The sequence below is a fragment of the Sprattus sprattus genome (genome assembly GCF_963457725.1).
Source record: "Sprattus sprattus genome assembly, chromosome: 11".
NCBI lineage: Eukaryota > Metazoa > Chordata > Actinopteri > Clupeiformes > Clupeidae > Sprattus > Sprattus sprattus.
The window spans coordinates 4,845,446-4,917,534 of NC_137909.1; the positions used below are offsets into that span (position 1 = coordinate 4,845,446).

General features: G+C 41.5%; 2 protein-coding genes across 2 annotated transcripts; both read left to right on the top strand.

The window, feature by feature from the left end:
• Window positions 1-11,939: 11,939 nt before the first annotated feature.
• Window positions 11,940-34,717, top strand: ccbe1 (collagen and calcium binding EGF domains 1; the record flags this gene model as incomplete). Its single annotated transcript, XM_080848220.1, has 9 exons — window positions 11,940-12,054; window positions 13,133-13,267; window positions 13,966-14,103; window positions 17,761-17,867; window positions 19,321-19,429; window positions 21,492-21,631; window positions 30,638-30,673; window positions 32,506-32,541; window positions 33,777-34,717. The coding sequence occupies 9 exons, from the start codon at window positions 11,940-11,942 to the stop codon at window positions 34,035-34,037; spliced, it is 1,077 nt and encodes a 358-aa protein (XP_080704346.1). The 3' UTR covers window positions 34,038-34,717.
• Window positions 34,718-49,176: 14,459 nt separating this feature from the next.
• On the top strand, window positions 49,177-69,890 carry lman1 (lectin, mannose-binding, 1). Its single transcript, XM_080847946.1, has 13 exons — window positions 49,177-49,391; window positions 50,668-50,822; window positions 58,113-58,220; window positions 58,495-58,556; window positions 58,945-59,044; window positions 60,255-60,378; window positions 60,650-60,708; window positions 60,904-61,036; window positions 61,307-61,494; window positions 61,681-61,751; window positions 65,547-65,709; window positions 66,118-66,242; window positions 69,364-69,890. The coding sequence occupies exons 1-13, from the start codon at window positions 49,184-49,186 to the stop codon at window positions 69,398-69,400; spliced, it is 1,533 nt and encodes a 510-aa protein (XP_080704072.1). The 5' UTR covers window positions 49,177-49,183; the 3' UTR covers window positions 69,401-69,890.
• Window positions 69,891-72,089: the final 2,199 nt, after the last annotated feature.

Consider the following 72,089-nt stretch of genomic DNA (forward strand, 5'->3'; position numbering starts at 1 on the left):
CAAATTGTGCTTACCTCCAGGAATGTGTGGAGAGATCAGTGGACACTTTCGTTTTTGTTTGTGCGACGACGTCCTTCAGGGTTGCTGATTTACACAAATATTTCTTACGCAAGAGGAAATTTATAAAATGTTTTGGGAAATATTGCCATTGAACTGAAACAGCATCCAGATCCATTGATTTTCTCTCTGGTGGCTTTTAGGGATTATGAAAGAATGAGGGGGATGATAGAGAGTGATATTCCTTTTACAACAATGGATTGATATAGTTCAATGTCAAAGTCATTTAATGAAAGCATGCTCCAGATTCTCCATTGTCAAAAATTTTAAATGCAATTCCAGCCCATGTGTTGCTTTTGGACACAACTTTGTTTACAGCAAACAGTGCGTGCCATTAGATCATGCAACAACGAAGGGGAGCATATTTTCATCATTTCATCAACTTTGCTTGATTTATTGACTTGTTAAATAGGGAATTGAAGAGGAGGAACTTCCCCAAAAATATTCCATGCAGTGTGGCCAAAAAGGGCCAGAGAAGGCTTCACGGGAAGGAAGTAAGGCTGGAGGCATCGTGATGGTCAGCCATTAAAAAGACTCATCCACCAATATCACCAGGGAATTTGCTGATTCATTTGTATTCGCAAGAGTGAGTTCCATCCATGCAGCATGATGTCTGCTTCTTCAGCGCTAATGCTGAATGGCCACAGGCACCTTATCGGGGGCACGCTTTTAATTTCAAGTCCAGTCTTTCAGTCACTCCACAGGCATCAATTAAACATGCCAGTGCTCATCATCTCCCATGCGTCTGATGTGTTGACAGCCCAGTCTTTACCTTGGCAGGTCTGCTCTCGCCGGTGGGCAGGGTTCCAAAGCAGAATCTGCACCAAAAACAAGCACCTTCAGGCCACACTGGAGCGCTCTAATTAAATCAGTGACTTCTGGCCTGGTGAGCAACCTGCACTGGGCCTGTAACGCAGAGAGCAGGCCTTTTTTTGGTCACCACGGAAACATGAACTGGAAACCCTTTAAAGGAAACGTGGGGGGTATGAGTATAAGAAGGTAAGTGCATGTGAAGGGGGTGAGGAAGGGTGAAACATCTGGAGCCAGCGTGGAGGTATTTGAGCGATGTGGTGTGTGGGCAGCGCCCTCGATCCATCAGGCAGTATCAAGATCCTCTGAGGCAATAGAGCACGGAGGGCGCGGTGTGGCGATTTGGCGTCAGCCACTTAAAACCAGTCAGACCACCTCAGTTCATAAGAAAAGCCATCTAGACAATCAGTGCTGTAATCAGAGCTTGTGAGGTCTACAGAGGTTACCTGGGATTTATCTGAAGAGCAGAACAAACACATGGGGCTCCCACACTGAGGCAATTAAAGAGACTGAGATGTGAAGCAATATGCCCGCCATGGGTGCTATTACACTTTTGTTTGTAAAAGCTTTGTCGATACGTCAGAGCTATGTAAAAAACGTACACAGACAGAACAAAAACTTGGGCTGAAAGCTTTAATGTCATTTTATTGCAGGACAAACTGCTATAAGCAATAGGGACGGGAATCGGCAGGGACCTCCCGATACGATACTATCACGATACTTAGGTGGCGATTCGATATGTATCGCGAATCTGTGGGTATTGCGATTTCTGGAAGTGATTCAATATTACGATTTCTTGCGATATCTTTTGGTTATTTTTTTTTTTTTAAACTGGACCATAGAAAACAGTTGAATCATACATTCAATTCCAACACAGTCAAATTCACTTAGAGCTTTCCAAGTTTGATTTCAAGTTTGAATTCCTAAATCTTAACATTAACTTAATGACTGCAGGGCAGCCAATTGAGAAAATAAATACAAATGTGCCCTTTTATTGTATAGCCCCTGTCAACTGCACAGAAACTGACAGATTAAGAAATGAATGCTTTCTTAAAATAAGGGCTGTCCATAGGTTTTAAAACATTTTGAAATTCATTAATCTAGATTTATCCCGATTAAAAGTTTGCTTTTCTTCTCAAGACTACATCTTATTAATTAAAGAGTAATCTGTTCAGACAGCGTGTATTTTAGACACTGTTGTTTAATTGTATTGTTTTCATGCTCTCTCGCCGTCATAAAAGGAATGTATGCGAGACACAATGGTGCCCCTCGAGGGGTAAGCAATTCAAATCACCTCAGTCAGCCCACCGTCTTTAACTACCGACAACCCAAACTGCTACAAAGTTGGTCTAGTTATTTTCCTAGAGTCCAGGAGTGTGGGTTGGCGACAATCTAACCTAGGACTGCTTTTGGTCGGGTGCTGAGTATTAAGGTGATGGCTACATTTTGCTTGACAAATTCTACATACAATTTTAGTTTTGTCGCGTAACAACTAGTTTGTGAAGGACAAATATCCGACGAGGCAAAATCCCGGATGTTTTTGCAATCCCTGCTGGTTAGGTCTCAAAAAGAGGACATGTCGGGGTAAAAGAGGACGTCTGGTCACCCTATCTAATGTGTAAATCATGTTATGAAAACCTGTATTTTTGACCACACTATATGGACGAAGGTCTTTGCATATAAAATGAGAGATTGATTCTGTGATGCGATTAGCTTTTTCTGAACTGCTGGGGAGCTTACTGAAACATGTCTCCAGCGTTTGTTTCCTCCTTTGGTTTGGCTTCCTCCGTTTTGTCTGATAATTCAGGATGGTGTCGAGTGATATGGGCACGTATGTTGGTCGTATTAGCAAATTACGTTATTTTACCGTGGCATAATTACAGTGCATGAAATGCCCTGTATTGTTATTCCTAGGCTTCTTCTTCTTCTTCTTCTTCTTCTTCTTCTTCTTCTTCTTATTCTTGTTACCTTTTTCTGCGATTAATTCAGCCCGAACCACTTAACGTAGAAACTTCATTCAAACTTTGTCGCGTAGGTCTTGTAAACGACACTTATGCTATGTATTTTTCACGTTTCTAAACTTTATACTTTTTAAGATATTAAAGAAAAACGAATATAAATTTCTCCCATTGACTTACATTGGGCCATTATGACATCATAATAGGGTCTTTAAACTGGCTTGCACCTGTGCTTTACTCTGCCGTGCTAAGGCAAAAGACCGTAACTTCAAGTTTGGTCAAAAATGAGTTTTTGACGTATTTGTAAAATATCAGCAGTAATTAAACAAATGTACTGATATTAAATGTACTACTAACATGCCATTATCAAATTAAAGCCAGTGACATCAGTATTTTGGTTGATTTCACGATGTATAGGCTACCGACAGTTAGCATACCAAGCTAGGTAGCATTACCATTAGAATTGCATGGCAGATATGCTAAGCTATCGGGCTATTCCCCCACCCAGTGCCTGTGGCTAGTCCGAAAAAGGTGCATCTAAATCGGGTAACTTCGCTTGGCGAGCGGGGGCATGTGGAGGGGGAAAATGGGCCTCATTCTCTATCGTTCTCTCTCTCTCTCTCTCTCTCTCTCTCTCTCTCTCTCTCTCACACACACACACACACACACACACACACACACCCACACACCCCAATGGACTGACATAGATGTTTTATGTGTTTCATGTGACAATTCAAGTTCATTGTTTTATGTGCTTAATGTGATAATTCAATGGTGTGTGTGTGTGTGTGTGTGTGATAATCATTGTATTGGTAATTGTGATAAATGAAATAGTATTACTACTGATTAATTAATAGGGTCATTATTCCATTGTTATCATACCACTGAGCTTTAACATAGAAGTTACTGCCTTCTGCCTTAGTATGCTTCACTGACACCTGTGCCAAATCCAAAGAACCTCTTCTCTCTCTGTCCCTCTCAATTTAACTGTAACTAGGAACATTAAGACACCATCCATTCTCTATTTTTTTTCTCTCCATCTCTCCATCTTTCTCTCTGTCAACTTTCTCTCACACTCAATCTCTCTTCTTCACTCCATTTTTATCTCCTTTTTTCAATATTTTCACTCTCTCTTTATCTCTTCATCCAGAGCCACTCTTGTTCACTCTTCTTTCCTTCTTCCACTCTTCTTTCCTTTCTTATTTTCTTCTTCCATTTTTCTTTCCTTCTTCCACTCTTCTTGCCTTTCTTTTTTCCTTCATCCACTCTTCTTTCCTTCTTCCACTTTTCTTTCCTTTCTTCACTCTTCTTTCTTCTTACACTCTTCTTTCCTTTCTTCTTTCCTTCTTTCACTCTTCTTTCTTTCCTTATTTCCTTCTTCCACTCTTCTTTCCTTCCTTCACTCTTCTTTCCTTTCTTCTTTCATTATTTCACTCTTCTTTCTTTTCTTCTTTCCTTCTTCCACTCTTCTTTCCTTTCTTCACTCTTCTTTCTTTTCTTCTTTCCTTCTTTCACTCTTCTTTCCTTTCTTCTTTCCCTCTTCCACTCTTCTCTCCTTTCTTCACTCTTCTTTCCTTTTGTCTTTCCTTCTTCCACTCTCCTTGCCTTTCTTTTTTCCTTCATCCACTCTTCTTTCCTTCTTCCACTTTTCTTTCCTTTCTTCACTCTTCTTTCCTTCTTACACTCTTCTTTCCTTTCTTCTTTCCCTCTTTCACTCTTCTTTCTTTTCTTCTTCCTTTCTTAACCTTTGCATTTCATGCACTGGTATTTCCTTCAGGAAATGCATTTTCTAGTTTGCAGACAGCATTGCTCATGTCTAACTCAACGTAAATTATGAAAGCCAACGTTCCTCCAGACGTTCGATTTAAACTGTTGAGGTGCAGCATGAATTTCGGGACTGACGTCTGACATGTTTGCTGTCCAACATGTTAGCCTTTGTATTCCTACCTAGCTACTATGTGTGAAGCTGAGTTTCTAGCAGTAAGGAACTCACGAATAGAATGCATTGTGCAATCTGTAGGATTATAAGCGGCAACGTTTTTTTCCGCCTTGAATAAAATAATTAAATGTAGGCTACAGACAAAAATTTGGAGGCAGCGTCACACACAAGAATCGCGATTTGTAACTGAATCGATTTTTTTCCTCAAGCCTAATAAGCAAACAGTGTGAAAGCAAATCCACCATCGTTGGAGCCCTGAAATACCACGCTAAAGTGAAGAACTCAAACAAGTGAACTCCAGGCCACATGATAAGCATGAAAGGAAAATAAACTGTTAAATGTACAGTTTACAGCGCCCCATATTCTCTCTCTCTCTCTCTCCCTCTCTCTCTCCCTCTCTCTCTCTCTCTCTCTCTCCCATTCTCTGTGTGTGTGTGTGTGTGCATGTCCGCATGAAGTCAGGATGTCCTCAGTATGTGTGAAGGCCTAACTGCATGTTTATATGCAGTTTATTTACCCCTTTCTGAAGCATACTTGTGAGATCCTCCCACAGTGTGTGTGTGTGTCTGTGTGTGTGCGTGTGTGTGTTTGTGTGTGTGTGTGTGTGTGTGTGTGTGTGTGTGTGTGTGTGTGTGTGTGTGTGTGTGTGTGTGTGTGTGTGTGTGTGTGTGTGTGCGTGTGTGTTTGTGTGTGTGTGTGTGTGTGTGTGTGTGTGTGTGTGTGTGGCACTGAGTCACTGAACAGGAGGCCTGTTACTGCTCATGGTATGGTAAGAGCGGAGTGATGGAATGACCCCTCAGAGACACGTCAGTGTTGCTTTTAAAACCTTCCAAGTGTAAAGCCCAGTGTATCTGCTCTCCCTCTGACCAGCCGCTGGGCCTGCAGTTCCGAGCTCAGATGAATTATTGTTATTGAGCTTCCCTGTCACCGAGCACATGTAAATAAACCCTACCCAGAGGGACCAGGGCTGGGGACATATTTGGAGCATAACTGCTTCTGTCCCGAGTGACCCACTCTGTTGAGCAGTGCTCGGCGAAGAGGTGCATCCTGGGTAGGGATGAGACAATGTCACTAAGGCTAAGGCATCCAATGCCTTTTTAGGGTGATGTGGGCACTTTGGTGAGCTGTCTTATGGTCACTCTGATAAACTGTAACATCCTTTTTTCTTGGTTTATTTTTTGTTAAAATAGCAATAATAATGTGTAAATTAGAGCATAATAGCATGTCAGGATCGGTCTTCCAGACACCTATATGCCAAAACACACAGCATTTTTTTTTAAGTTTTTTAGACATATGTACATTATCATGTGTACCTTTACACGTGTACCTTAACATGTGTACCTTTACACGTGTACCTTTCCATGGGTACTTTTACACGTGTACCTTTACATGTGTACCTTTACACGGGTACCTTTACATACTGTATGTAACTACACAGGCATTGTTCCCTGTACACTCGCTATGAGAACACACATTTCAGGTGCATGATGGCACCATCACCATCACCATCTGAGCTGGGTGCTTATGGCAGTGTTGGCTTGTGTTATGTATGGATAGGCTATGCTGTGTGGAGATACTGTGCTGTTTTGGATGTGTTTATTCTGTGTAGGCCCTGTGAATGTTTATAGGGTAATTAGAGGAGTGCTAGTTTAGCAAGGGTAACTGAGGTCAGTCTAATGGGTGTTTAAATGTCCATGGGGCCCCTGTAACCCGATCAGGGATCAGCGTGAGAAATTAGACTGCACAGGTGGCATCACCACTCACAATTGCCTGTGACTGGCATCTCAGCTTTGCAGTGTTAGAGAGTGGGACACGAGTTTTGTGTGTTTTAGTGGTCAGGATTTATGAAGAACTAGGATGTAAATATGTATCTTTGTCTGTGTATGTGTGTGTGACTCCAGCAGTGGCACACCAGTTATTAGTTTAGTTATTTAGTCAGTTGCCTTGGTACAGAGGACTGCTCATCTGGTACTGCCCTCGGTCAGCCTACCGCCTGTCACTTCCTTGACCAGGACGCCACTCCCTCTCTCCCTGCGGCAGCCTGCTGAAGGTGTTTCCTCTCTGGCGTAAGTGCCTGTCAAACCACAGGTGAACAAATAATGATTGCCTCCTCATTTCTAGTTTGGGGAAAAAACTAAGTTTGTTTAGGTGGGGCTTTTGGTCAGTATGTCACAAGACGAGAAGTTATGAGACAGAGAATAAGTCTGTCTCTGTCTTTACTGGTCTGCTCCAGTGCTGGCCCGTAGCTGAATTAAATCACAGCAGCCTTCAGGCGCCCCACAGGAGTTAGATTGACTGAGAAGAGCTTCCTATTTAGAAGGTTCCCTTGCAGCTGTGGAGCCAAGCATCGTGTTAGTGTGAGTTACAGTGATGTAAATTCTCTGAATCGATCAGGGCTAAATGCAGCTGGCTACCTGTGCTTGCCTCTCTCACCCTGGCTGCATCCCGTCGGTGAGAAAAAGGTGTCTTGGCTTCTGCAACGCTTATTTCTCCTTTTTAAGTGCTTTGACCAGGGATAATCCATGTCAACCTCCAAGTGTTATGTCCCCTGGGACTAAACCTCTCCCCCCTCTCTCTCTCTCTCTCTCTCTCTCTCTCTCTCTCTCTCTCTCTCGTTCTTTCTCTCTCTCTCTGTCTCTCACACACACATGCTCTTGAATAAACATCTGGTTTGGCCCATTTGGCAGCCGGGGCTGATCATGGTTGTTGTGCTCTGCCATTTTCTTCCCTGCTGCCTTCCATCAATGTCTCTCCCTTACATGTGACCTCACCTCATCTCCCTTGTTCAGGTCCTCAAGGTCAATGGCAGTTATTCAGAATGGACACTCACATTCTATGCAACTGGATTCTAACCTGGTTGCGGAGAATTTTCCCATATTCTTACATGTGCTGTCTAAAGATTAAGACAACCATTAAGTATGCTTTCTTGTAGAAAAAGAAATACATGTTTTAAAAAAAGGCATTTGACCCTATGTCCCGCCCAAGTGAACCCCGCTCTCATACGTAGTAGCAGCTGCCTCCATATAGCACTCACCACTCTAACTTAATCTGTTTCTGTTTCACTATAAATTAATACCTCGTAAAAATAAATGCACGAAAGACATGGAGGACGTTAGACCGCAGTGTGGTGTGATGTCGTCGTACAGAGTGGAGGTGTTTCAGGGCAGGAAAACGGTTGTCTGTGAAATGTCAGCATGGCTAGCCAAGAGCTCACTGACAAAAGGCATGCTAATATGGAAACATTTTCAAGGGCTTCACTTTCTTTGTGAAAGAAGCCAGAGATGCGTCATTACAATCGCTGGCCTTATCCTTTGAAAATGTGTAACAACATTATGTAATAAGTTCACATTCTTTTTCCCTGCACATACTGATATGTGTTCGTTTTTTCTGTGAAAGAGGATTACACTTGGGTAGAATCATTTTTTTAAATGTTGTCTCATGTTTAAATCTGTATTCAATTAAATTCAATTAAATTCAATTCATTGTGCTACCTTTTCAAATTCTACACATGTGTGTAGAGGGCACTAGAGAGGGTGTTATTGAGACTTGGGAGAAACTTGAGAGGGAAATGATGATATCCTCTTTGGAAACCAAAAATGTGTGAAATTGGTGATGGGTGATCAGGCCTGTAAGAAACATGAACAGTTGGAGGTCTTCTGGAACAATCTGATCCACTCTGAAATGAATGGCCACATGCGCTGAAGGTCTCCTCAGCAGTGAGGTCAGCCAGCCAGCATGATAACGGGGAGCACCAGCCGTTCTATTTGTTTACAGGGAGCCCTTTTTCTGCTGCATACAATCTTTTATAGTATTCTCTGAAAATATTTGCATCCCAATTCCAAAGGATTAGGCCTTGAAAGAATCCAAGTCACCAGTGGCCCCAAAACTATAACATAAATAATTCACAGAGTCAACAAATATGGACCAAAAATATTTCTAGGAAATTGAAACTTAGAGAGGTAGATCCATGGGTAGTGGGGATAGTCTTTCACGGAGTTCCACAATCTGTTGTGATATATTTGTTTTCTTGGGGACATTTTACTGGCTAGTTATTTTCCCAAGATCACTCTTTGCTATAAGCACACTGAGCCCCTAGAGGGATGTTATTGAGAGATTAAATATTGGGTCATGTGGAGGCTGCCTCAGTTAAACCCAGCGAAGGCATCTAGTCACGATTCTCTCTCGCTCTCTCTCTCAATTCAAATTCAAAAGAAGCTTTATTGGCATGACCATAACGTTCTACAGTATTGCCAAAGCATTTGGGTTGGAAATATAATAAGTGCTTATAAAAACAATACATATATTGTTACATATCTACATCTACTCTACTCTCTCTCTCTCAATTCAATTCAATGAAGCTTTAGTAGCATGAATGTTTTTTAACACTATTGCCGAAGCTTCTCTCTCTCTCTCCCTCTCTCTCTCTATCTCTTGCTCTCTCTCCCTCTCTCATTGCTCTGTGTGTTTGTGTGTGAGATGCATGTGCATGTGATGTCATGATGTCCTCAGTATGTGTGCATGCCTTAATGCCACACTGCAGTTTTATATGCTTGCAGTATTTGTATTTCTCATGCATGCATGTGAGGTCCACTGCTAAAAACATGTGTGTGTGTGTGTGTGTGTGTGTGTGTGTGTGTGTCTGTGTGTGTGTGTGTGTCTGTGTGTGTGTGTCTCTGTGTGTGTTTCTGTGTGCGTGTGTGTGTCTGTCTGTCTGTGTGTGTGTGTGTGTGTGTGTGTGCACATGTTCATGGTGCATGTGTGTGCACTGTGCACTCATGTGAAACTGCATCTGGGGGAAGATATGTATGGGGAAAACTGTAAGTGTAAATCAGTTGTGAGACCACCTCTGATGGCCTCAGTACAGATGTGTTGACATATTTCAAGGGAGAATTGGAGAGTGCAAGTGTGTGTAAAAGAGGGACAGACATGTCCAGCACGATAGATAAAGTGAAGGAGGGTGAGAGATCTGTATAATGAGGCATGCATTCCCATCAGCACCAGGTGGTAGGCTGCAGATTTGTGAGCCACTGGAGGAAAGCTTTATCTCTCTTCGTCTCTCTCTCTGTCCCTTTTTCGGTCTCTCTCTCTCTCCTCTCTTTCTCTCTCTCACATTCTCTCTATCTCTCTCTCGCTCTCTCTCCCTCTCTCTTTCCCCCTCTCTCTCTCTCTCTCTCGTTCTCTCTCCCTCTTCCTCCTATCTCCTCCCCTGTAGAGCTGATATGCCACTCTGGGCTTGCTTCAGTCGGTAAGAGTTATACCCATCAGTAATTAATTAGGGTGCTCGTGGGGTGCTGTGTCTGTGGGGGATCCGTCTACCGTCCCCAGTGCTGAAACCCCCCCAGCCCAGGAGCCCACGGGGCCTCCATGAAAGCCACGGGGGGGGGGGGGGGGGGGGGGGCTAGGGGAGACAGATGAATTATCTGAGGCCCACAGATTTGAATTGTGGGTGGGAAAACCACAGCATGTTATGGGGAGGTCCATTAGCATCCACACTCGTCTGTAGCAGTTAATATCCAGCTGTATCTGTGATTATTTGTGAAAACAAAACAGCACATATTTCCCCTGGAGGTGTAGTGAGGTACAAAGCACTTCAGAAGACTGGGCTGAATGCTTTTGATAGGTTTCCTATCCATGAAATGGGTTTTGATTTCTCCTGTTAACACAGTTTGAAGCCATCAGAAGATGTGAAACAAAAAAGAAAACAGGTTTGACTCAGATTTGCACTGCATCTGTTTTGTATCAGGCTTGCCATTATTAAATAGCTATTTGATCTGTCTAATTTCCAGGGGTTTCCTCCGTTTTTATTGTTTTCTCACGGAGCTAATTATCACCAGCTAGAAAATTATTTGAAATACTGTGTGTAGCAAAACTAAATTGGATTTGTTTATAAAACAACTATTGTTAACTTTCATCCATTATTGTCTTTCATCATAGTCCTCAAATTGGAGCAGTGAGCGTATGCACTATATGAGCGAGCTGAGTGGAGCCAAAAGAGCGTCATCTAGGGACCCTAGGTGTGAAGGCACACTGGTACCCAGTTGGGTGGCCTTATGGGATTACTTGCACAGCACACATTAAAGAAAAGTAAAAACTTGTTCCCTATATGGATCAGACCACCTACAATGAACCACGAATGCAAGCAGCATACATCCACTCAGCCCATTAAAGAAGCTGATCAGATTGGTCACGAACATTAAGGACGTTTTTACAATAATGTGGCTTTAAATATGTGGGTACACCACATGCTCTATTGTGTTAGTGCCACCATTATGGTTTGCCAGTTTTGGTATTTGTTTCTTTCTCTCTCTCTCTCTCTCTCTCTCTCTCTCTCTCTCACTCTCTCACCCATTCTCTCTGTTGTAAGTATGTTTAACGTATGGAGGCAGATGTCTGTGTGAGTGGGAGACTGCCTCAGGCTCCGTGGCCTACCCTGCGTGATGGGCGTTTGTTGGCACCAGTGCACGTCTTTGTAGGACAAAGAGTGATGAGAAAATGCCACCCTGCAGTCTCTCCAAGCTGTTTTTATCCACACAGATACGCATATACACTCTCCGATCAGTCTTCATCTCTTCCCCCTTACTCCTCCATCTCTGTGTCTGTCTTCCTTTCTGTATCTGTCTCACTCCCCTCCACTCTTTATTTTCCTCTCCCTGTGCTCCTCCTCCACCCCCTGCTGTATGTTGCAGTCGGACTGTCTCAGTCAGAGATGTGTTAATGGTGTGCAGGGAGTTGTGGCAGATGGAACTGTGCAAAACAACATTCCTCCACTTACTCAGGACGCGTTTGTTTCTGCTGAACGTTTACCTTCTCACAGACGTAGTAGTGAAATGAAACATTGGCTTGTGAGGTTTGAATAGTACTGAGGTGAGTCACTGCTCCCTCCAGCTGAGGGAGGGGGGACGGGGGGGTGTCTGCTCTGTGACGGCTGCTCATGGGGGAGCCACTGATGGCCGTGATTTAGCGGGGTAGCTCTGAGGTGAGCGCCACTCAAGTGCGAGCCAGAGAATGTTGAAGCCTGGCCTTCCCAATAGCCAGAGCAGAAGATGGAGACCGCATTACGCTCTGATACTGGTGATAGCAAAAACAGCAGAACACTTCAGAGAGAGCTCCAGGGCTCAGCTCAAAATAAAACAAGACGGTCGCATGCAGGCCTGTGTCTTTGTCATTTTTATGTCATGAATTTAGTTTTGGTTCTGTTCTGGAGTTTTAATATAGTTGTGTCTTTTTTTCGTTTCAGGAAGAAGTGCTGTGAAGGGTTTAAGTTTGTGCTGGGACAGTGCATTCCTGAAGGTATGGAAAACTTTTCTTACCCAGTTTGGATGTCTTTAAGCTGAACTTGCTCCGATATTTTTGGAAACATTTTCCCACGTCCCATCGGTGGTCTGAAGTGGGCTGCGCTTTGTGAAATCGTGTTGTTTTAACCTCTGGAAATACCTAGCCAGTGTTCTAGCCAGCCTAACGATTATTTGATGAGTGGGGCTTTTTTATATAGTGGGATCAGGGCCATAAAGTAATATATAAATAAAACAGCTAGTTTGTGCTTTTGGAGTATATGTGAAAACCACTAAAATGTTTTCACTCATTAATGTCAAACATTGTGTTTTTTGAAATGGTGTGGTATGCTTCAGCAACATCCCACAACCCCTTAGAGCTGAGGGAGCACGCCACATTAGTCAGAAGTAGCTTACTTTTATGATCAAATCATTTAATTTTTTACGGTAAATGCATACCCAGGGGGAGATAGCTGGTGGAGGCTTTAGCACTCTCCCACCCTCCCTGTTGCTTGAGCTGTCCTTACCTGCACTCGACTCCTGATGGAACATGCACACACGCTGCCACTGAAGATGAAGGCTTAGATTTCTCTAGGCACGGATGTGAAAGGATGTGCCCTGTTGGACGATACTTTACCCGGTGAAACTCGAGCCTTCGGTCATACAATCTTGCTTTCGTGCTTCATGTTTTATTTTTGTTCATTATTTTGCATTTTACACTGTGTAAGAAAATGTATTTGGACTGCTTGTGATTATTTTAGATTGTTGTGATATAGCGTTACTGTGTGTGTGATGCCAAAATAAGCACAACACGGCCAAAAACCTTGTCACTCAAGTTTTAACACATACTGTTCTATTGAAATGTGCATACCGTAACCACATGTTGTGTTGAAATTTTGAAATATGTATATTCTACCCCTGGCTGCTTTATCTGACTATTTTCTCAGCCTCATGAAATTATTGTTTCCCATTTATTTTTATCACAAGGAAGTCAATTATTTCACGGAATGTATTTTATCAAAATGATGTAAATGTTTTAGTTTTCTTGTGTGATTGCATGTGTGTGTGCACTTCTGTGTGTATGCGTGTGTGTGCAGATTATGACGTGTGCGCAGACGCCCCTTGTGAACAGCAGTGCACAGACCACTTTGGCCGTGTGGTGTGTACCTGTTACCCAGGATACCGCTATGACCGCGATCGCCACCGGAACCGGGAGAAGCCGTACTGTCTTGGTGAGGCCGAGCACACTTTAGTCTCAACCCCACTCAGAAAACACCCTCTTCATTGCTGCAGCATTGCAGGCCAATAACGCTTAGGGGCCGAGAATTCTTTTCAGATGACTTTATATTCTGAACTGTTTCATTTCTGCCATACAAAAAATGTATTCCCCTTTCCAGCAATAAATGCTAACGTGCTAATGCCAGATCGAGCCATAGTTTATAAGCGCCTTTGTGCGTGCGTGTTTGTGGCTCACTGCCATAGCCGGAGTATTTAGGGTCGCAGCAAGTGTGTGAGTGAGTGTGACTGATCAGCAATGTCCTGCTGTGTTTGGCTGTTTGCACTCGGCTCTGAGCTGGTGTTTTTAATATCAGCGTAGCATGTTTGTGCAGCGGTGCAGGCGACTACCAAAGCTGCAGGATCAAGTGGTTATGTTGCAAAGGGGATTTCGCTTCAAATGACTCTCCTCACGCAAGACCGCAGAGCACAAGGAGAACAGACACATCTTTGTGTTTTCACCTTCTCCCTCCCTGCTTCTCTGTCATTCTCCTTCTCCTCTTATCTCATGCGTGTCTCACTCAACCCCTCTCTCCCTTTCTCATTTTCACCATTTGACATTTCCCTTTTTCTCATTTTATTTCTCATGCAACCCCCCATCTCGCGTTCTCTATTACCTGCTCTGTCTCATTGTACGTCCCTGTCTCTCTGCCAGATGTGGATGAGTGTGCCAACACAAACGAGACGCTGTGCTCTCAGACCTGCGTGAACACAGTGGGCAGCTACAGGTGTGAGTGTGAGAAAGGCTCCTTCCTGGAGGAGGATGGGCGGACGTGCACCCGGGGGGAGAGAGGTGAGTTTACTCTCACCCCTGACCCCTTTCTACGCTCCATTTCAGGATTTGCACAAACCTGCACACTCTTTTAAAGAAAAGAAAATGCCATGTGTAGCTAGAATGGCACTGACTGTACAGATCTCGGATCACAGGGGGACACCTGGAAATCATTACGTTGCATTTCTCTGCCTGTCAAAATAATGTGACTACTACCCTCCCCCCCTCTCTCTCTCACACACACACACTCACTCACACACACACACACACACCAATTCCTGTCTCCTCTGCTGTTTTGATTTGGCCATTCCGCCTGAAACAAACATCAGAAATAAAACTCGAGAGAAAAAGTGACCTCCAATCTGAGACTGAAACAAGCCACTTGGAGCAGATCTGCTTCCTCCCTCCCTCCCTCCCTCCCGCGTGCTTATCTTCCATTACTCAGCCCATCTCTATGGGCGCTGCTCACAGTGAGGGGCTATGAGACGAATCTTGCTGTCTGGTGCGTAGTGCAAACACAATCTGCTAGCTAGTGCTCTCTGGGGCACCGTCGCTAGCCCCTCCCCGCCCTGCAGGCGCAAACCGAATCCTGCACGCCATCATGCAATGAGGTCTGTATTTTTGGGGGGGTCCGGAAAAAATAACTGTCCGTTCCACAGTTTAGAGAAGTCTCTCATCCATTATGTCTGTTTTTGCACGAGGTCCCGCAATCCCTTTGCAGGTCAATGGACCTTTCTGCAGTTTAGCTGTCAGACTAAGGCCAGCAGGGATGTACAGAGCAGCCTTGATGCGGATCAAATGCCTTTCATCTATGGGACAGAAATCTAAGATAGAGCTGGGAATACTCTCTGTGATATTCATCAGCATGTCAAAACACAATTAGGCCCAAACCCCTCCTGACATTAAGGGGATTCAGGCCATACGGCCTGCTTGTCGGAACTGACACATTTTTAAGACAGACTTCCTGGCCCCTGTAGGGGTCCACTGACCCCTCACACAGGCTCCCAGGTAATGACTGCAAGCAGTATCATATAATCCATCACCACTTCAACACACACACACACACACACACACACACACACATACTCACACACACACACACACACACACACACACAAACTCTCACACACACACACACACACACACACACACACACACACACACACACACACACACTACATGCACTACATGACAGTACACTTTTTACTATGCATAAGAAGTAAGAAAATGCATTGTGCACATTCAAACTAAATAACACACTTAAAGGTAGAGTCCAGGATTCTAGCAAAAGGATGTTCATATTTCAGCCCAACAGGCAATCAAACTAGACGTAACGCAAAGCGTTACAAAATATGACCGCTGAACTGTTCAGTAGGTTTTGGCACAGAATGAGTCATGGTTGTCAGTGTGTTTGTGTGTTTTTATGTGTTTTGTGTGTGTAAATTGGTTTGTGTGTCATCTTTATGTATTAAAGGAATTATTTGTGATAGATTTTGATGATTTGGTTATATAATGTTTTGTGTACTACTTTTTTGTGGATTGTTTTGGTATATTTTTCTTTTGCAATGTAGTTTGTTAAAACAGGTCACATAAAGAGGTGTGGAAACAAAGTGAAGTTTCCAACCACCAACAGGTGGTGCTGTAGGTGATATCAGTCAGGCATATGTACGCGTTCGGGTTGGATCCAGCGTCCACCCTAAGATATTTTCTCTGGATCAAACAATGTACGCAAGAGTTATAAGAGACTTTGTGTTTTGTGGCAAGCACTGGCAAGTTGGCAAAGTTTGAGGGTCTGCCACACCTTCCGACTAATGAGAAAATCTTCTATAACTTTTAGTCGCCCATGGCTGAAGAGTAACCTGACCACATTTCAAGGCGTTACCATTAAATTTGTCGGAGGAGTTCGATCAGGTGCGAGGTGTGCAAACGTTGTCAAAACGCATCTTCCACTCAAAATGGTCGACTTCCTGTGGACCTGCCACCATGGCGTCAAGCGACTTTTTGCTGCGTCCAAGCATGATGAAGTCGTGTACCGAATTCCGTCTGGCTACGCCAAAATAACCCCAATGCGCAGGTTTTTTTGCAATGTTCTAGGGGGCGCTACAGAGCCATTTTGCTCCATCCATGGACAAAAACTCTACCGAAGATGGACGGTTACAGGCTTGATGTTCCTGGCAAATTTGGTTATTTTTTTTATTTAGATTAAAACACCTCATTTTTGCTTTTAAATTTTTAACTAGGTGGCGCTATACATGTAATGACTGGTTATGGTATGGGTTGACATGGCCCCTTAACACAAACATACAAGAACAATTTGGCCCTCCAAGGCCCCAAAGTTCTCGGGATATTCGAAGAAAACTGTGTCGCGCCATCTACAGGCCAGTTGGTGTACAACCATATAAATCAATGTATTGCATGCCCCCCCCCCCCGTGAACGGAATTCCACGAAACTTAACGTGCAGTCAGAAGGTGTCATAATGATCCTACACCTCCGATTTCGTGCAGTTCTGACCTTGTCAACTTACAATTAAAATGTTTTACAACACTCCATTTTTGCTTTTTCATTTGTAACTAGGTGGCGCTATACATGAAATAAGTGGTAGTGGAATGGTTGACGTGGCCTCTTAAGACCAACATACAAAAGAAATGTGGTCCACCTAAGCCCTACGGTTTTCGACTTATTCACAGAAAACTGATTCGCCCCACCCTCTTTAAAAGGGGTCCGGTCTGACGGGGGTGCAACAGATCAAAACGAAAATCGGTGGTTCCACGCTAATCTAGTAAGGCTACATGCCCACCAAATTTCGTGCACCACGGTGTTTCTGTCCCGGAAATCGTTGACATAAAATCTGCAAACAGAAAAAAAATAAATAAATAACCAGAAAAAAAACTCTCGCACAGCGGTCATAATTACACCCACCATTCCGTGCTGCTGAACCAATGTGCTGATTAGCTGGAATTGTTTATATCTTGGTCAAAGTCACAACGTTTGTTTCCCATTTACAGAGCCTGGACCGTGTACCAAAAGTTTTTTTTTTGAGCACATGCAATGAACGGACATCTAGAGGGCCGTGCACACACAACACACACACGCACGCACACACACATGCACACACACACTCACACAGACCAGATTACAACCCCCTCCACTCACACTTTTGCACTCTGCGGCAGGCGGTCCCAGAGGGCATGTTCCTCTCCTCCTGCAGGTCAATTAAAAGCACAATGTGTCAGCATGATCAAGTGAGAGTTACCACATTCCTGACACACACAACATGACACTGATTTCCTCATGTCTGACCCCCTAACACACAGCCCTGCTCCCCATCTCTAAGACAGCATGTCTGGGGGAGTTCATCTCTCAGGGGCCTTTAGCTTAGGGAAGTAGCATCTTCAAACTCATATTTGTACATGTAACAGAAAAATCAACACAGGTTAAAGAAAGTGCAAAAGGTAACGCCATTAACCCTCAACGTTCTGTCTTTCTGGTTGAAACTAATGTTCAATATCGTATAGAGACGAGAAATGAAGACCATATGTGGCATATGTAAAGTGCGTAGAGAGAGCAAGACCATCTCACCAGCAGGAGTCTAATCTCATGAGCAGGGGTACTGGAGCATCACCCCGTGTCCTCTCTTCTCTCACCCCGTGTCCTCTCTTTTGCTCTTCCTTTCACAGCGTCGCTCTTCGAGAAGTCTGACAACGTGATGAAGGCTTCAATGTGCGAGGCAACTTGTGAGGACTTTCAGCAGATCAAGATGACAGTCCTGCAGCTCAAGCAAAAGGTGACTGCGACATCACACCGTCCACACTCACGTGTGAAATAGACCGGGGGGTTTGGGGGGTGAACACAGCCGACATGGCTGCTTGTTTTTCAAACCAGGCTTCTGAGCCCTGCCAGGTTTAAAGAATAACAACCACATTGCCTTACACCACTCTTATGGGACGCATTAGCGGGCTTTATAGAGTCATAATAAAAGTGACTGAAATAACCTTGAGTAGCTGAGCTGGCTGGCAGGGTGAGTTATGGCTGTCCTTGCAAAGCATCGGTAAATCATGGTGAGCTAAGCGATGCGGCACGACACTCAGGACTCCACACGTGCACCGCAACCACGTCACACCAGATTAGCCCTCTCCTCCATCATAACGCTCACCTCCACACACACACACCATTCAGCAGTGATAATGGATGGCTCTCAACTGTGAGGATCCTCATGGAGAGGGTGGGGCGGGGGGGGGGGGGGAGTAGGAAAGGGAAGGTGTGGGGGACAGAGAGACGCAAAGAAAATGAAATGGACGGAAGAAGAGTGGTGAGGGTGCTGTGGATGGCTGTTCTCCACACCTGTAAGAGAGTACTATTTTTCTTAAGTTTTATTTTTGTCTTTCGTGTCTGTTTTTGACATTGAAATAGACTGTATTGTTGACATTGTATTTATTGTGGAAGAAGAGGCGGCCATTACAGTATAACCCCATCAAAATATGTAAGGATCTCTTCTGTAGTGTTTACATTGAAATGTATCCAGATGTTTAAGGTCCAAAAGGCTAATTCCCCTACGCATTTACTTCATTTCTTTCGCAGTTAAATGCTCCATTCATCCTGATGTGCCGAGCGCTAACCATTCAGAGGAAGGGCATCCCACTGAAGTCAAATATGTAGATGGCGTAACATGATCCCAGAGTTACAGACACACAAACCTCACTGAGAGACAGATTACCCTCCAATAGGACCAGCAATAAAACATAGGCCCTAGCTCACCCTAGACCTTCCCTACACATGCATATGTGGAGCCTGGGGCCAGAGAGGCCCTGCATGGCCCAGCATACAGTACACAAGCATGATGGGTAGACCCCGGGGGTTCTGCGTAATGGATATGTTTGGCGTCGCCCGTGGACCTTTTGGCTTCTTTGAAGCGCAGTGCAAACAGCCCTGGTGATCTATACTGATGTGTCTGCATTATACAGGAGGGATTTCCTGTTTTGTGCCTCTTCGTTCCACAGCTGCTGCAGTGCTCAGATCCATTTACATGGCCCAGGTTGACCCCAGCATTTGTCTCGTGTGAACAGGGTGGATGTTGGTTATGTTGCCCCTGTCTCTTTTTAAAGTGACATTAGCTTCAAAAAGTGTATATTTACTCTACTGGTTCTCACAGCACTCAGAGAAATCTTTTCCTGTTGGCTCCTGTTTTCTTGGCTTTAACCTCTGAGAGGCTTAACTCTCATCTTTGCCGCTGTCACCAGATGGCTATGCTGCCCAACAACGCAGAGATCACCAAGCAGACGACCAATGAGAAGAGGCTGACATCACACAACTTCCTGCAGGCACCCTCTGTGCAGCCGGGACCTCCAGGTGAGCCACGAATACCTCGTTTCCACCGGGGCCGGGGCGGTGCCGGGCCGGGCCGGTGCCCAATCTGGCACCAGTTCCCGGAGCTGAAAATCGGGCACCGGCCCGGCTCCCTGGAGGAGCTGGGCCCAGATCGGGCACCAACTACGTCACAGAGGTGGGCGGAGTTAACTCACCAGAAACAGAAATTTTAGCCATCAACCAAGATGATGAGTGAAAACGATGAAAACATACATGGAAAATCGATCCAGTAGTGGACCATGGATTAAATAAATACCGTGCTAGCAATCAACAGAAATGCAAGACATAATTGAAAAGTCAGTAAGGAAAGCTAAAATATATGAGGTAATACGAGGAGAGTCTGAGATAGCAGGGTTCAAAAGGACAACAGACCTAATAACCAACACATTAAAATTAATAAAGAAAGCTTTCATCCATCAAAATGTGTTGGTTTGTCTGTCTTGTATACATTAAGTCTTTCAATCTGGTCTGTTGTTTTTGTGTGATATTACACTTTAAATTAGTAGTTGACTAAGCAAGTTCTTGTAGCAGCTAGCTAACTAGCACTCGCTGCTAGCTATCGTGGGGTACTGCTACAGTTGTTATGCTAATCAACTAACTCCCATCATGAGCTGCATTGCCTGCTCGTAGAAAACCCGTAATTGCATCATTAACTGAGACCGTGATGTAGTGCTGGTTTTATATTGTGTGTACTGTAGAAGACGTGCCACTTGAAAACGAATAAAAAAAATTGCTCTTGACTAAGCAAGTTCGTGTAGTAGCTAGCTAACTAGTACTAGCTGCTGTAAGGTACTGCTGAGGTTGTTATGGCAACTGGTTAGTATCAGTGTAGTAGCTAGTCAACTCCGGTCATGAACTGCATTGCCACTCGTCTGATCTACGTGAGAAAATAAGAAACCCATGGCCAAGTAAACAGAACTTTAACTTTAGGTCGTATGGTACTACATGGTATTAAAAAGTTAAATATAATTAAAGTTTTATCAAAATGAATTTGCCTTCTCGCTGGAAGAAGACCACTCATGAATAACTCACAACTGTAACCATAAGAGCATGTCATAACATTCCATGACGTTTCATTCCGAACACTCTCTAGCCGCACACGGTATCGGTACGGGGGCTGGTGTTCGTGTGCACGGATTCACGCAACCTGATGACGTCATTGTCCCACTTGATCCCATTGCGATCTCCAACCAATATATATAACGTCTCTCTACATCTCACTCATGGTGTGTCCCGAACTCACTCTCATTAATCCAGCCTACTGATTTTTGATTAGCTTCCTATCTTGATCTAATTCTTTTTATTCAGACGTTAAATAACTTTCATGACCACAAATATAAATTGGCCAGCGATTTAATTTGCTTTTTTGTTCATAAATTAATGTAGAATGGTCGGAGCAAAGCCTCATGGGAAATGGGATGACAGACATGTCATGTTGCACTGTTCCAGACTCTTTATTATCAATAGAAAATAGAATTAATTTTCGCATAACCTATAGTCTGCTCTGACCACGGATTTTATTAACCACCATAATATATTACTGTGCAGATTAAATGCAAAACGATTTGTGTGAAAAATAAACCCGATTCAGTGAAACTAGACTCCGTGTAAAGGGGGCCTCAAGTTTGGTCACACAGGTATGATAGGATAGCATACTGTGCAATAATGCTTTGTCAAATTTCATGATAGTTTAATCATAAGGTATTTTTTTTATCTCGTTGCATAAACACACCTGATGCTTTACTTAAATTATTTTTTAGACTGTTGCTGTACAGGAGGGTTCAAACTATTGAGTTACCAAAACCTCCAAGAGTTTAGTTTTCACGGGGCCCCCCATTTACAGGCTTCATTGCCCACAGGGACACAGGTTCAAATCTGGCCTGCTGTTGTTCTCCTGATCCTCTCCCCAGGTCTTCTCAGCCTTGCTTCCTGTCAACAACTCTTCACTGTCTGTCCAAATAAAGGCATAAAAGCCTAAAATAAAAAAGAGTTTCTTCTTCTTCAGTTTCTCATTCTCCTCTCTTCACACTGAATCCATCCGTAGGATCTCCAGGACTCCCAGGCTCATCTGGACCCCCAGGGATGATAGGGTCACCAGGACCTCCAGGACCCCGGGGCCTGATGGGGCCAGTAGGGCCCTCACCAGATCTGTCCCACATCAAACTGGGACGACGAGGGCCAATGGTGAGAGCATTTCCCATAGCCCTCAGTAAGGCGTGGACAGTACATGACTGTTATCATATTAGGAGCAACAGCACTTAGATAAGCAGAGAGCCAATGATGAGTGTCATCATCTCATCAGACGGTCCAAAGAAAGCTAGATTAAGTTCCAAGTGAACATCACATATTTTCTTTGAATGTTTAATCTTATTATACATTACAGAATAGTTTTTGTTTGTGCAAATTAAGTTTATGAATTTAATTTCTTCCAGGGCCATTAATACTGTGATAACATCTGGTTCTGCCAGGACTTTCCTTCATGTCTTTCATAACATATTATTTTTGAAAATAATTTTGTAAAAGTGAACATAGAGGCCAATGGGCAGTAGTTTGAGAGCGAAAAACATCTGGCGGAAACAGCAGCGCATATGCACTGTGGCACAACATAGCTTTAGAAGAGGGGTCCCAACCTTTTTTGCACCACGGACCAGTTTAATGCAGGCAATATTTTTCACGGACCGGCTTCAAGGTGAGGCAGATAAATACAGCAAAAATAAAATAGCACCACCTACTAAGTGCATGAAAAATACAACTCACCATAACGATGAATAAGTGCTTGGTGTCCATGTGCCAAACCAGTTTTGAAGGCTTCATTGGCTCGTATGCTAGCTTGTCGCCACATATTATACAGCGCGGACTTGGTGCTTGAGGATCACCTGTTGCGATAAACCTGTATTTTAAGTATGACTCCTGGTATTGTCTGTTAAAAGAAGCTTTCTTTCTTGGAGGTGGTAGGCTCCTGTTCTGGCTCCTCAGTTGGCCTTTTCTGATTTACAAAGAAGCTCTCCAAAGACGTTTGTTTTTTTACTAATTTTTGCTAGTTTGCGGGCTTATTTTTTGAGTGACATATCACGTGAACGAGACAAGCGTCTGGACGTGAGAAGAGGCACAGGCGAATGTTACGTCCGGGAAAATCCGGTAGTTTTTCAAAATAAAACACCTTTCAGACTCTAATAATGAATGCAGCGGAAATTCTATAAATTATTTATTCTTTCTGTGCAGCCCGGTAACAAATGTCGGACCGGTACCGACTAGATCTTCAACAGGGGGGCCGCGACCCCCTGGGGGTCCGCGGAGGTACTGCAGGGGGGGAAGCTAAATCTTTGGTTGATAAGACAATTTTTTTAATATTTAAAAAAATAACAATAATTCCACCAATTTTTGTTTCCACAAATTTAAATGTCTTCTGAATCAGAATTGTATTTATTCACTTTAAATTCACATTAACATAAATCCAACACATTGTAGAGAACGTATAAATTGATCGTGAAGATTTTATCTTTCAGTCCAATCCACACATTCAGCTACCCACAGGAGCTTTCTCAAGCTGGGCACCGGTTCACTCACGGCACCTTTCATGCAAATACGACAGCACAGGCACTAGCCAATCAGATCGCGTTTATGCTCAAGTCTAAAGAGTGCGATTTATCAAAAATAAAAGATGGCGGACCAAACTTTGTAGCTGGTCTTGTTTGTACCTATAAGTTGTTAGTTTGACTTTTTTTTTTTTTTTTGCTTAGGTTTTTTTTCAATAACCGAGAAATAAACACTGTAAAAGGTCAAAAAACCTTCATTGTAACTGAAAAATAAGTCTGAGAGGATTTGCAAGGTGTATGAGCCCCCTATCGAATGTTAGCATGCTACTACCTACAAGGCTAACAACTTGCTAGCGGTGTGATTGGTTTGTTGACCTGTCAATCTCACTATAACGTCTCTGTTGTCAACACAACAAAATGTGGGAGGATGTGTGCCATCGACAGATGCTTGAGGATTCACTGTCCCTTCTTTATGTATGATGAAATAAAAGCATATATCTGTGAATTATTTTAATAAGTTGTTATTAATTGTTAGCTCAGAGTTGTATGCAAGATGTATGTTTATAAATGGCAGTGGCACGGCCACCCTGTACCTTTCATGTTGTTAAATGTTAAATTCAATTCAATGTTTTAATTTGTTTTAAGTTAAATTCAATGTTAAAAATTGTTAAGTTAAATTCATTGTTCAAAATGTTAGGTTAAATTCAATGTTAAAAAATGTCAATGTTAATGAATATATTAACCTTTGTATTATTTGAATATCTTAGTATTGAATGCACAATAACAGGGTAGCTATGTTTATATGGCACTAGGCCCAGTATATTATAAACAAAATGTTATGCAATTTATATAGTAGGGGGTCCCTGCTCATCTCGTCATCAGTTTGGGGGTCCCTGGCCTGAAAAACGTTGAAGACCCCTTCTTTAGAGATAGAGAGGTCAAGGTGTGGTGAAAGTTCATTAGTGAAACGTTTGGTTAAAGATGACCACCAGCATTGACGAGCAATCCCTTTAAACTGAATTCATCAGACGAGATTACAATGTAAGAAGATAAAACGGAAAAAGGAATAAAACCGTAGCACATCTTCTGTTGTTCAGAACAATTCAATTAATTGACACATTAGTGTAGTTGGTCAGACATGTTTTAAAATGCCCAAGCCACATCTCTTTGAACAGACTGTTATATTGTTAATCAGGGTGTGATTTTGAGCCTGTAAAAAAGAGTCGTAGTTTTACCCCTTAAGTTCCATGACGAGCTATTTCTGTCGAGATCAGTATTGCCTATTGCATAAATGAACTCGTTCTGGAGAATGTCAAATGTTTATGTATAACACATTTGAATCATCTAAATTCGTCCAATGGAACATATTCGCAACTTTGGAGCTAGCTAGGTATTGAAATGAAAAACGTAGCTTAAATGTTTCAGCAGCCATTCTGACACTCGCTGCAGTGTGACTTGTGGGAGCAGGAGAGGTCAGCTCTGGAAGTAAAAGTTCTGGAATTGTGTAGTGAAGGGAATGAGAAGTCACCCCAACCGGCCTTGAGCCCGGGTCTACAGAGAGTCAAACCTGCACTCATCCAGGCTTGATGGTATGCGATGGTATGTGATGGTATGCGCTTCACGCACACAGGCATCCCTCAAGCATCCTTCAACCGTACTTCTCCCCTCCAAGGGTGCCCCCCACACACACTAGTGCTGCACCCATCTCATCTTCACACAGGGGTCACCCTACCCGGGGGTACCTCTTGGTTTGCATGCTGGGCACGCCTCTGATGGCCTTGAACCCAGGTCTACTGGGAGACAAACCTGCACTCTGACCGCAACGCCAAAGAGCTAGGCTCGGTGGTATGGCAGTCAGAGCACATACTTATCCGTAGCGATGGTACTCCGTCACAGATGGAAACCCAGGTAAATGTTATCTTTTACATGGCTTTTTCACTTAGAATTATACTGGGAACAAGCTGTAGGTCATTTGGTGGTGTCGACACATGCGTAACCCCAGCAGAACCAGGAAGTGAAAGCCTGTTTAGCAGAGTAATGGGTCACCAGGAGATTGATTGAGATTGATATATAAATGTTCTCATATGCATGACACGATGCTTCTGGTGACTGTATGTGTGTACTGACACATGGGTGGGCAGGATTGCAAAGGACAGGGTGTGTAAAACGCTAAGCTAAGACCACTTACGTGACCACTACACTACATGAATGGGGAGAGCATGAAATATAGTAGGGTTTGAACTAAGTTCATGTTGATGGATTTGAACACCTGGGCCAAACTAAATGCAGCCTCTTTCTGCATTGTGCTGCGGCTGTGCCAAGGAAGGAGACATGTTGTGGAAAATGCACTTGTGTGGTGGGCATTTCATCTTGAACTAACAAGAAAAGTCATTATTGTATTGACATCATGAATGACATTTATTTACTGTTGACTGCATTTAATCCAAATCGGACAAATTTGACATTTGTCAAATTGAAATTTGAGTCTTTAAAGGGGTTTAACCTTAAAAACATTTCAGTATTTCCCAGATAGACGAACTGCATTGACCCATAACACAGGTTTGCTTCTCTTTCCTGTGTAGTACCGAAATGTGTAGCCATAATGCGGCACTCGTCCAATAAAGGGAATGCGATATGTTTTGCCAGATAGATAAATCAGACTTGGACATTGATGGTTTATGATTGATAAATCAGAATTGGACAGTGATGGATTATGATAAATCAGAATTGGACAGTGATGGATTATGATACATCAGAATTGGACAGTGATGGATTATGATAAATCAGAATTGGACATTGATGGTTTAAGATTGAAAATATTCCCCGCCAGAGAATAATATGTCACTACGCCTAAAAGCCCATGCACAGAGGAATAACACACCCCGGCGAATAGGCCGCTTTTGCCAAGTTCCTGCTACAAACCTAGCCTGGTGACACCAGCCTACGTATTTCCGCCTGAATTGATTTCAAGCTCATACTCAGTCTGGCCCAACCCCGTTGACAATCGTTTCCAGGCTTCAAAATCCAGTCGCACCAATCAGCGAACAGTTCAGAGCTGTGACGCAAAACTCGCCTTGGAGGAAGAGACACGAAAAGCTATCGGAAAAGTTGTCTCAACTCTCGAGAACATCAGAAAATTAAAAGGAGAACAAGAGTATTGTCTTGTAAGTTTTATGATTGGAAAGGACGTCGTAGCTCTTCTCCCAACTGGCTTTGGGAAGAGTTTAATCTACCGAATGCTTACCAAAAGTTGCTGATTGGTTAAGGGAAGTCCAATGATTTTAAACCTCGGAAACGAAAATGCATGGGGTTAGGCCAGACTGATTGACGGAAAGAAATGGAGTCACAGGCTGGTAATGGCCAGGCTACTACATACCCAGGGTTCAATATGGAATTTCAGTTATGCAATTTTCCCACATATGAAACTGTAAAAAGACATCCAACCTCAATAGAATGAATGTCTGCCATTGTTTTAAATTAACAGTAAACTAGTTATTGATTGTACAGAGCATTCAGAAAGCATTCAGACCCCTTAATTTTTTTCACATTTTGTTATGTTGTTATGCTGAAGCAGTGTTGGCAAAGGGAGGGCTGTTTCAGGGAGGATGTTAAATTAAGAACACTGACGTTTAATTCGTTTGGATTTTTAAAAGGCTATGGGCATAAGAAATGGGTGTACTCAAATTATACTAAAAGTGATAGGATTAGCTAAAAGGATTAGCTGTCACCAACAACTCATAGCACGGCAATTTTTAACAGCAACAGTAAATCTCCAAACTCCTTTTACTCAGGATTACCACATGTGTCTCTGCTTGACATTATCCATAATGACCATAATGGCATATAATAACATAATAAAACATAATAAAATGGATACAAATGCAGTATCTTCTTGCCCTCTGACCTAGCTCTTCGTTGTGCACATTCTTATGTAGAGAATGTTCTACTGGGTGTTTCTAAACTGGGGACACTGGGCTGATCTGAGATCTAGTCTTACAGTACCAGGCTAAGAAATTCTGGATTTTGGAAAGTGGGTGACTTGAATGGCTGAAGTGTGTGCACCTTAGGAAAGTGTGGAAAGCACTAGAAGACTCAATACATTACATTGGTGTCTTTAAGGCTGGAGACGCAGGGTTCTGTTTATCCCCTGTGAGATGCAGCTATTTCATGTCTGTCTGCCAATTATAAACACTCCTCTTCCGCCAAACTGCATTAGGTATTTGATAGGGATGCACCGATGCATCGGCCGTACATCGGTATCGGCCGATGTTTGCCTCTTTTAATGTTATCGGCCTATCGGTAATAAACTTGACTTTCACCGATGGTACTGGCCGATGTTTATGGCAGGCAGTTTTTAAAGAAAACAAGATATTGTATTATATTCGTTTTAATCTTGAATTTATATGGCATTCCCTAAGGGTTCATGCTTGTGTTTTGTAAGGCTGCATTGCAAGCATCTGTTTACAGTTGAAATGATGTCTTGATGCCTGGTGATATTATATTAAATAAAGTTTAGTTAAACTAAAGATTGTTTCATAAATTTGATTGAATTTGTGCTCATTCAAAGTAAAGAGTGATAAAGGGCTGACATAATTTAACACATTGCTTTTTAGATAATGATTTCATTATTTTCCTGGCACAAAAGTGTGAATGAATAACAACAAAAACAAAATAAACAAATATCGGTATCGGCTAGATTGTTGTTTTGAACATCGGTATCGGTATCGGCCAAGAATTTCCATATCGGTGCATCCCTAGTATTTGACAGTTAATCGGGAAATGCAGCTCTTCTCAGAGGAATGAAGGCCGCCCTTACTTACAGAGCTGAAAAATGCTTGTGGAAATAACAGGGGTAAAGGGTGAATACATTACAACACAGTTATTGTTTTTCTTGGCAAACCTCTGCTCAAGCATCAGCCATTTAACTTGTCTGAGAGCGTTGGCCCTTTCCCCTTTAATGCTCTGGAGCTGAGCATGAGAGTGTGAGGTGACACTGAGGAATAATGCACAGTCATGCTGTTAGCCTAGTGATTTACTAGCAGTCTTATTCCAAAACAATGCCGTCAACAACTTATACTGTCAACAGGTTACACTTTGCACTCTTATCAAATCTCAAGGGGGGCAGTCCCTCAAGAGGGAAGTCTTTCTTCGTCTGTTATTTTTCAGTGCATTTGAAATATGGCTATATAATTTGGAGGAAAAAAAAGGAAAAATAGCTTTTATGTAAGTGTGGCTAAGACAGTGATGTGTGTGTGTGTTTGTGTGTGTGTGTGTGTATGTGTGTGTGTGTGTGTGTGTGTGTGTGTGTGTATGTGTGTCTTTCTAATTGCCCAGTTCTAAACAATATGTTTCACAGGAAATAATCTCTGAACATTATACTCCTGCACGTGTAAACTGTACTCAGAGCTGAGAATATTAGTTATGAATACCAGCCCATAATCAGATCTCATATCGTAACTCATGTTTGCAATCAGGAATGTAAAGTCAATCCCCCATAATACCTTAAAGAGTTGGAAACGTGAGTTGTAGTGCACTGGAACTGTGTTACACTGTAGCCAGTGTTGGGAAGGATACTTTCAAAACTTATTCCGTTAAAGAATACAGAATACATGCCCAAAAATGTAATCTGTAACGTATTCCGTTACATTAACTAATCTAAGTAACATATTCCGAAAACTTGGATTACTTCCACATTGAATTGCCTTTTATAAGTGTAGGAATGCGTCCATCAAATCCTGCTTACTAAACTGGCCTTTTCTGGTGTGTTCTTCTGTTCCAACTGGCTGAATGTGAAAAATGTTTTGTTTGTAGTCCCAAACTGCATACCTTATTTTCCGGACTATAAGGGGCACAAAAAGCCTTTAATTTTCTCAAAAACGACAGTGCGCCTTATAATACGGAGCGCCTTGTATATGACTTAATTGTGGTTGTGCTTACTGACCTCGAAGCGATTTTGTGTGGTACACGGCGCTCTGTCAAAATGTTTTAGTACGACTTATAAACCCTCGAACAGAACATTGCTTTCGACCACTGTTGCTCTCTTTGCTGGTGGCGCTCGGTGTTGGAAGTGCCTTCTCCAGCAAGCTTGAAATTACATCTAAAGTAATTTGCTACGGAGTAATGCTGGGAGCGTTGCTCTCTATCCATTAAATAGGGAATTCACGTATGTGTAGAACCTATTTACAATAGCTGACCTTACATAAAATGGCAGTGAAAGAGCCAAGAGACTGGAGGCAAACAGTTCTTCTGCCTCAATGAGGGGGACGTGTGGGAGCATATCAGCATGCTAACGTTATATTTATTAGCAGCGAGACTAGCTAGCTACTATGTGTTTCAATGGATTTTTGGTCTAAGCGTTAGCAGCAACCTAGCTTCAGTTAAGACCTACAATACTCTGCAACATTTTGAGAGTTATTGTTAATACGCTAACTTTTGATTTAGCGGTATCAGACAGTTTTTTTACGTGTTACAACTGAACAAGGTTGGGAGTTATTTTGAATACGCTCATTAACGTTTGAACAATGTTTAGAGTTATTGTGAAGACGTTTAATAAAGTTTGACAGACTGACTGTTTTGTTTCGCTTAATGCGCCTTATAGTCAGCTGCGCTTTATATATGAAAAAAGATCGAAAATAGACCATTCATTGACAGTGTGCCTTATACTTCAGTGCACCCTATAGTAAGGAAAATACGGTACCACTAAAATCTAACCGCAGTTTAAGCGAACACAAGCTCATTTTAGCTAACGTAAGATAGCATGTCAAACAGGACTAATCACAGTCTTTCCACTGCTCCCAGGCTATTAAATCAGCACATAGGAGAATGTAAAATCGCACATCTCGCTGATACAACTATAAAATAGCAAGGTGACCAGATAAACTACAGCAGATGACTGCCCTTCAAAAATAAACTTACTTTAAGATACTTCTTCAGGTTGGAGGTGGAGTCTTTGGAACTGAAAGGAGGTTGGTTGCTGGCGAGCAGAGGTTGCACTGCATAGTTATATTACGTTCTCCCTTCTCTTTCTTTAACGTGAAATGCTGTTAGAATTTCCAGAATAGAAAAGCATTCCTGCCCTGGCTCTGTTGTGCCCGCTCTGGCACCTGCTCCTTTTCCGACTCCATAAGCAGCTACTAATCACGCAAAAAGCTAATTTTCATAAATTTTTATGTTGGGGCTTCTGGGAAATGCATCAAGTTGCCTTAATTTATTTAGAGAGTGAATAAAATCGTGAAACCGAGAAATACCGTAATGTAATCCATTTATTTCAACAATGTAACTGTATTCTGAATACCATCTATTTAAATTGGTACTGTAACGGAATACAGTTACTCATAATTTGTATTCTAAATACATAACCCCGGTACATGTTTTCCGTTACTCCCCAACACTGACTGTAGCGCATGCACTTTTTCAGTCCACTCATTAACCTGTAGAGTATCTTAATGTCAAAATTGTGCTTTGTTAATTTATTTAGGTGCACATGCTACAGTTCTCTTTTTAGAAAGGGCAAATCGTCACTCCCACATCTAACTGGATTATCTCATCTGATATAAATTGTAAATTTGATGTATTACTGTTGTGTATGTAAATGTATTATGCTGTTTTTTTCATTGGTCATTCTAACTTACCTTTGTTTGTTTTGAATGTGTAGGGTCCCCCTGGTGCCCCAGGGAAGGATGGCATGAAGGTATGTTTTTTCTCTCTTTTCTTCTGTCTGTCTAGTTTTCTCATTTCTGTCGTTTCTGACCCTCCTGTTTTAACTCAGTTCAAGCACACACACTTTTGCCAGGGGTTATTTTTCCCCCCAATGGAATGTAAATATTTTGAAATGTCAGATGGAGATGTTTAAAATCCATTCCATCCTATCTGTAATGAAATGACCTCTTCGGCCAAAGAGAGAGAAAGAGAAAAACAGCACAAAAACAAAGTGACAGAAACATTCAAAACAATCTTCCTCAAAAATAGCGGCAAATGAATCATTTCTTGAGGGTCTCCAAGCAAACTGACGTGCCTGTCATAGTTCCAGAAAGACCATGGTGATTAATTGATTTAGCAATGGAGTCCTCCACAAACAAAACATTGGAATTTAATTCATGAATGCAGGCCCCTATAGTGAAAATACAGTCAAGCTGTGGAAATGTATTGTTATTATTAGTATTAGTATTATTGTTCATTGTGAGAGACTGTTGTGTGTGGCATACACATAGTTACTCTACATCCTAAATATCCTTTTGATGGTAAAGAAAGGCGATTTAAGGCAAAATGATTAGCAGGGACATGAACCACAAAACTGAAAAGGTCTGGACTATGTTAGAATGAAAAGACTGTCAGGTTTTTCAACATTTTTACGTTAAACTTGTCGTGCATTTGAAAACCTGACTAACCTGACACACAGTTAATTTAAGGTGATCCGCACATACGTATTCTAACTCCTCTGAGAAGCCTTATCTAAAGCTGTCTACCATGATGTAATCTTAGATTTATTATCCCTAATTTATGCCCCATGGTTTATGCCAGGCTTGTATATAATTCAGGCACATCTTTGCAGAGGTTTTTCTCATTTCCCATGTAGTTTGGAAGTAGCCTCAACAAATAATTGTATATGCTAACCATGGTCTCTGAATGCATGTTCTGACCAGGCTTGCTTCTGTGTTTTCAACGGTGAAGCTCATTAATTCGATTATTTTATTTTATGGCCCTCATAATATTCAATATATTGGTCATATTAAGTCTTCTTAAGTTCCTGAGTCTCAACCACTGTGGTTGGCCCAAGAGGGATATGAAGAATAATATTTGAGTGAAGATTGTTTTAAAAGCAGAGGTCTTAGATCCTTCTCATGGGCTGTTAAAGGCCAGAAAGAATGTTTTGTTAGATAAGTCTGGTGAATATGAGCCGTCTACAGGTCTCATCTTTAGCTGCTCAGATCCACAACTCGGTGGTTCTCCCCTTAACTGTTTGTATTCCAACAGCCCTTTATCAAGGCTTTTATATTCTACACTCTTTTGATCCCAAATCTGAACCATCTGCCTCCCGGTGACCCTCACCTCGGGCTAATCCCTGAAGCTCCGGTCAGCGTCTCTTCCCAGTCACATCGTGCCTACTATCATTCATCATCTTCACAGAGGGCTGGCTTAACGCTGCAAACACACTCTGTGGCTGCTGTTTCTCAGATCACACAAGTGCACCACAATACACTGAACTCTAATTCTAATCAGACTAATCAGACTGTGAAGGGTCCAGTCTATCTGTCCAGACTGCGGGTGCTGGAGAGGGATGCTGTTTAAAGACTGTCTAAAGTGTGAAGGGTCCAGTCTATCTGTCCAGACTGCGGGTGCTGGAGAGGGTGCTGTTTAAAGACTGTCTAAAGTGTGAAGGGTCCAGTCTATCTGTCCAGACTGTGGGTGCTGGAGAGGGATGCTGTTTAAAGACTGTCCAGTGGGCTGAGTCCTCTAATGCCTGATCCACTGTGCCTCTGTGCCTCTGTGCCTCTAACACAAATATTTGTTTGGATTCTCCAGGGGGACAGAGGGGCTCCTGGCCTTTCCGGACCTCCAGTAAGAACCCGATCATAACGACACTTTTTCTCTCTCTTTCTCTCCCTCTCTCTCTCTCTTTCTGACCCTTTCTCTCTCTCTATTTCTCTCACTCTCTCTCTTTCTGACCCTTTCTGTCTGTCTCTCTCTCACTCACTCTTTCTAAACCTTTCTCTCTCTCTCTCTATCGCTCTCTCTCTCTCTTTCTGACCCTTTCACAACCACACTCATTTGCATGGTCTTAGGACATTACGTAACATGGAAAGAACATTCAAAGCTATGCATGTATCTCACCCTGAAAGTTAAATATGCCATTCTTCTGAGATGCCCTTTCTCTACAGTACTGAGTTCATTTGCTGCATGGTTCTGAATGCCCAGACAGCACTGCCGTGGTCATATGTGTGGTAGTAATAAAGACTGCAGTGTATGCCAAATCCTTAAGTGAGATGTATAGTTGTTGTTTTGGACTGCGCTTGGGTATAGCCACCCACCATCCTTCACCAAAGCCTTTGCTGAGCCCTCTCGATCCCCTGCTGTGAAACACCAGTGCCCCGGGCCTCTCCTTGTCAGCTCCACTATCCTCTGCCTGTCTCTCTGCTCCGCTTTCTCTCTGCTCCGCTGTCTCACTGCTCCGCTGCTCCACTGGCCTGGCGTGATTACTACACCATGGCCCATGCTAACGATAACCATGAACACATACCAGAGCATAGACCTCACCCACCCACACACACACACAACACACACACACACACACACACACACACACACACACACAACACACACACACACAGACAGACACACAACCACCCACACACACACACACACACCACCCACCCACCCACCCACCCACACACACACACACACACACACACACACACACACACACACAGACACAGACAGACACATACACACACACACACACACACACACACACACTCACAGACAGACACACACCCACACACCCACCCACCCACACACACACACACATTGCATTTCACCATTGAACTTCTTTTTGTAAGTGCCGAGAGGAGTGTTGGGAGGAGGGGTTTGGCATGGTGAGTGCCGGGGTCCAGGGGTCATCGCCTGCTCTGGGTATGACATGAATGGAGATGGAAGAGAGGGAGGAAGCTTTCACTCCAAAACAGCTTTGGATCTGTGAAGCTCCGTGAAACATCAACTCAATAGGCAGAGTTATGAAACATGGAGAATGGTTGAATCAAGGTGTTGTGCTAACATATTGAAATTGTGTTGATCAGGGGCCCCCAGGATCCTTTGACTTCCTCTTGCTGCTCATGGCGGACATCCGGAATGACATTGCAGAGCTCCAGAGCAAGGTGTTCGGTCGACAGATGCCCTTCCCTGGAGAGGACTTTCCTCAGGACACAGACAAATGGAGGGACAGTTCTGACATGCAGGACATAGGCTCCGGAGAGGACTACAAATCCCAGCCTGCTCCAAAAAGCAACAGGAAGAGGAAACAGTCACATATTTTTAAAAAACCTGACTGGACAGTTTGAGATCAATGTGATGAAAGTGAACTGATTACAAAATAATTAAAAAATACTCAGTTGGTGTAAATATCAGAAAGTTTTTTATTTAACTGTGTATTCTCTAAAGGGCAGAATGTATTTCATTTTTGGCAAATTCTATTTTTGTAAGATCAATGTGTGTATATTGTTGATATTTTTGGTCATGACTTTATTCCTTAATTTTACTGTACTTTCAAATCTATCAGCAGTACTCTGCAAGGTAAATTGTATTGTTTTTCCATGCATGATTTTGTGTTTTCACTGAAAGAACTCACTGTCTCTAATCTGAATACTTCACATTTCTCCATGGACTTCCTGTCAGTGTAGAAATGACATCACAAGCCAGACCTCGGGAGCACAGAGCAGCAGAGTTTGATAAAAGGAGCATAACGAGTTTAAGCAAAGACTGCTGTATTTAAATATAGACTCACACACCCACCATTCCCACTTTACAAATACACACATACACACAAGTCACGCACACATACATACATACATACATACATACATACATACATACATACATACATACATTTATATTCAGGTTAATTAGACAGCAAATCCAAAAACATCGGTCATTTTACTAATGAAAAAGGCCCCCTCCTTTAATTCCTGTCCTTTTTCTGTTCTGACAATAAAAAGATGTATTGAATTGATAGGTTGGCCACCTCCTCGAGTGCACCCTTGTCTCTGTCTTCACCTGTCACATAGAAACAAGAAACTGGAATTTGGTGAATGGATATCATAAAGCCTTAATGAAATGTATAAAAATTGTGTCTGTAATTCTGTTTCACACACTACATAAGAGCTGGATCAGCCAGATACTGGAAGTTCTGATCTACTCCTCTTCAGATCTCTCTGAGCGCCTACCCCCAAACAATTACATCTGGTCTCTCTCAGTTGTGTCCTTCCAGTTGGCCCTGTGAGGGCTGTGTACTTAGCATGGGTATGTGTTTTGTTTATATGAGTAAAATATTGCACTTGAATTGACAACCTCTCAAGGATTGAAAAGCCATATTTAAATTTCATCTCATTGTTTCACTGTGATTGCTACGCTCATAAATATATCTATTCGACTCCCCAGCGGTCGAACTGAATGCTCTCAGTGTGAACCTTGTTTGCGGTGAGCCACAAATCATGGGTCATGGATACATCAGTGTGGGGTGTGTAAAAGGCTGTGCTTTGACCGGGAGTTAAACTATCTCATGGTGTCCATTAGTAACCGGTTGGCATCTCGTGTTGAACTGAGAACATTGTAAATCAAAGCGGAAAAACAGGCGGGCAATTTCTCACTCAGGCTAGGTGAAGGCTGATCTCTTTAACACATGTGCAGGAGCAAGGGTTAATCTGGACTTTGAAGGGGAAAGCTTTTGGGGATATTTTGGCATGCCATACCCTGCCTCTTCTGGACCCAGGAAGGTGAGAGGTGACTCAGCCTTTGGCTCTCAAAGCTAGACCTACTTGCATGGTTAAGTTAGCTCACTGCTAACAATGACACACTTATGATACACTTCATTTTCATGGACCATTATAAATTATCAACCCACCATCTGTTACCATTTTGTTGACAATAATGAGTAAAAATAGACATGGGGTTAAGGTCAGGTGGAATTTGTTAAACTCTGTCTTTTACTTATCCAATGAATGTATTGCTCATTGATAAGGCCAGTAGGCTACAGATGAATTTCACTTCAGACTATACAAACACCTCTGGTGAGAGATTAACCTACAATGGCTATTTCTTTTTAAGACTTCTATCATTGATATAACGTCTTTTTAAGGGTAGAGGATTCAATGGTATCAGAATAATTTAAAAGGCACAGTCTTGGATTATAGTACGTTACACTTTTCGTTGAATTCAGCCAAATTCTCCTCATGTTCATCTAACTAACTATCCAGTGTGTGTTCTCAAAAAAAGAAAAGTAAAATCTAGCCTGGTTTGCGTGCGCAGTCCTTACTCTCTTGAAGGGAAGCAAACAAGTGTTGCTTGGAACGAGCCATGTACTTTTCCCGCCAGTCAACATGTTACTTCAGGCGCAGAGACGAGAGGGGTGTAATCTGATCGACTGTTGAACTCAAATATCATTTTTTTTCCCACCAGAATCGAGGACTTCACATTTAAGTACACAGATAGGCCTACATGTAAAAGTGCTCTCATGGTAACGGATTGTTGTTATCTACGAATACATAAACAAATATTACATTTTCGGAAATAGTGTGTCCCTTTTTTTTTCATTGAATACACGCCACTAGAAAACTACGAGAGGAAAAATGTCATTCTTTACGTAATACTTGCTGATAATTTGTCCTGATATAAAGCTGCTCTTGTCAAATGCACTTTCGGAGATTCAATTCATTTTACTCACGTTAATGGGGGGCTTTCAAATCCACATAAGTTTTATTTTAAAAGTTATTTTAAAACGCAATGAATTTCTGACCCCAGGAATCTCTGATAACATCCGGTGTTACTTACAATATGTGTAACTTATCTCATGTTAGAGGAATGCTGTGACGGAGAATTTTGTCTGGTTAACCTGCACTTCACCATAAGACCACAAGATGACAGTATATGCAAACCTTTCAATGTTCTTTTGAAGGGTGGCGAGTGCAAAGTTGTTAAAATCTTCTTCCGTCAGGAGGCACTAAAGAGTTATTTCTGCTTATATGAAAACACCTTAGTGAAATTAGTGGCTGGAGGGACTGTCATTCTATAACTGACGGCTGACCTTGCAGTCCTTCCTATGCCACTCTCAACTTGTTATCAGTGGCCCCTCCATCTCTCTCCCCTCTCATGCCTCCAGTTCTGGTTGTGCTCCCTAAGCAGCAGGCAGTCCTGTCGGGTCTATTCTGCAGGCCTAATGAAGCACCACGGGGATGCAGCTTTTTAAAACAGTGGTCAAAAAGCACAAGTGCCCCTTCATTATGGGCGGCAGAGAGCATGCTGACTGACCTCACACTCTCTGGGCCCAGTGCCCAGAGCCCAGTAGCACTGTCAGTGGAGGAGCTACTGGCAACTTCAACTAATTAAAAGACAGTAGAACTCTGTGTGTGTGTGCGTGTGTGTGTGTGTGTGTGTGTGTGTGTGTGTGTGTGTGTGTGTGTGTGTGTGTGTGTGTGTGTGTGTGTGTGTGTGTGTGTGTGTGTGTGTGTGTGTGTGTGTGTGTGTGTGTGTGTGTGTGACTGTGTCTGGTATTGATAATGTTATTTAGCTATTTTTCAACAGAAAGATTGTTCAAGATATACAATTTGGCCCACTATCACAGTTTTTTCCTATCGTTTTAGGTCTTGTACCCATACCATGGTCACTTTTCCCTAACACTTAACACAGTGGGCTTTAGAGACACACACCTCTGTATATCTGTTAACCTTTGGTGCAAAATGCACTACAACAACCACACCACAACCAATTCTGCCGTTACTTTAACACCTGTTCCTCTCAGAGTACAATTACCTACAAAAACACTAACAACTTGAAGCATTGCCAATTGCATATATAAAATGTTGCTGTGTCCTCCAGTTTGGCATAGATTTCCTGTAGTGTTGCATTGAAAAAAGAGAAAAAACACAGACAAACTCTTCTTTGGACTACAGTAATAAAGTTTGTAATATGACAGTAAAAAAATAATTCTAAAATGCTGAAAGATGTCACAATTGACAAGTGTTGTAAATTGACTTTACTGTAATTGCAAATACAGTAAATGAGTGTTTTATCAGAAACCTAGAATAACAATTTTTTGGGGAAATTACGTAATATTTGATCAAGAAACAAATCACAAATCACAAACACAACAGATTTTCGTCAACATCGTAACATATGGTTTCTCTTGCCATTCATCGTGGATAAAATCTTTGTGCATGCCTTATCCAGGCCTGGGTGTCTTCGGGGGCTATGTCCATACACCCAGCAGCCATTGCCTCTAAAAGTGACATCTGGTCCTGTGGGCGTTGGTCATAGACCTTCCATCTCCATGCGGAGAAAAAATCTCAATGGGGTTGAGGAAAGGAGAGTACGGCGGCAGGAATAGGGACACCATCCTAGGATGCGCTGCAAACCACCCTGTGACTTGGCGGGAGTTGTGAAAGGCCACAATATCCCATACAATCACTAAAGTTGCTAAATTCTGCCTGTCTAGCTGCATTTCAAAAAAGGAATTCCATGCCAATTCACTAAGAACTATGGTGCACAGGAAAACAAAAATAATAATAATTTAAATAAAATAAATAAACTATCTGCTAAAATAAGAATATTTTTTCTTATTCAAACATATACAGTTTTTTCCTATCGTTTTCGGTCACGTACCCATACCATGGTCACTTTTCCCTATCACTTAACACAGTGGGCTTTAGAGACACACACCTCTGCATATCTACTAACCTTTGGTGCAAAATGCACTACAACAACCACACCACAACAAATGCTACCATAACTTAACACATGTTTCCTCTAAGAACACAATGACCACAAAAACACTAACATCTTGAAGCATTGCCAATTGCATTTATAAAATGTTGCTGTTTCCTACAGTTTGGCATAGATTTCCTGTAGTGTTGCATTGAAAAAAGATACAAAAAACACAGACAAACACTTCTTTGGACTACAGTAATAAAGTTTGTAATATGACAGTAAACAAATAATTCTAAAATGCTGAAATATATCAATCCAAGCCAACAATCTGCTGACAGTGTTCATATGTCAGTTTCCCTCTCACAATAGATGTCACAATTGACAAGTGCTGTACATTTACTTTACTGTAATTGCAAATACTGTAAATGAGTGTTTTATCAGAAACCTAAAATAAGATTTTTTTTGGGGGGGGGGGGGGGGGGGGGGGATTACGTAATATTTGATCAAGAAACAAATCACAAACACAACAGATTTTCATCAACATCGTAACATATGGTTTCTCTTGCCATTCATCGTGGATAAAATCTTTGTGCATGCCTTATCCAGGCCTGGATGTCTTCGGGGGCTATGTCCATACACCCAGCAGCAATTGCCTCTAAAAGTGACATCTGGTCCTGTGGGTGTTGGTCATAGACCTTCCATCTCCATGCGGAGAAAAAATCTCAATGGGGTTGAGAAAAGGAGAGTACGGCAGCAGGAATAGGGACACCATCCTAGGATGCGCTGCAAACCACCCTGTGACTTGGCGGGAGTTGTGAAAGGCCAGGATATCCCATACAATCACTAAAGTTGCTAAATTCTGCCTGTCTAGCTGTATTTCAATGAAGCAATTCGATGCCAATTCACCAAGAACTATGGTGCACAGGAAAACAAAAATAATAATAATTAGTAAAATAAAATAAATACAGTCAACTATCTGCTAAAATAAGAATAATTTTTCTTATTCAAACATATAACTTAATTTGACTGTCCAAATGCAGCATCTTTCCATCCACAGTGATCTAAATTACTGATAAGTAAGGTTTTGAACAGAAAGTTAACTGTTTTGAAGAGAGTATCTAAACATTGGTAAAATATGCTGTAGTTCCACAGCGTTTTGCCGGTAGTGAACATTGACTGGGACAGGTATCCATGAAATTTGGAAGAATGCGTCATTGCCAGCATTTGTATCTAAGCATAGGGGCAAGTAACCACAGTTTGGTTCACATGGTCTACTGGTATGCTCACTGTGTGAAGTGTTTAGGGAATGTGAACATGGTTTAGGTAAATTGCCTAAAACGATAGGAAAAAACTGTAACTTCATTTGTCTGTTCAAATGCAGCATCTTTTCATCTACAGTGATCTAAATTACTGATAAGTTAGGTTTTGAACTGAAAGTTAACTGTTTTGAACAGAGTATCTGAACATTGGTAAAATATGCTGTAGTTGCACAGCCGGGAGTGAACATTATCTGGGACAGGTATCCATGAATTTTGGAAGAAGGTGTCATTGACAGCATTTGTATCTAAGCATAGGGGCAAGTATCCACAGTTTGGTTCACATGGTCTACTGGTATGCTCAATGTGTTAAGTGATTTGGGAATGTGAACATGGTTTAGGTAAATTGACTAAAACGATTGGAAAAAACTGTATTTATTCAAATTAATTTGTGAGTTTATACGTGTACTATGACAAGCTTTTTATCTCAATACTCTGCACAGTGTTACTATGAAATCAAACCCAAAAAGAATTACCCTCGATTAGTTTGAAAGTTTGCTCTTGGTTCAACTTCATAAAAATGTAAGGCAAATATTAGATTTTCTGAGGCGGTTGTATAGTTTATGCAAGTTTATGTGTGTATACAGCCGCGGAAAAAATTAAGAGACCACTTCAAAATTATCAGTTTCTCTGGTTTTACTATTTATTGGTATGTGTTAAAGTAAAATGTACATTTTAGTTTTATTCTATAACCTACTGGCAACATTCCTACCAAATTTCAAATAAAAATATTGTCATTTAGATCATTTATTTGCAGAAAAATGACAATTGGTCAAAATAGCAAAAATGATGCAGTGTCTTCAGATCTCGAATAATGCAAAGAAAACAAGCTCATATTCATTTTTAAACTACACAATACTAATGCTTACACTTAGGAAGAGTTCAGAAATCAATATTTGGTGGAATAACCTTGATTTAAAATCACAACTTTCATGTGTCTTGGCATGCTCTCCACCAGTCTTTCACATTGCCGTTGGGTGACTTTATGCTACTCCTGGCGCAAGAATTCAAGCAGCTCGGCTTCTTTTCATGGCTTTTGACCATCCATCTTCCTCTTGATCACATTTCAGAGGTTTTTTTATGGGATTCAGGTCTCGAAATTGGGCTGGCCATGACAGGGTCCTGATCTGGTGGTACTCCATCCACACCTTTACTGGCCTGGCTGTGTGGCATGGAGCATTGCCCTGCTGGAAAAAACACTTCTCAGAGTTGGGGAACATTGTCAGAGCAAAAGGAAGCAAGTTTTTCTTCCGGGACAACGTTGTACTTTGCCTGGCTGAGGTTTGTAAAAGACCATAAGGGTTGAAAAAGCGGACTGGAGGTTCTTCTAAGTTCGTCTTCTCTGATGAGTCCGATTTCACAGTAGGTGCAAGACTCTCTGGCTTGTAGGCCTCTCCAGGTCTCCGTCTAACCATCAGACGACCATGAGTTGGGCAAAGCTGAAAATTGGACTCATCAGAGAAGACGAACTAGAAGACCCTCCAGTCCGCTTTTTTCAATCCTTATGGTCTATTACAAACCTCTGCCAGGCAAAGTACAACGTTGTCCCGGAAGAAAAACTTGCTTCCTTTAGCTCTGACAATGTTCCCCAACTCTGAGAAATGTTTTTTCCAGCAGGGCAATGCTCCATGCCACACAGCCAGGCCAGTAAAGGTGTGGATGGAGTACCACCAGATCAGGACCCTGTCATGGCCAGCCCAATTTCGAGACCTGAATCCCATAAAAAACCTCTGAAATGTGATCAAGAGGAAGATGGATGGTCACAAGCCATGAAAAGAAGCCGAGCTGCTTGAATTCTTGAGCCAGGAGTAGCATAAAGTCACCCAACGGCAATGTGAAAGACTGGTGGAGAGCATGCCAAGACACATGAACGTTGTGATTTTAAATCAAGGTTATTCCACCAAATATTGATTTCTGAATTCTTCCTAAGTGTAAGCATTAGTATTGTGTAGTTTAAAAATGAATATGAGCTTGTTTTCTTTGCATTATTCGAGATCTGAAGACACTGCATCTTTTTTGCTATTTTGACCAATTGTCATTTTTCTGCAAATAAATGATCTAAATGACAATATTTTTATTTGAAATTTGGTAGGAATGTTGCCAGTAGGTTATAGAATAAAACAAAAATGTACATTTTACTTTAACACATACCAATAAATAGTAAAACCAGAGAAACTGATAATTTTGAAGTGGTCTCTTAATTTTTTCCGCGGCTGTATGTGTGTGTGTGTGTGTGTGTGTGTGTGTGTGTGTGTGTGTGTGTGTGTGTGTGTGTGTGTGTGTGTGTGTGTGTGTGTGTGTGTGTGTGTGAGTGTGTGTGTGTGTGTGTGTGTGTGTGTGTGTGTGTGTGTGTGTGTGTGTGTGTGTGTGTGTGTGTGTGAGTGTGTGTGTGTGTGTGTGTGTGTGTGTGTGTGTGTGTGTGTGTGTGTGTGTGTGCGCGCGTGTGTGTGTGTTTGTGTGCGTGTGTCTGTTTTCAGCTTTCATTTCAGTATTTATGCAGTATAAGCTTAACGGAAAAGACGATTCAATCACAAAAAAGTTCGTTTTTGCAGGCTGTTATTCAAACAAACAGATACAGATATTATAAAAAGCATATGTTTTGTTTTCCAAAACACTGTAGGCCAAGGGACTGAACATAGATAACCTTGTGCATGTCTCTTCAGCACTCTGAAGGGCACGACGAACAAATACAATTTCAAAACGTTTTCAAAAAAGTGCAGTATCGCAAATTAGGTGTGAAGCAGGACGTCTGCGTGTAGTTTTGCAAACCTGACTTAAAGTTATGATTTCTTCCATTTGTGCACACAAGGACCAGAATGTTTTTGATGTGTTTTGCAACAGTATACAAAAACCTGTGGGCTGCACCTTGACAACTATTTTTGTCTTGACACATAAACATATACAACTTGTACAGAGGTAAAGCATTTTGAATAGCCATGCCTTCAAATGGCACACAATTCACTTCCTGGTTGTATTGTTTTCTTGTGCAATTGGCAATGTGGTGCAACGCAGAACATAAATATGTGGCTTTGTATACTTAATTTACGGTTTTGTACGTCGCTTTGGACAATAGTTTCTGCTAAATGACTAAATGTAAATGTAAGCATCAGTTTAGATACACAGAGACAAAATATTTTCCATAAGACTGTGTGCACAAAAACACATAACACACCTTACAGGGCATTGTGCAAGACACACATATCAACTAAGCATGGCCTCTGGAAATGATAAAATTATAAATGAGAAATGTGACGTTGGTTGCAAATGAAAAATACTGCTCTATATCTGTTTTATTGCATTGTACAATCCAGATGTTAGAGCCAAGTCTTTATATAACCTCTTTGATTGTTAGTTTTTTTGCTTTTGTTTTGAGGGGCCAGAATCGTTCACTATAAAACTAATATGTGACACCATCTTCAGCATTGTGTGTGTTTGTGTGTGTGTGTGTGTGTGTGTGTGTGTGTGTGTGTGTGTGTGTGTGTTTGTATGTGTGTGTGTGTGTGTGTGTGTGTGTGTGTGTGTGTGTGTGTGTGTGTGTGTGTGTGTGTGTGTGTCTGTGTGTGTCTGTGTGTGCGTGCGTGCGATCTTACGTGTTTGTTTCAACACTTGTTCCTCAGCAGAACTCTACCCTAAGCAGAGACATGCTCTTAAAGAAAAAGTTAATAAGAACACTAGAGATACATTTTTCTTTGTTTTACACCGTTCTACCTTTCAAGAGGGTGCTGGAGCATTTGTGATTAAACTGACAGCCAACAACAGCACCATCGATACTGCTTATGCTGGAGAGCTTGCTAATTGATCTATTTTAGAGATGTATTTTGGAATATACTGTACTGGCTGGTTCAACCAACACGAAACACAAAACTACAAAGCTAGGGCAGCTAAAAGGAACAACATGTGTGTTACTCTCTACTTCACATGACCATATACCAACCAAATAAATTCCAGGAAGTTATAAAAAACGACCTACAAAACCATACCTTATAAACAGTAAAACCCCACTGCATGTTGTTTTAAGATTATCTTCATTCTGCCGTGATTTAAAAACCATAATGAAGCTATGTAATTCCTCCACTGATGATCTGTGTGAATATTTTCGTCTGTTACTTTGAGGACGTACTCCAGAAATGTTTGAACACCACTCCCATGCACTTGTCCAGGTCAAACCCTCATTTGACTGTGTCCTCCCTTTGATAGCTCACACAAGGTCATCACATTTATCCTTAATAACGGAGGTGCTTAGCGAGACACTGACTAATTAAATGGTACAACATTATTTACATGTTGTTCATTAAATCACACAAAAGGGCCATTTTCCTAGGCCAGCGATGCCACTGAGGCTTGGGGAAGTGTTATAATTTATATCAGATTAAAGAGATCCCAGAATTAAAGAGAGTGGCAGAGCATCCGTGAGAGAGAGGGAGAGAGGGAGGGAGGGAGAGAGAACATGTTGGCAAAAATGTCAGTGAAAATCCCATCTGGAAGCAATTAATGGACAGTGTAGTCGGGCCAGCCTTAAAAGATTTCAAATATTTGCTGAAGTGCCTCTTGTCCCTAATTATATCTCACTGGCTATCTCTCTTATTATTTAGAACTGATGTGGAAAAGCATGAGAGAGACAAAACACCCCTCCCTCCCTCAAACAGTCTAAAACTAAGGCTTAGAATGAATGAGTTACTGTGCTAGAATAAAGACATTAATGAGGTAATTTTATTAGCAAAGCTCATTCAGGCTTGGGTGAAACAGGGACATTTGGGATGGCGAATGAGGAGACAGCATCACAGAGGAAATTAGGGTTTCACTGCTCACTAATTAATGCTTTTAAGAGATTAAGTGCAAGCACCATATTAACTGCCCCAAAAACCTTCATTGAGAAGAAAAAATACATTGTTGCCCTCCCACGTAATTACAGGACAGTACAAATTCAGTTTTAATGAGGCAAGGGCCACCCCTTCAACTTTTTTCACTTTTTCTCCTTTCTTTTTTACTCTGAAAACTGGTGAAAGCTGGTCCTTGTTGAGGCCTTAGTTTAAGGAAGCATTGTGGGGACAATGGTGGATTGTCTGAGACTCGAGGTCTTTATGTGCAGTAAACAGGTAAAACAGTGAATGGCTCTCCCCCCTGAGTCTCCTGGGAGGCCAACCCCCCCTGCACAACAGCACTGGGCCCTTGAAAGAGGAAGGTGGGGGGGGGGGATTGGGAGTCCAATAAGGAGTCTGAAATGAATGGGCTACACTACAGCAAGCACCCCTGAATGCCCCCTGGTTCTTAAGTGATTACACTGTGTTGTGTCCCCCACTCTCGCTCCCTCTCATCGAGTTATCTTTACACAGGTTTTGTCTCCCCTAATTGGAGCTGATGAGGGACTAATTGGTAGCTTTTTTACAAACCACCGTGCTTAAGCAACGGCAAGCCGAGGGAGGACAGCATGAGCAGAGTTAATGAGAGCCTTTGGACAAATAGAGCCTTTAAAATAGGCCCTTTTTCACAGAGGAGAGGAAAAGAAAGTTGAGGATATCCCTTTGTTTGGCACATCTTTTCACTTTTACGTGCAGGTATCTGAAAGGGGTGTGTGGGGCGGGGGTGGCACTGAGGTGGGAGAAAGGTTGAGCACTTGTTAGGATAAAGGAATCCTTTCTGTATTGTTGGGCACCTTGGTTTGTAGTGTGTCTTTTAATAATGAGAGGGGACTGCTCTACTGATGAATACGCTTTAGTCTTGCCACACAATGAGCATCCACTCTGCACACGGCCATGCGGGGCCATGTTGGCCCACTCTGGGCCACTGTTTGAGTCCTCTCCCACACAACACAAACAGTACAGCACATGTTAGCTTTATGTGTGGCATTGTGAGAAGAACTGCATGGCTGCTCAAACTCATATGCCCACACACAAGCACATACACATACACATACACATACACATACACATACACATACACATACACATACACATACACATACACATACACATACACATACACATACACATACACATACACATACACATACACATACACATACACATACACATACAAATACACACAGGGGCGGACTGGCCATCGGGAATACCGGGGGAATCCCCGGTGGGCCGATGGCCCAAAACACCGGCCCATCACCATCTCTAACCGGCCCACCATCTCTAACCGGCCCACTCCCTTCCCGTCGTTACAATGGAAACCGAGTTTAACCGTGTTAATCAGCCCAGGCTTTGATTTCTCTAATAACTATAATATTATAAAGGAACTGACTGACTTGTATTGAGTGGGCCGGTCTGACAGTAACTCCCGGGCCACTTTTTTCCCCCAGTCCGCCCCTGAATACACATACACTCACACTCACACGCACACATACAGTCACACACAGAGCAAAACAGACACATTCAAACAGGTTGAAGCTGCCATTGTACACAGTAGACACTAACGTCTACATTTGTTCAGTTTAGTTTAGAAATGTCTGACAGGGCAAACAATGAACATTCATGACAACTTGAGCCATTTGCTTCAAAAAGCTAAATGTGTAGAAATAGAATTGGTGGTGACATATAAAAACTGTTATTTCGACAATAATATAAATACAATACCAGGAATACAATAATATCAATACATATATCAATATGAGACTAATTAACACTATGAGTAAACACAAACACCCATTCACCTTGTTGATACCCTTTGTCCCTCTGTCACTAAACAAGGATAAACACCATGCGTAATCTCTTTTCATGGAGGGGCTGTGATTGCGATTGTGATTAAGCACCTTTCACTGCAGGTTAGGGGATATGCTGTTTCCCTGACACCACTTTCCTCCCATGCTGATGGCCTTTGTGCTGGTGTTGTTGTGCAAACGCCGGGTGCCGTGGCTGACGAAGCCCTAGTGAATGTGGTCAGGCGGCCTCATTGACTCAAAGCCTCCGCAGGAGTCGCACTGTGAGCTGGAAAGCCACTCTGTGGCCTCAGCTGATTACGATATGCTGCTCTGCACACACACGCTCAAGGAACACGCTCAATGCAACCACATGAGGCCACATGTACTCGTTCACTGTAATGTCCCGAAGAGGCATTTTGTTTTAGGTAAAGTTTTCTTTTTTATGTTTATTGTTTTTTTTTTTGTTTTTTTTTTTCTTTACAGCAATGAGTAGCACAGGCTCTCCTGGACCAGTGCTGCATAATTGACTAGCCAAATATTTGTCCTAACTAATTTGTCGTTGTATTCAGATTTTAAATGATCCATTAGTTTCCTACAGGTTCCATTGTTTCGATCCTGGGGATGCTATTTGCATCTCTTTTGTCATTCAAATGCCGCACTTCCTACAAACTGTGAGAATTAACTTCCTAATGAACTCCACACAAAGAAGAGGGACCTCAATTACCACTCTACATCAGGCCGGGACTAAAGGCTGATTTATGGGCGTACGTAAGCAGAGCCTACACTGTAGCCTACACTTCATCCATACTTGTGCACTGTTGTGTCTGTGTACAAAAAGGAAACCAAGATAGCAGATCAAACTCCATCAACGGCTATGTTTGTATAGAAATTAGTATTGTCAAAATTAAGGCATTCATTTGAAATATTGAATGAGTTTTAAAAAAAATGAACGCTGGGTTTTGTCATTATTTCTGTAAGTGCATTTGTAATGGTTAAAGCATCAGAGGGTATCCAACGTTCACTTGACATGAAGTGAATTCAAGCTTGCAAGTTTGTTGAGCAGTTCAGTCTACAACTAACCCAACAGTCTGCACACCACGTTCTAACTACCAACCTGCTGACCTAGTCGTTAGCTCCCTCCAAAGTAGGCCTGTCACCCTCCCCAAAAGTCCATCTCTCTTCTTCTCTGCTTCTATGCGTCTTCATCCCCTCACACTTTACGTGCTACACATATACAGCCAGTTTTGTGGCCTTGATGGTTTTATTGGAAATCTGTCATTCACAGAAGAGAAGTTCAAAGTTAAAAAGATGCTATTTAACAATAATATTTGAATTTAAGTATACTTCCTCTGGGTTGATTCTACATACATTCTGTGATTTAACATGTAAATATACATTATCAAAGCTTCAGTCCTAAGAAAAACTAAAAAGTAACTAGTTGCAATTAATCACAGCAAATGATGCGATTCATTATTTAATCTTTTAACCGGTTGACAGTACTAATATAAATGGTGTTTGTTTGGTTATTACAGGGCTATGCCGTACATACAGTATAGATTCTATGCAGAAGCATAAATTGGCCTTGATGATGCTAATATTCAAGACTCTCTTCACAGAGAATACTGTGGTGGTGGTCTGGCCAGGAAAATATCAGGAAATAGATGTATTTCATTATTGTTTCATTATCATCAATTCACTTACATGAACGATACCATGCATACATGTACAAGGTATTTCACTGTGAGATGTTGCGATTGTAGGTTGGTATTTGGGTTTAGCAAGAAAGGAACATAACTTGAAGTCTCGTCTGCTTTTACTAAGTTAAATCCACATTGTTAAAAAGGGAAAGCACCCACCATGTCTAAACACTAAACACGGCCATAGGGAAGTGCATAGAATTGGTGTCTGACCTCAACAGGGTCAGGGTGCTGAGCATCTCTTATTAGCACCCTCTCCAGGGGCTTGGAAAGTGATTGGCAGGAGGATTGTCATGGACCCTCACCACCCACTGGGGGCTTTGGGACCTGTCATGAAAGAGACACCTTCAGGGATCATGTAATCTGAACTGTTCACTGAAAAGCATGTGTCACTTTGGCTGGACTCTGTGTTTCAGTGGAAATGGCTCATTTAGACAGTAATTGTAGGGTCACATGCAGGATGAAAATACCACTAATCAAACGTTGTGTGTAGAGAATCTTTGTTTCCAAGGCAACCCTCCTTTGAAAAGAGTGGCGAAGGCTCAGGTCTGACCTGACACTTGGGGTCAGCGTGATGAGGGAAGGCTTTGCAACACTTTCCACCTCTAACGACCAGACAGGAACCATTCTGATGTTGTGCAATTGTCTTAGCTTATACGTCAAATCTTATATGTTTTTAATAACAGTTAAACAATTGAAGTATGCATTTCACATTTGGAACTGCAGTCAAGCTTAAAATGGTTGAAGATAATAGACACACTATTTGAACGTAGCTCCCTGAGTGAGAATACAGGATGCAAGCCAGCAAGACCATTTTCTTAGTACCATTTTATTGTGTACAGGCTAGGCACAGACTGGTTTAATGGTTCAAATTCCACATGATTTTTTCATTTGAAATCTCTTACAATTTAATGAAGCTAAAATAACTGAAGGCATGAATGAAACAATCAACCAACGAAATGCTTGAGACGGTACACAAAACAACCTTTTGGTTTTAAGGGAACAGGGCCAGTAAGTTAGGCTTGTCTGCCGCTGTCAGATGTTCGCCCAATCAGAAAGCGCCCTGTTGGCCCTTCAGGCATTCCCATCATGCTCTCTACTCAACGCTACGTCAGCAGTGCAACTGAAAGATGGCGGTGTCCATAGTAAAGTGCCTCACTGCTGATGTGTATTTATTAATATTATCTGTATTGTTACGTCCTATTTATGCCGAAATTATTGCTGGCAGTTCAACGGGTGGAGACACTCCGCATCGACGGTTTGAATACAAGTATAGCTTCAAAGGACCGCACTTGTCTCAAAGCGACGGCAGCGTACCCTTTTGGGTTCATACTGGAAGTAAGTTTATGTCAGCTAGCCAAGCTGGTTGCTCTGTCACCGTTATGTCTCACCGATGCTTTTTAAGAGAGTGAACTTCATTTTGGGTTTGCTGCCATTTTAATAGCTACATTTATCCTGGAAAATCAGTGTTGTTCGATGCTGTCTTTGGCATATTTTCCATCTTGCGCTTCATACGTGAAGATTCAATTGGTCCACTTGACAGTAAACTGATATGCAAATCGTAGATAAACTGCCATGGTTTCGGAGTGTGGTGTGGGATAGAATCTGGTGAGTCAGCGCATGTTAACTGTGTGCTACATCAAATCAAGTCAATCCGCCTCTGCCAGCTGCTAGTGACTCAAGAAGGAATGTAGTCTAGACTCAGAGAAGACCCCTAAACTCAAGATATTTCCGGGCATCCAGCTGTATGCTTCCAACCTTGCTTTATCCAGAGCAAACATACGGGGTCAAGGGGGGGCACCCTCTCATCTGAGCAGCTTGACCAGTTGCAGTTGACCTTAGGCCCACATTTTTAGCATTTCAAAAAGGGGGTGTCATTTAGCGTTAACAAAGTAATGAAGACACTAGTCACAGCAGTGAAAAGGGATTTGTGGAAATTTGCTGCAGTTAGTGTGCATGTAGTCTGGAGGCCAGTTATCTATCTGTGATTCTCATTTACACTTATAAATTAATATTATCTAATTTCATGATATGAAATGGGCAGACTGCCAAACAAATCAATGCATGATTTTGGAATGTATCCAGTCCTTTCAGGCATGCAGTTGAATGTGCTGCTTATTATTGGAGACACCGCTTGTATGAGTCTTCAGCTGACATTTGTGCCTGTGTTTATGACCAAGTTTGCTTGTTTTTTTTTTTGTCTTTTTGTAAGGTAGGACACATGTCACTTCAGTGCAGTTTGCATTGGGTTGGGTCTGCCACACCTCTGAACCACAGACACGACATAGTCTCAGTTGGTTTTAGATTGAGTATAAAAGCTCACTATGAGTGCTCAAAGACAACCGATAACCAAGTAGGCATGAGAGAGGGCCCATCATTAACAGCTATTATCACAATCAAATTATCAAATAGTATGGTGAGTGCTAGAAGTGTGTTAACAGAACCTGAATGTTTAGTTCACTAACATAGAACCACAAGTCTCTCTCTCTCTCTCTCCTTCAGTGTGTTAAAAGAACCTGAATGTGTAGTTCACTAATGTAGGCCACAGGTTGGCCCCAGCATGGTTGTTCTATCAGATTGGCTCACCTATGCTTCCCTGCTTCTGTGTTCCCAGATGCTATTCCCAGCTCAGACCAGATCCGTATCACGCCATCACTGCGGAGCCAGAAGGGTTCGGTGTGGACTAAAAACACTGTCAAGTTCCAGCATTGGGAGGCTGAGGTCACCTTCCGCGTGGCTGGTCGTGGGAGGATGGGAGCGGACGGTCTGGTGAGCTTACAGGACCCTCGTGTCTCCCTCTCCAGCACAGCTCTAGTGCATGTGTTTCGTCACGCTTGGTTGACTGTTGTGTATAGTCTGTAGTTTCAGGATCACTCAGTTGCTTTGAATGTTGACCACATTCAGGTGGTTTTGTTAATCATGTTTTTTCCCATGATTTAGTTTCTTGTCACCAGGGCTCGAGACTGACTTTTTGGCTTAGGAGCACTGTGCTCCTAAGTCCTAACCAAGAAAAATTGTGAGCACCAGCAAATATCTAGGCACACCACTATAAAAGGTGTGCTGGATAACCGTTATTCTGTCACTTCCGGGTTTATAAAATACCTTAAAGTCCTCAGAGTGGTAATTTTTCAAGGTAGCAGGTTGCAGCCTTGAAGCTACCCATTACCTAAAAACATGTGCGCCAGCTCCCTCCGGCAACTGCAAATTGTAAACAAAGATGACGGACCACACTCCGTTTACAGTTGTACTATCCGAACACACCGTTATTGTAACCAGCAGTAATGGTTGATGTGATTTGTGAGGCGTAATTCAGCCACCTTTCTAACACTAGCACATTAGCCCAACGTTCTTTCAGCTTACCAACGTCACATGTTGTAAGTACATGCTATCTTAAAAGACAGCTGGAATTCACCCGTGAAAAAAATATCTCGCGTCAGATATCTTCTTAGCGAGACATCAAGGTAGTAACACGGCTATCTTACTTTTAAGAGTTAGGGCAAGAGATGTTAACCTAGAACAAATCATATGCACAGAATGTGTTAGAGTTGTGTCTGCGCCGCATAGCAATACAACTAACTTGTTCAACCACCTGAGATTTCACCACAAACCACAGTATGATGAATGCATTAAGGCTGAAGCTAACGTTACCTCACTGAATCACCGTCCATCTCCAAAGTCGACCAAGAAAACCATAACAGCGACCCTGCATAGCGCGCCAGGGTATTAATCCCAAATGTATTTATGTATTTCAGGTGAATAAGAACCGTATAAGTTCTATTTTGATGCAAATATTTGTACATTAGCCCATTATCTAGTCGCAGGCCTTACATTTTTGCTTATTTCTATAGGCGCACGCGTGCGACCATGATTTCAAATCAAGTCGCACAGCCAAAATTCCAGTCGCATATGCGACCAGATCAGTCGCAGTCACAAGCCCTGCTTGTCAGGTTACTTGAGAATGAGTGAGAATTTCATCTTAGAGCCAAGTCAAGCATATTTTGCTTGGGGCAACACCAAGTACTATTAAAGGCACCCAGTGCAACATTAGGGCATCAAAATGGAAATATTCTGGATAAGACAATCTTTATGATATTGACATTTACTTCACCATATTGGTACATTTTCATCATTATTTGATACTAAGGGCGTTAAAAAGAGCGCTAAAACTAGCTACAAGAGCGTAGCCCTTTATTTATTATAAAATGGCCTCTCCCCACCGGCGATTGTTGTTGTTTACGATTTTCTATCAGTTCTCACCACACAACGACGTCTCATCTTTGCTCCTTGAATGTCGATATGTAATGGTATGGAGTTATTACAGTGCATGAAATGCCCTGTATTGTTATTACAGTGCATGAAATGCCCTGTATTGTTATTCCTAGGCTTCTTCTTCTTCTTCTTCTTCTTCTTCTTCTTCTTATTCTTGTTACCTTTTTCTGCGATTAATTCAGCTCGAACCGCTTAACGTAGAAACTTCATTCAAACTTTGTCGCGTAGGTCTTGTAAAGGACACTTATGCTATGTATTTTTCACTTTTCTAAACTTTATACTTTTTAAGTTATTAAAGAAAAACGAATCTAAATTTTCCCATTGACTTACATTGGGCCATTATGACATCATAATAGGGTAATTAAACTGGCTTGCACCTGTGCTTCACTGACACCTGCGGCAAGCCTCCAAGGGTCCTCTTCTCTCTGTACCTCTCCATTCAACTGTATAACTAGGAATATTAATAGACACCTTCCATACTGTACTTTTTTTCTCTCTCTCCTTCTTTCTCTCCATCACTCTCACTCTACTTTCTCTCACACTCCATTTCTCTGCTACACTCTTTTTTTCTCCTTCTTTCAATATTTTCACTCTCTCTTTACTGTCTTTATCCAGAGCCACTCTTGTTCACTCTTCTTTCCTTACTTTGTTTCTTCCACTCTTCTTTCCTTTCTTCTTCCCTTCTTCCACTCTTCTTACCTTTTTCTTTTCTTCTTTCCTTCTTTCACTCTTCTTTCTTTTCTTCTTATCTTCTTCCCTTCTTCCACTCTTCTTCTCTTTCTTCACTCTTCTTTCCTTCTTCCACTTTTCTTTCCTTCTTCCACTCTTCTTTCCTTCTTCCACTCTAATTTCCTTTCTTCACTCTTCTTTCCTTTCTTCTTCCCTTCTTCCACTCTTCTTCCTTTCTTCCACTCTTCTTTCCTTTCTTCACTCTTCTTTCCTTTCTTCTTTCCTTCTTCCACTCTTCTTTCCTTCTTTTACTGTTCTTTCCTTTCTTCCTTCCTTCTTTCACTTTTCTTTTCTTTTATTCGTTCTTTCTTAACTTTTGCATTTCATGCACTGGTATTTCCTTCAGGAAATGCATTTTCTAGTTCCTAGGCTTCTTCTTCTTCTTATTCTTGTTACCTTTTTCTGCGATTAATTCAGCCCGAACCACTTAACGTAGAAACTTCATTCAAACTTTGTCGCGTAGGTCTTGTAAACGACACTTATGCTATGTATTTTTCACTTTTCTAAACTTTATACTTTTTAAAATATTAAAGAAAAACGAATATAAATTTCTCCCATTGACTTACATTGGGCCATTATGACATCATAATAGGGTCTTTAAACTGGCTTGCACCTGTGCTTTACTCTGCCGTGCTAAGGCAAAAGACCGTAACTTCAAGTTTGGTCAAAAATGAGTTTTTGACGTATTTGTAAAATATCAGCAGTAATTAAACAAATGTACTGATATTAAATGTACTACTAACATGCCATTATCAAATTAAAGCCAGTGACATCAGTATTTTGGTTGATTTCACGATGTATAGGCTACCGACAGTTAGCATACCAAGCTAGGTAGCATTACCATTAGAATTGCATGGCAGATATGCTAAGCTATCGGGCTATTCCCCCACCCAGTGCCTGTGGCTAGTCCGAAAAAGGTGCATCTAAATCGGGTAACTTCGCTTGGCGAGCGGGGGCATGTGGAGGGGGAAAATGGGCCTCATTCTCTATCGTTCTCTCTCTCTCTCTCTCTCTCTCTCTCTCTCTCTCTCACACACACACACAGACACACACACACACACACACACACACCCCAATGGACTGACATAGATGTTTTATGTGTTTCATGTGACAATTCAAGTTCATTGTTTTATGTGCTTAATGTGATAATTCAATGGTGTGTGTGTGTGTGTGTGTGTGTGTGTGTGTGTGATAATCATTGTATTGGTAATTGTGATAAATGAAATAGTATTACTACTGATTAATTAATAGGGTCATTATTCCATTGTTATCATACCACTGAGCTTTAACATAGAAGTTACTGCCTTCTGCCTTAGTATGCTTCACTGACACCTGTGCCAAATCCAAAGAACCTCTTCTCTCTCTGTCCCTCTCAATTTAACTGTAACTAGGAACATTAAGACACCATCCATTCTCTATTTTTTTTTCTCTCCATCTCTCCATCTTTCTCTCTGTCAACTTTCTCTCACACTCAATCTCTCTTCTTCACTCCATTTTTATCTCCTTTTTTCAATATTTTCACTCTCTCTTTATCTCTTCATCCAGAGCCACTCTTGTTCACTCTTCTTTCCTTCTTCCACTCTTCTTTCCTTTCTTATTTTCTTCTTCCATTTTTCTTTCCTTCTTCCACTCTTCTTGCCTTTCTTTTTTCCTTCATCCACTCTTCTTTCCTTCTTCCACTTTTCTTTCCTTTCTTCACTCTTCTTTCCTTCTTACACTCTTCTTTCCTTTCTTCTTTCCTTCTTTCACTCTTCTTTCTTTCCTTATTTCCTTCTTCCACTCTTCTTTCCTTCCTTCACTCTTCTTTCCTTTCTTCTTTCATTATTTCACTCTTCTTTCTTTTCTTCTTTCCTTCTTCCACTCTTCTTTCCTTTCTTCACTCTTCTTTCTTTTCTTCTTTCCTTCTTTCACTCTTCTTTCCTTTCTTCTTTCCCTCTTCCACTCTTCTCTCCTTTCTTCACTCTTCTTTCCTTTTGTCTTTCCTTCTTCCACTCTTCTTGCCTTTCTTTTTTCCTTCATCCACTCTTCTTTCCTTCTTCCACTTTTCTTTCCTTTCTTCACTCTTCTTTCCTTCTTACACTCTTCTTTCCTTTCTTCTTTCCTTCTTTCACTCTTCTTTCTTTTCTTCTTCCTTTCTTAACCTTTGCATTTCATGCACTGGTATTTCCTTCAGGAAATGCATTTTCTAGTTGAAACTTACTACTTGTAAAAAGACTAGAAATTGAATGTTTATTTTTCGAGTCTCAAGCCTATAAAGTTGCACTGGGTGCCTTTAACCTGCTAAAATAAGTGATTGTGTGAAATGATAACCCAGCACGAACAATATACATTTATATATTCATTACATTTTGAATCTAGTCCTTATATATGGGCCATTCTACCTAGGCCTGTCGCGATGTATAATAAATCAACTAATTGCGCGATAAATTAAAATGAGCGATAATTTTTTGCCGGCTGCAATAAATTCCATTCGCACGCTTCAAAGTAACTGGATATCATACGTTTTGAATCCGGTGTATCTGCCCTCTCGGCGGATTGGTGTTTTTTTACCCCAACAGAATTCTTCAAGGTAGCGCGCAGGGTTAGGCATTCAGTTGGTGATGGTTATTATTTCCTGCAGCGCAGCCTTAAAGGCCGAGCTGAGGGCACAATAAGTTAACCCCCTCGTCACGTGTCAGTCACTTGTAGCATTGGTCTCTATGTGGAAGGCGGAGCCCTGGCGTTGCACAGTGCAGAGTGCAGCATGAAAGTCCCGAGAGGAGAAGAGGAAGAGAAAAAACATTTGGAAGAATAAAAAGATGGAGTTGGTGTCTAAGCTGAACACGACAGCTGCCGTGTGGGAGCACCTCGGCTTCAAACCCAACGGCCGGGGCGAACCAAATAACCTATGCAAGCCGACATGTCGCATTTGTTTGAAAACAATATTAACAAAACGCGGCAATACAACAAACCTGCATCTTCACCTAAAACACAATCACCCGAAGCAGTTTTCCCAGCTTGGGAAAAAACAAACAGATGGGAAGTCTCCGTCTTCCCAACAGTCCACAATCACTGGGGCGTCTAGTCGGCAAACAAAGTACAAACAGGACAGCGCAAAATGGTGCACGCTCACTGACTGTGTAGTTCGCTTCATTGCTAGAGAGATGATGCCCTTTAGTATCGTGGAAAAGCCTGCATTTCGACGAATGCTGCAAACATTTGACAGCCAGTACGAATTGCCTGGGAGAACATACGTGTGTTTGGTTTTTATTCAAGAGCATTTTTGGTTAAAATAATTTTATTTATTGTTTTTGGATGTTTTGTTAATTAATTCTGGATATTTTAAATGTCTTCCAGATGTCCAGTTCCAGTGTTCTTTAAAAATAAAAGTTTATTGATCTTCGAAAGGGTGTACTTGCATTATTATGCCATTATCATTATATAAGTTGAAAATGGTGTCAAAACGGCAATATTATCGCTTATCGCAATAATTTCTGGGGCAATTAATCGCACAGAAATATTTTGAATTTTTTGAATCTTTTATTCCCAAAACTTTGTCCGTATGTATATTGTACCATATCTAAAGTACACCTATCTAGTAAAAGAACAGTCAATTTTTATATTGTATTTTCAGAATGTGTTGGAATGTGTTTCCTCTTCCAAAAATTTTCACTACTGAAACATCACATTTACTATAGTAAAAAAGTATTATTATTGACCTGTTCAGATTGTGTTTCAGAGTATTTTTTACAAATATTTCTTGAAGGTTTTCACAATGAAATCCATAAAAATTTAATTTTTACCAAATTTTCAAGTTAGTTTTATAGTGCTGCACTGTTTCGGTAGTGACTGCACTGTTGGATGGATGTTCATTTCTCTCCCAAAATCTTCCAAAAGGTGCTCTGGCCCGCCCTTTAGTCCACACAACAGATTAATTTAAAAATGATCGGATTGAACTACTTACCATTTCATTTTGTCACTACCGAAATCATCTGGTCACTACCATAGGTTTCGGTAGTGACACTTCTAGCTAACTTTAAGCATAAAAAAAGAATTCTAGCAAGCACACGGCTTGCAAACAAATCTTTGAAGAGGTGTACACACATACAAACATAAGATTTTGCATGAAACCCCAAAAGGTTTACTTAATTGCAGAAAACATGGGTTTCGGTAGTGACAATTCTTAAGGTTACATGTCGATTTTCAGACTTTGGAAAACATTTATATAAAAACTATGGGATTTAGCTACTTACTATTCAACCATGAGGGACAGGGATGTAGTGTCACTGCATGGTCAAAAATGCAGGGTCGTGGCTAAAACACAGGCTCAGCCAATGGACTAAAACTCTTGTGTTTCGGTAGTGACATGAAAACTAGGGACATGATTTTTTAGTTAATTGATTTAAAAATTAAACCCACAATAAATCTAAATATTCCATGTTCTATTTCAACCCAATCATAAAGATCTTTGAAATTAAATAATTGAAAAAAATTTAAAAAAAATTGAAAAGTGTTATTTAAGGGCATTGAAATTTAGATGCCAGGGTTGGGGACAGCTACTTCCCAATAGAAAGTACCCTATAAATGATGATTTTGTATATATTTAGCTTATCACTATCTCATTTAATGCATTGGGTTTATATAGACCATAACATTTTCTTAGTAAATATCTATGCCTTAATACCTAATTGTTTTGTAAATAGTTTTTATTGTTGAGGGACTGCATATTACACGAATTCGGTAGAATGGCCCATATAATGATTAATGAACAGTAGCATCCATTCAATCCTTCTGACCTTTGTTCGTCAGAAATATTTAGTGTTGAGTTACATACAAGTAAACTGCTCAAAGTACAAAGCTTGTTAAGGTGTGGGTGAGCTGAGATATTGATTGAGCTGCAACCAAACAACTACATGTGCTGTCTGAATGTTCAAACTTGTCACAGGCAGAGAGCTTATGCTAGGAAAAGAACAACCAAATGAAGGTAACATAGGCCTATAGGCTTGCACAAGCACCTCGACAGCATAGTGCTGCGTGATAATAAAAGTGTATGTGCATGTGTCCACATGTCATTCCCACCAGGCGATATGGTTCACAGAAGGCCAGGGCTTGACAGGGCCTGTGTATGGCGGCGCGGACCAGTGGAATGGAGTTGGTATCTTCTTTGACTCCTTCGACAACGATGGAAAGGTAAGCAGCCCTCTTTAGATTGGGGTGTTTTCAAGGGGAAATAGTCAGTTATTTGTTTGCAATATTTGGCTCAATAACTTGTTTTTGGTAAAATGCTGAATGTTGGTCAAAACACAATATGTTTATGGGGTTAGTATGTAGGCTATGTAAACAATACAAAAGAAGGTCAAAGTATATCATCTTAATCATCCTCTCAGTATGTGTCTGGATAGAAAAGGTGAGCAGGTAAATAGAGATTAATTCCCTTTCCCTCCCTTATGACAATAATATTTAGAAAAATAACCCTGCCATCCTCATCATTGGCAACAATGGAAACCTTGTTTACGACCATCAGAAGTAAGTAAAGCTTTCCTCCTTTTTTATGACATCATCACAGTAATTTTCACAATTTAAAGAAGATTAGAAAATATGATTATTTGTGGTAAGGGAGGGGGAAAAATAATCCCCTGTTTGGCCTAATCTGCCTGGGGCAGTGAAAGCATTAAATCACTTCTGTGCGCTACTGTATGCCGGGGCGCTGTCAGAGATTTCACTCATCGTGACTATATTGCCATCCTTATTCACAACTTCTCACCACTTTCAATTAAAATGCAGCAAGTTAATGACTCATTCTGGAAAAGCTGTGTCGCTCATTTATAATGGATATCCTGAAGTATTAAAATCTCCAGCAAGGTTGTGTTTCTAGGTCAGGTAATTGCAATTATGGTTCTGTGTTATTTTGCAGTGATGGATCAACTCAGGCCTTGGGCACATGCTTAAGGGACTTCCGAAACAAACCCTATCCAGTCCGTGCCAGAATCACCTACTACCAGAAGACATTAACGGTACCAATCACACTCCAAGTTCATAGATAATATGGAAGTAAAGGCTTTGAGCTGGATAGGTCATGGGCCAATGTCTAGGGCCGTTTATGGATTCGAAAATAAGGAACCGTATAACCGCCAAAGTGGTGGTGAATTTCAAACATTCCATCGCCAGAGAACCAAACTTTTTTTAGGGGTATGTTAGGATGGGTATCGTTTGGGTTTTATCCGATACTGGTGCTAAACTGATACTTTTAAAACGATACCGGTGCCTGAACCGATACTTTTTTTTTAAAGCAAAAAAACAACGATTGATGACATTTAAGAAAGGCTTTTTTATTGCCAAGGCAAATTTTTTCTTCAAATTGAACAATATATTAACTGTTTAAAAGTACACTATAAATATAGTTTTGCGGATCTCCGTTTATTTGTCAGTCTGCAGTTGATCTGCTGTTGACTCTTGCATGCTCTCCCCTCGTTACACACGCAATTGTTTTGTTGCATTTGCTGCACATAGTGATGTTTGAATCTTTTTGTGGTAAATATAGCAACACTTTTGCCCGTTTACCTTTCGATTTTTCTCTGTTAAAAGGTTGATGGCTAGTTCTGTTTGTGCTGGCTCTGTGAAATGCTGCCTGCTCTTCTCTGGTTCCTATACAACCGGTACCTACCCGGACCGAAATGTCACGCAGATTTCGGTGCCTGAGCCGACTGTAATAAGAATGTTGCTATGAAAACACCAATGAGCATGAGTGACACAGGACAGCGTTTACATTGGGAGTTCGGGCAGTGTAAATGTGCCCCACGAAATGTGCCTAGCAACAAAATACTAAATAATTCATATCGTACTTACGCCACTACCGGTACTAGTTAGCTGTCGCTAGTTTTCTACTGTTTTGGAACCAGCCTCCGTGTTTCATGTTTGCAGCCTGAAATTAACCCTGTTTATAAGACATAACAACATAAAAACATTTTACGTAACTTTTGTTGATTAAAATGCATGATTTGTTGTTATTTATTTAATTATTTATTGTTGTTATTTATTTCAATCGGCTAAGGCACCAAAGGAAGCACTGAAATCTGCGTGACATTTCGGTCCGGATAGGTACCGGTTGTGTAGAACCGGTACCATATTGGTACCGGTTCTCGGGACCCAACCCTAGCGTATGTTACACCAGACCAAATGAAGCCATAACATGTTTTTTTTATGTGGCATTTTCTTCCGTTGCAGATCATGATCAATAATGGTTTCACCCCAGATAAGGACGACTATGAGTTCTGCGCTCGTGTGGAGAACATGAATATCCCAGCGGAGGGCTACTTTGGCCTCTCAGCAGCTACAGGAGGTTTAGCAGGTGAGGGTCGTGTGTGTGTGTGTGCGTGCGTGCGTGCGTGCGTGCGTGCGTGCGTGCGTGCGTGCGTGCGTGCGTACGTGCGTGCGTGCGTGCGTGCGTTGTTGCTCTGGCCTAAGAGAGGCAGCCTGTTGTTTGCAGTTATTCCATTTAGTGTATTAATTTGGTAGAAACAGTGTTTTTTTGTATAGGCACTATGCTCTTGGCTCACAATTGCCCTGTTTATGTACAGTCCACTGATAACTGAATATAAATGGTTTTGTTTTTCCCCCAGATGACCATGATGTCCTGTCCTTCCTTCTGTTCCGACTAACAGAGCCTGGCCAGGAACTGGTGAGCTTCCGCCTAGTGCAGCCTTAATAATAACGCTACCAAAAACATACCCTCAGATTTCCTACTTGCTCTCTAGTAGGGGGGGGGGGGGGGGGGGGGTGTTGGAGGAGGGGGTGGGGGTGGAGGCAATTCATGCAGCTCCTCGCTATTGCCAAATGTTCAGTGTTTCCTCTTGTTTCCCCCTCGCGGGTGAAGCCTGAAGCTGAACAAGAAATTCCTAAAGAAGAGAAGGACAAATACCAGGAGGAGTTTCTGAATTTCCAACAAGATCTGGACAAGAAGAAGGAGGAGTTTCAGAAGGAGCACACAGATGTTCAGGGCCAACCCTGTGAGTCAGAACACAGCTTTCACTTCTCTTTCTCGCTCTCTCTCTCTCTTTCTTTATCTCTCTGTTTCTCGTGTTCTCTCGGTGTGTCCCCTCTATCCTCTCTTCCTTGTTATGAGTGTGTCTGTTTAACATCCTCACTGTCCAAGCTGTCATACTTTTCTTTGGGTTTTCTGTGACCTATCATCGTCAGTCAACACACATCATCACATGTAAATAGTGTTCCCATGATCCCCCTTGTCTGAGGTTCCCTACCGTCTCTGTCCCGCACAGTTGAGGAGCAGTATGAGAGTGTGAACGACCGTGAGATCCGGCAGGTGTTTGAGGGCCAGAACCGCATTCACCTGGAGATCAAGCAGCTGAACCGGCAGCTAGCCATGATCCTGGACGAGCAGAGGCGCTACGTGTCCGTCATCAGCGATGAGTTGTCCAAACGTGGAGCGCAGACCCAGTCTGGCCAGGTATGGCGTTGGATCTGCTAACCCCTACCCAAACCCACAAGCATGCACACATACTTTGAAGAAAAAAAAGAACTTTTTAAGTGTGTTTATTTATACTTAAAAAAGCAACTTTTAAGTCTATGCTTGTATACATACTTTAAAATAATAAAAACCTAAATATAATGATTTACCGATTACCCATGTCAGGTTCCCAATCAAGACATAGACACCATCCTTTCAACACAACGTGAAGTTCTGAATGGCCTGAATGATATGAAGTGAGTATGAATACACACACACTCACACACACACTTATACACACACACATAGAAATAGACACACTCGCACACACACACACACACAGACCCAGATGGTGTTCGACACGAAGACCTAATTTAACAAGCAAACAATAGTCAAATCCGGGGCAATAAAGCGTTAAATCTCAGCGGTAAACCCACTGGTAAATCTGGTAAAGCACCCAGTTCAGAAGTGAGGAGTCCTGGCCCGTTATCAAGCCTCTTTGCTCATTTCCTTCTCCTGTGAGCCATCTGACATAAGGATCTTCTCCTGGTGTAATACCTTAAGCCCCCCCCCTGCCTGCCTGCCTGCCTGCCTGCCTGCCTCCTCCCTCATTTCAGGACAAGCCCCCCTGCTGGGAGAGCAACTTCATCTGCCCTGATCTCTTCAATAAACCATATTTGTGCTCGGGGTCTTTGTCAGACTCTCGCTGTGATTTGGTCATGAGAACATTGTGGCAAATGCAGTGGCCTTCATGGGGTGTCACGTCTGTACTCTGTAATTAAAAACACTGAAATTAGGTGTTTTCAGAGTGACTTGAGCTCCAATGCCAGGCCAAGCACCTACCATTAGGTTTTTCTAGTGATGGTTCTTTTCCATGCCCCCCGGTGAGAAGATGGAGACGATGATTTCATATGATCTCAGGATAATAGCGATTACAAGTCTGAAGGGTGTTCTGAGACCTCCAAGCCCTTGTGGAGACCTGATCGTGGTAGCTCTACCTAAGCCTGATTTAAATATGAGTTTTTCTGACGTCAGTTCTTGTTTTTGACTTAACAACAATAACATATTTGTTTGCGAGGTTGTTGTTTTAACTTGGGTTCTTCAGAGAAAAGGTGTTGACAGGGAGATTTGATGACAAAAGAAATTCTAGCGGATTATACAGTTGACGGATCAGACAGTTCACTGCATGAATCACATTGAAACTTCAAAAGGTCAGGATTAGACTCCTAAAGACTTTGTTTACTGCTCTTTGGCCTAAATGTAATAACATTACTTCTAAACTGATTGTTAGATATCACATTCTTTGGAATGAAGTTTGTTTTCTTCATGTTTGTACAACAGAGATTATATTTACCTATCCATAATGTTTGGAACACTCACTTGGTACAAATATATCTGAGCAGGTAAAGCAGAATTGGGTTAGCGTGAAATTGGTTATGACTGCAGTTAAAGAATACAAATTCTATTCCATGAAATAGGTTATGATTGCACATTAATGTGTGGAACGCACAAAATTGAGAATCTGTGAGTGACTTTTGTGTGGTAGAGCTGCTGTTTGCGGCATGGCATAGATCGTTAGTGCCATTAAGCATCTTTTAATACTCGACACCTCTGAGCTTCTGCAGCAGATTCCCTCAATCAGAACCTTGATTAAACAATCAACAGTCATCCTGAGGTTTACTCATGGGGTCAATGCATATGCTGTTTTTTGCACCATGTAATCCCATAGACAACTGGAAAATGCACAAATCTGCAAGTGTAAAGGAATTGGTACTTGATCAAATTAGGAGAGACCCTCTTTATCAATCAGCGAGTGATTGCTCTTTTATCCTGTCAGCTTGGTATTGCTTGGTGTGAATTCATTCAGATGCAGAATCTCCTCCACAATGCTTAACTAATACATGATGTATCTGTATTATCCTATAGATTATGTAAAGCAAATGGGTGTTGACCCTTGTTCTGAAAAGTGAATTAAGATATTGACTTATCTCAGCCCTTTGCAAAATTACTCCAAAAAAAAGGCTTTAGCCGGCTAAATGGGTCACTCCTCCTAGATAAAGATTAGATGAATCCTTTAATAAATGTTCACTTTGTTTCTCTAGAGAGATTTATGTCTAATAATCTTTTTTTTTTTTCTCCTGAGAAACAAATTTCAGAAATTGCTTGCACTGGCCCCTTCGGTGCCTTAGCATTTGTCAGGGGAAGAAAAGAACACGTCTTGATGCTGCATGTCCTGAAAGGATTAGACTCCAGCCTTTAAATACATCCTTCGTACGCGGCACCAAACATGGTCTGCATCTGATTGCTTTTTTGCTTGAGCTGGTCTCTAAGGACTGTTTGCTTATGTCTCTCCAGTTTCTTTCATTTGTCAAACATTTTCTATTTTGATTTAATTTTTGAAATCGTCTTAGATTTCTAGAGGATGGATGGTGGGCAGAAGAATGCCAGTGGCTGTGTAATCAGAAAATATAATTTAATCACCAGCATGATCTTGATTCTAAGTTGTGTTTGTCATTAAATGATTAAATATTTCATATTTTAATACACATCCCATACTTGAGCTGAGCCCTGTAGATTAGAGTTTGAAGATGCCACATTTGCTCACAAAACTCGCAACATTTGTCTCAGCAGCAGCTACCATCTCAGGAGTGCTCCATGTATGCTTTGTGTATAGGATATATTTAGAATGTTTCTGTTTGGAAGGTACTCTTTTTAATGTATCGTGGGCTCTTCTATAAAATGCGTTGCTGATCATTTAGTTCAGCGTTTCCCTCTAAATGAGCTATGTTGTGTCACTTATCATTGGGGTCCTCAAATGAAACGCAAGTCATTGTCTCAGATTACAGTAAGGGAGGGTGGCGGGGCGGTATGAAAGGACTGTTCCAGTTTTCGAATGGGGAAGCTGTACTAATTCAAAATGTGTGTGCTTTGGTGGGGGGGTTGGGGGTGGCAGAAGGTAAAGAACATATTTTCAGGGTGATTAATTTAGCAATCATGCTTGTCTTAGTGTAGGGGTGATGCTGTTGAAGGATGTATATCCTTTAGGGGATGTCAAGAAAAAGCCTAGGGGATTAGTTTGGGGGAATTCATTGTGATATTTGGATTAGGAGCTCTTTGTCAGTAAATTGTCCCATGTGCCATGACACTGCTAGGCCACTAGGGGCAACAGAACCACTCAGCCATCCTGAGCTGCACTACCACCAGTGTGCTTTGCCAAAAGAATGCTCTCGTTTGCCATGGCAGCAGGATGACAGTTGAGAGTTTGAATGCTAATAGAGAGAATGACTGGTTCCTACAAATACAAATTTAAGTTTGGATGAAATAGGGAGAACTTAAAAAGTACACAAATGGTAATTCGTGCCTGTTCTCTTGTAGGAGTCCTTTTTTAGAGTCTGCGGAGCATGGCATTTTATCCAGTGTCCATGGTGGCATTTTATCCAGTGTCCATGGTGGCATTTTATCCAGTGTCCATGGTGGCATTTTATCCATTGTCCATGGTGCCATTTTATCCCATGTTCATGGTACCATTTTTTGCATCTGGTTTTTGAACTGTACTGACAGCACTTTTGTACTGAATCAGACATTTAATTGTCTGGTCAATAGCATCTGCAGAACTTGGAAAAGGAGCTTAAGGATTATTTTATTCTTAGACTGATTAAATGTTGAGAATTTATAATGAGAATTGATTCCTTGTTTGAAAACATTTTGGTTTCAGTGATGTTTAACTGTGGTGAAATTGCACTGCTTTTGTGATTTAAAAAATAATAATAATTTAATGGTAATTGTGAAAGTAAAGGACAAAAAAAAAACCTGAATGATAGTCCTCATCAGTGCAATGAGCAAGCATGTATACATACATACAAGGAATAAGACTGATTCCAGGTCAGTCAGGGAATTGTCTTTTTAAGTGATTGTTATTGTAACCATTAAATGGTTTGAAGTGATAAACACTTTTATCAGTCCATCACCTTTGTCTTTGTTGATTGCGCTTGTATATCGTAATGGAATCAGTATTTGTCCTAATGATGGCATCTTGCTCTTTTGGTCCCCAGGACCTCTCTGACTGCCTCTCTGAAGCAGGTGGACTCAGGAGCCCAGCAGGTCCAGCATGGCGGGGCGCTGAACAGCTACGAGACCATCCAGCACTTCAACGAGATCAAGGAACACCTGCACGTGGTCAAGAGAAACGTTGAGCACATCATCCAGAAACAGCCAGTAAGGACACTACAGGATCTAGCAGGAGAGATATCATAAAATCCACTGGTGCTTTTGTCAATTTGATGTGAAAATGATAGAACCCCTGCAGTCCATAAACTGATAATACTTTCTCTTGTGCACCAAAGTTATTACGTCATGAGCATGTGATTATATTGAGATCTTGATGACCATATGCTCAACAACATCTCATGTGCTTGGAATGGGCAATTATCTTAACTACACAAGATGATTTTGTGTCCTCAAAAGAATAAGACACATATGTACAAGATAAAATATGACAATTTTTCAGGATTTTCGAGGATCCATAGAAAAAGAAGGACCTGGCCACATTGATCGTATGCAGGCCAACAGAGGATAGCATGACCTCTGACCGTGTTTTTTTCATATTTGTCTTGTGGTGTCCAGGGTCCGAGTGAGAAGGTCCAGAAGTGTCCAGAGCTGCCCGCTATGCCCTCCTGTCTGTCACCCACTCACTTTGTGGTGTTTGTGGTCATCCAGTCCATCCTGTTCTTTGGATACATCATGTACAGGTAAGGGTAGGCAGGGCAGAGCTAGCCATTCTGCTAAGGGACTGACACATGAGCGTCAACAATTAGGTAGCTGTCTTGATTCCCACAAGCCTATTTATTTATATTTTTCTTTCATAATAAAATATATTATAATTGTGTGACAGTGGGGTGTTTTTTTTAAAAGAGTACTCCACTCGGGAACAACAAAGAATTTTGTTACACACACACGCAAAGGGCTGACATTTACAAGTAATTTTAAAGAGACTGCAGAATGTTTAGTGGCAGTGATTTTAGTTTTGACCAGAACCTTGTGTGGTACGTCATACAATTTTTGTGTAGCGTTGATGTTTTGTGGTTCTACAGTGAAGCCGCTTCAAAGTCTAAACAGCATGTGTGAATACTGTGTATCAAATGTGATCAAACTTGGCTATGGTGCCTTTCTGATGCCAATTATTAAGTTTGTGAGAACTTTGAACCCAGTTACACAGTGCCACTTGAAAGTATGTGAACCCCTTGAGCACTTCCACATCCTTAGGAAAAGGTTTGGGCAACACAGATTAAAAGTTAGAGGAAACCAACCAAACTACTTTAGTGCCAAGGTGTACCCACACAGATCAACAATGCTCAGAGGAAACAAGATATCCGAGGGCATCAGGAAGAAGGTACTGACACCCCCTCAGTCTGGGGAAAGCTATAAGACCCTGTCCAAAAGATTCTAGCTCCATGAATCCACTGTAAGAGAAATAATTAACAAATGGAGGGCATTTAACATGACCTCGACTCTGCCAAAAGTGGACGCCCATCAAGACCATCACCAAGAAGCACCAGAAGAAGAATTAATCAGGTAAAAGCCAACCCACACATCACCTCTAAAGAGTTGCGGACCTCTCTGGCAGCATCTGGGGTAAATGTACAGTACTGTGCAAAAGTTTTAGGCAGGTGTGAAAAAATGCTATGAACTAAGAATGCTTTGAAAAATGTAAACAATAAATGTTTATTTTTTATCCATTTACATGGTAAGACTGAGCACAGCAACAAGACACAACGTAGTTATACTGCATCAGCAGGGTCTCTCCCAGACAAAGATTTCAAAGCAGACAGGGGTTTCAAAATGTGCAGTTCCAGCTCTTTTGAAGAAGACGTTGAGGATCGTAGACGCAGTGTTCAGCCAAGGAAACTTAATGCAGCTGATGAAAAACACATCAAGCTTATTTACCTTCGAAATCGGAAGATTTCAAGCAGTGGCATCAGCTCAGAACTGGCAGAAACCAGTGGTACCCAGGTACAGACATTTACTGTCCGGGGAAGTCTGGCCAGAAGTGGTCTTCATGGAAGAGTTGCAGCCAAAAAGCTCTACCCCGACAAGGAAACAAGGCCAAGTGACTGAACTAAGCACGTAAACATAGAAACTAGGGTGCAGAAACATGGCAGAAGGTGCTCTGGACTGATGAGTCAAACTTAGAAATATTTGGCTGTAGAAGAAGGCAGTTTGTTCGCTGGAGGCTGGAGAGAGGTACAATAATGAGAGTCTGCAGGCAACAGTGAAGCATGGTAGAGGTTCCTTTCCAGTTTGGGGCTGCATTTCTGCAAGTGGAGTTGGGGATTTGGTCAGGATGAATGGTGTCCTCAATGCTGAGAAATACAGGCAGATGCTAATCCATCATGCAATACCATCAGGGAGGCGTATGATTGGCACCAAATGTATTCTGCAGCAGGAACATAACCCCAAACATACAGCCAATGTCATTAACAACTATCTTCAGCTTAAAGAAGAACAGAAAGTCCTGCAAGTGATGGTATGACCCCCACAGAGCCCTAATCTCTACATCATCGAGTCTGTCTGGGTTTACATGAAGAGACAGAAGAATTTTAGGAAGCCTACATCCACAGAAGATCTGTGGTTAGTTCTCTAAGATGTTTGGAACAATTTACCAGCCGTGTTCCTTCAAAAACTGCGCAAGTGTATCTGGAAGAATTGATGCTATTTTGAAGGCAAAGGGTGGTCACACCAAATATTGATTTAATTTAGAATTTTCTTCTGTTCCTTCACTGCATTTTGTTAATTTATGAAGAATTGATAGAAAAAAACTGTTAACACTTCCATTTTTGAAAGCATTCTTAGTTTACAGCATTTTTTCACACCTGCCTAAAACTTTTGCACAGTACTGTACATGTGTCTTCAATCAGACGAAAATTTAATAGACATGACATTCATGATCGGGTTGCTAGAAGGAAGCCTCTGCTCTCAAGAAAGAACAAAACTGCCTGTTTCAACTTTGCCAAAGAGCACTTGGATAAACCAAAGGGCTTCTGGAAGTCCCTTCTTTGGACAGATGAGTCTGAGAGGAATTATTTGGTCACAATCAAAACCAGCAATTTTCGTCTGATTGTAGACCAATGTACATTTACCCCAGATGCTGCCACAGAGGTCCGAAACTCTTTAGAGGTGATGTGTGGGTTGACTTTAACCTGATTTATTCTTCTTCTGGTGCTTCTTGGTGATGGTCTTGATGGGCGTCCACTTCTATGGTGTTGAATGCCCTCCATTTCTAAATTATTTGTCTTGGATGGATGGATGAAGCTGGAATCTTTTGGAGATGGTCTTATAGCTTTCCCAAGACTGATGGGCTGTCAGTACCTTCTTCCTGATGTTCTCGGATATCTCGTTTCCTCTTAGCATTGTTGATCTGTGTGGGTACACCTTGGCACTACAGTATTTTGGTTGGTTTCCTCTCTCTTTTAATATGTGTTGCCAACCCTTTTCCTAAGGATGTCTCAGTTGAATGGTTTGCTTAATTGACTAATTTAGCACCCAAATATGTTTCACCGAATCTGTTACCTGCTTGACTTTACCAATGCAGCTGGGGGTTCACTTACTTTTAAAAATACACTAATTCCATGTTTCATGTAGTTTTTTGGCTACTCAAACAATTCCCTCCAAACAAGTACATGCAAATGATAAACATAAACCTGACATTTCATCTATGGAAAATTGGTGATGAAAAAAAAATGAAAAATCATGGTAAAACAACAGAAAACTCTTAAGTGCTCAAGGGGTTCACATACTTTCAAGTGGCACTGTATACTGTACCTCTTACTGATGGCATATTCTCTTCTTGTCTTTACTCTGTTTCCTTTGCAGGAGTCAACAAGAGGCAGCTGCCAAGAAATTCTTTTGATATTTGACAATATCTCACTATTTTCAAGCACACATTATGGACAAGAGGGAGTATTATTTGTTTGTTAATGGTTTTCCTTTTCTGTTAATTGCTGGTTTGTTTTGGCCGTAAATGGTAAATTATTGTACTTGAAAACTGAAGTATTTTCCTTAAGAAACTTTTTTTTTTTTTTTAATTCCTGAGTTTTAATTTGTTTTGAAATGCACAGAGAGTGAATGAGTACATGCTGAAATGAATGTTCCTTAGGATTCTCAAAGAATTAGTTGTATTATATTCTTTCAGATATTGAGATGACATCAGACTATATTTCAGTGCGCTCTGCCTTCAAGATTTGAACCACTGTCCCGTCTCAAGCATTGACACCTGTGGTTAATAAGATTTGCATGTGACAGCCATATTGGCAAGGATCACAATCATGACCGAATATTCTGAATGTGTATTTTTGTATGATTGAAGCGTTGAAGAAAATGAACAATTTACATAAACAGAACACAAACCAAATATATCTGTTGACTTTGTTTGACTGTCTGCACCCCTCCTGTATATTATGACAACCAAACTTGCATCTACATCACAAGGGGCTTGTCTCTTTAGAGGATAATTGTTAGCTAATTAATGCTTGATTATGCTTTAAATTACGTTCAGAGTTTAAGAGTTGTGGTAGCGAACTGTCGACACCTCCACTGTAGGAATCAGAAAGGTGGCTTATTCTCTCTGCATTTCTGGAATATTCACTGAAATCCCAGTACAGTTTAACCCAGATGAGAATTTTGGTGTGTAACCCACTTTCACTATGGTGGGTGTGAGCAAGCCCTGTCTGACCAAGGTTTTTGAGTAGTTAGGACCCCTATTGTATTTGTTCCAATTCTTCACAATGAGCAGCTAAAACCATGTTCCAAGTTACACACACATCAAATCTTGATCGAAGATTCCAAATCAGTGCATCTTCTCACGCAAGTGGTATTATTTTGCCTGTAGGGGATGATATAATAATATAATTTTTGCCCATGTCTCTCTTTTTCCCTCTGATTCCTTGGAAGCTTCCTGAATTTTAAAAAGGCTTTTCATCCGAATATCACGATATTAAGGACATCATCCGCAGACCATGCTGATGAAAAGATGCAGATTCAAATTTGAAGCATCAATGAAATTTGAGAGCATAGTCCATAATGACTTTGGACCAATATCTTCTTCTTTAAACGCGCAAACGTAAATACTGTTGGTACTCACAATCACTACAACACTCTTTGGATATGTGCCAAATTTCACAAAATGTCCTCCATTGGCGGAAGCTACAACTGACATGTCAATATCAAGAACCGCTTAATGTGGAAATGTGAAATTGGTATATCTATACTTGTTCATTTGATCTAATTTCCTAAAGTGTGAATTCCTCCAAGGCCTTTCATCTAATTCTCACAACATGAAGTATACATCCTCTACAGACCATGCTGAAAAAAAACTTATTTTCAGATTTTTTTTATTTTTGAGCGGTCAGAAGGCTTAACAAATCGTCATACCTTCAATCACCACTACTTTCTTTGCACCCATGCCACATTTGGTGGAATTCATGCAACCAGACACAACATACACATTTCTCAAGAACTGCTTCACCAAAAGCACATTTACTCAGAAAAATGTGCTCACATTTCCAATGCCCCTTTCACTTTTTGAAACTGTCAAATACTTCAAGCGTTTGCCACTTAGTGCACTTCACACTTTCTGCTTGGACCCCAATGATACCTGCTTGTGGCTATATTTTTACTTTTAGTTTTCATGAGAAACTGGACTTAATACGATTTTGAAGTTTTTCTGTGGGAAGGAAGAGTTGATTGCGCAGATGAAAAATAAATCATGGTGGGGGAGGATGAGCTTGAAAATGTGCAAAAAGGGAAAATATCCTCTGAACACTACAGGTCTCCATCTAAAAAATACACCTTATTTTCTATCATCCTACATCCCTTATGTGTCTTATCTGTCATCCTACAGCCCTAGCTGTGTATCTGATACAGGATCTACTGACTTACTGACTCTAGCCTTGTATCACCCTTTATACCCAGTTCCCTCCATTCCTCCCCCCCCCCCCCTCCATCTATCAACATGGGTGATTAAAGACCATAGCCTTGCCATAAATAGTCTTCCACATCTGTTACACTCTCCACTCTGTCACACAATATCACATGACTATTTCCCTCCAATCTCTCTCTCTCCCACGCACACACACACACACTATGACCCATTTTTTTCGGTCAAATGGCAAAAGAAAGAAGGCCTTCACTGCCCACATTGAACATGCCAACTTGATGTAATGCCATTAAGCCACGCCACCTCTAAACTGATTTTGCACCACATATCAGCTGGTATACAATGACACGTATCTCCCAAGGCATTGCTCTAACAGGACGATTAAGATGTTTTTAGTCGCAATTACAATAAACTCAATTGATCAAACAACCAGCAAGAGATAATTACATTATGATAAGGCTCGATAAAGAGCAAAGCAATTAAACTGAATAGTCATTAAGGGAATCTGTTGCAGAGTGGTGCAGTCGAATCCATCTTAACTGTAAGCAATTATCCAGTTTAATGACAAAAAGATCAGATGTTCAGATTACAAAATGTAGCCTTATGTAGTTCTCAAATGACTAAATCTATATCCACCATAGATAACACAAACCAACATCATAAT

Coding starts and splice junctions, on each gene's coding strand:
- lman1 (XM_080847946.1), top strand. CDS start 49,184: ATGGCGGTGTCCATAGTAAAGTGCCTCACTGCTGATGTGTATTTATTA. Junction 61,037..61,306: donor AGATGTTCAGGGCCAACCCT/GTGAGTCAGAAC, acceptor TGTCCCGCACAG/TTGAGGAGCAGTATGAGAGT. Junction 61,752..65,546: donor AATGGCCTGAATGATATGAA/GTGAGTATGAAT, acceptor TTTGGTCCCCAG/GACCTCTCTGACTGCCTCTC.